Raw genomic sequence first — 71,412 nt, forward strand, 5'->3', positions numbered from 1 at the left:
TTCAATTAAAATGATTTTAAGGTATATGAAAATGATCGCTTACTGTTATTTTTTCCAAAAGTTCAAAAAGAGGCACTTCTAATCTCAGTCTGTCCAGAGGAAGCAAGGTCACATTAGTGTGTGAGCATTTCTAGCTTGAACTTACTGGACCAAAATGTTTTCATCCACATCTGGTATCTCGCAACACCGAAATGGTTCTGGAGATCATAGTTTTCTCCTTTAACTAACCCATTTTAATGTAGCTTTAATTAGTAACTCATAGTAATTAACCATTAAAGGTGCAGCATGTAATTTTTAACACTGTTTACAGACGTATAATATTTTACTTCGGAGACGCTTTATAACATTAGCATGTTGTGGATTATCCATATCTTATTGCAGTAGAACTTTAGGCTTTCAGTATAAAAAGACAAACACGACATAAGAGTCAAAAATGATCTCTGGCTCAGAATTTATTATTAGAAAAGACAAATACACCAGTTTCTTGACATAATCTTCTTGCTTTTCAATACACTTTGTCCATCCTGTCTACAAGCTTTCGTTTTTCTCTCGTTACAAAAATGTCTGTGAGTTACGAATGCACCTCTGTCTTCACTTCTTCATCAGAAGTGTATCTTGAGTCCTCGTAGGGCTGCTTTCAGAGGACAGAACAAGTGAAAGTCGGATGGGGCGAGATCAGGACTATAGGGAGGACGCTTTAACACCTCAAAACAGAGTGATAACAGTGTGGGCAGAAGTGTGCGGACCTGCATCGGCATGCGAGATCGCAGCGTCCTTGTACAGCAGTCTTCTGCATCCAGTCCGAAGCTCTTTAATAAGCGCCTCACTGTAACGAGCACTGTTGATTGTTAAACCTTTTTCCTGATGCCCTTGAAAAGTCTGTAAGTTTGAAAACTGTAAGCATGATGGTCGACTTTTAAACTTTTCCTCGGTCTGTGATTGGGGATGTTTCCGTTCCACACTCTCAGGCTCGTAGTGATGAATCCGTGTCGTGCACCGGTAATGATTCTCTTTAAGGAACTTTCACCTTCTTTAGTTTATCGGTCCATATTTTGATCAGCAGATGTCCAAATGCTTTTGGGTATGCTCTTCTGTGAGTTGTTTCGGCACAATAAAGAAATTATAAAAATCACTGCACGCTGTTCTTCTTTCTTTAAAATCACAAGAGCGGTGTCCATTTTTGCTCGCACCGCAGTTACAAATGAACTGATGTACTGTAACACGTTCACACCTGCACAGCAGTGACCGGGGAGACAGGAGCCTTGAATGGGAAGCGCTGATCAGACTGCGGTTAAAACATAACCGAAGTGCTGACCACTTTTGTTACCATTTAAGTTCAAGTTGTGAAAACGAATAAATAATCAAGCGGATATGAACAAAGAGCCATAACTAGCTAATCACTGAACTAGCTAGCAAGTAGCCCTGAAATGGTTTATATAAACAGTGTAACACCGCAGTGAGATGCAGCTGTCAGAAATGTCTACAGCTTCCTCCGACGTGTCAATAAATTATAATAATTAGACCGTAATTCCACTTGGGATTGACTGCTAACTGAACATCACGCGTCGAGAAATCACCTCTCGGCTGTCACGAGTGTATAGTTCTCCGTAGAATCTTCCCGTAGACGCTCCGAAGGCAGAACTGGTTTCAGGGGAGTCATCCAATCAGATAAGTGACCTAGAAAAGGTCAGCAGTTCTGCGAGAAGTTTCCCATGAAACTTTTCTGGAGTGCTGGCCCAGATGTTGATGAGTCTCCTGGAAAAGCAGCCGAGGCCTGAGCGCAGCGCGTACATGTGAGGAGTACGCGAGCCAAGCGGAAGGGAGCGCATGGCAGAGCCGAACTCTGACTCTGGCAGCGGAGGTGTGTTTTGCAGCCGTGGAGCTGCTGCTCCAGAAGGCGGTGGCTGTGCCCGCGGCGGGTTTCCCTCCCCGCGTTGGCACTGCGCGGGTGGCACGGCGCTGCTGCTGCAGCGAGCCGATCGTGCCCTCTGTCACTCACGGGGAGCGGCCCCTGTCCAACTGTCACTTCCTGACAGCCTGATAATCAATCTCTTTATTAACTGCTCTGCTGAAAACAGGCTGGCACGGCGGGCATCGCCATGGCACTGCTCCGCCGGGGTCGGGAGGTTGGCACGGTAGGGTTCGACCGCTAAAAACACACCGGTGGCTTCGGAGGCCTCGTCATCCCCGGTGATAATTTATGAGCAGGGAAGTGTGCGTGTGTCGCCCGTGCTTGTCCGCCAGCCAGCTCCCCACCCACTGCTCCTGTGCATGTGTGTGTGTGTTTGTGTGTGTGTGCTTCGTTTTTTCTTTCTTGCTTTTGTTCTTCGTCAAATTCAGCAGAAGCATCTGTGTTTACAGCCTCGTTCTTTCACATATGAATCCCTCCTGAAGTCAAACTGATGAATAACTAAAAACGGTACGAGTGAGCCGCGCCGCGTTAAATATTCACGCTGTTTTCTTGTTCGCAGGACGAGTTTCTCATCGAAACCCAGAAGAATCTACTGAGCCGGATCTCTGATCTGTGTGTGGCGAATGCCGTGGCGGCCTCGGAGACGGACCGGCGCTCTGCAACTGTTTTAACGCATGACAGCGACGACGGGAAAGATAACGACGACGAAACTGCAGCTCCCCGAGTCCCCATTCAAACACTTACGAGCGTATAGGAATAATAATAATAAGAAAAATAATAATAACAATAATAAGTCCACTGCAAATAATGATAAACTCCAAATCCGTGTAATAAAGCTGAAGCCCTTCTCCCTAATGAAGCCGTGGCCTCCCTGCTGTTTTCCAGCCTAATGTTCCTGCTGAGGAGGTTTTTTTTTTTCCCCTTCCATTTTCAGAAAAGCCAATTTTTACAAACGTGAATCGCCTGAAAACAAACAGAAACCTGTTCTTCTCCGTGCACTCTTTCAGCCCAGCCAGATCTCTTTATTAGAGCAAAGTCTAGTCGATCCTGTTTGCCAGACTTACACCTTCGCTAATACTTGCTTGCTCAAAGAGAAAATACCAAAGTGCGTGTGTGTGTGTGTGTGTGTGTGTGACTGAGTGTGTGTGCTTTAATGTACTAGAACGCCACAGTGTTTATAAAAAATTTTAAAAAACGACATTTATTTTCACTCTGTCGAATAGAGAGACGCCGCGCGTGGGAAGAAGAACATATGTGGGGACGAGAAGGCCGCGATTTACGTCTGCTCGTTTGCTCAGCCCGTATCCGAGCCCGCGATTAGTGTGTTTAACGAGTTTTGCCGCACGCAGAACGCCACTTTAAAGACACACAGAACCCTGGAGCCGTGTGCGACTAGACAAGCAAGTATTGTTGTGTTTTTTTTTTTTTTTTTTGGGGAAAGCTTAATAAATTTTTCCGAATGTCACAAAGCATCATACTGTACATTCCACAAACTCACTTATTAAACCAGATTTCTTTTTACTGCATGAAATTTACAGTATTTTATGCAAATAAAAAGAGCTAAGTAGATCAGACCTCATGGCTTTAGCATAAACAGTTCAGTATAATTAGAGTTTATTAGTACAGCACATTTCTATTGCATTATTTAACATCTGTTATTAAATTTGCAAAAGAACTTTTTTTCCATTAATTTTCACTTTCACCAGTACATCTAAAAAAAAATCTGAATTTGTTCCCGAAACTCGTCTTAACTCATCTGCGATTGCTTAATCGGAAAAAAAAAAAATCAAATCCAGACCGCTAGAATCTTTTTTATAAAAAAATCTCATGCAATGCAAATTCTTTACAAAAAAAGGAGTTTTTAGGTTCAAACACTCGTCTCGGAGAATCCCAGATTACTCTGATGCGTTTTGATTGACAGGTGTGTGTGTGTGTGTGTGTGTGTGCATGTCGAAAAGTGTGCGTAGACGTGTAGATCAAGCCCACTCACCCCCTCACACACGCTTTCTGATGTGATTTGGGTTTCAAGCAGCCTTATCCCCCCCACCCCCCAACCCGACCCCACCCGGTTTGTGCCCCTCGGCACGGGGCAGGGGCAGATTGACAGAGCAGCATGGGGCCGGGCCCCGCTGAGCCAACATCGCCCGCTACACACACACACACACACACACACACACACGCACACATACATATAAACACACACATACACAAGATCTACCTGATGTTTCCAACAAAGGCCTCCGTCTCGCTCCAGCTCTGATGCCAATGGCTTTGGAAGTGGCAGAACCTGAGACAGATGTACAGACGGTAGGAGCGATGTTCTCTACATCAATACGCAAGAAATAAAATCTCCATCGTCGTTTCATTTCAAGCACAGAGCGGGCCACGACAGTCACCTGAGAGTCAACCATGAGGGGATAGGATGGGATTTTTTTTCCCCCAAAGAAGAATACATTCAACTGCAAAAGAGGTCAAGGAACAATAAAAAATATGAAAGTAATTTGAGAAAAAGAAACAAATACATGAACACAAAACAGTCTTGCCAAAATAAGTCAATATTAAAACAACACCAATTGATCTCTTAAAATCCATATGTTGTCACATATAGTAAATGTGTCTAAAATATATCTAATATACAGTAAATATACAACTTATTTATCTATAAATTATTGTTTGATTAAATATGACATTTGATATTAAAGGAATATATTTGATAATGTATAGAATATATTATATCAATCAAATGGTTAAAAAAGTGCAGTGCAGACTTGGACAGATGTTTTTTTTCTATTTTGTGGTGGTCACCCAGTCTTAAAATCAGCTCTATATGGAAACAATAGTTTTGCACTTTGCATGTAAGTGACATATAGAAGCTACTGAACTTTATTAACCATCGCTGCGACTACGTTTGACACGACAGGAACAAAACAACTTAGCGCCGTAACGTGCACTCCTGTGAATATTAAAGGTTGGGGTGCCAATAATTTTAAAAACAGCATGTTCTGCAGAAATGCAGGTAAAAATATAGACATATGTTGTGTTAAAATGCTTAAAGATATTAAAATTAAATGAATTGTTGAAATACTACTACTACAAATAATAATAATAATAATAATACCATCGTTATCAAGGTTTTTTTGTTTCCTATGTCATAGTTAAAAAAAGTCTCTATTATTATTATTATTATCCAGGTGAGTAATAATGACTGGTGCTGTGAGTGACCCGCGCGCGCACGCCGTCATCAATCACCGGAACGTTCCAGTGACTCTCCGAAGAGACAGCGCGAGAGGAGCGCGGTGCGCGTGACGCACGCTTCTTGGAGGAGTTCCCCCGCTTTGATGGATTTCCGGCACGCGCTCCCAGCAGCCCCGCTGACCGCGCGCGCTCCTCCTCCTGCCTCCCTGTCAACGCGATGCTGCGCGCGATCAGTCGTGAGACGCGCGCTCTCCGCAGGCCGCTCCGCTCCTCGCCGTGTCCTCTGGCCTCGCGCCCCAGAGCGCGCGCGCGCGCGCTCGCGCCCGTCGTCTTCACCGCGCTCATGCACGACTCACTCACGCAGTTCCGGTGCGCAGTTCTGGCCCTCCTTGACTGTTCCCCCTCCAGATTCTGTTCCTGTAAGAGAGACAGGTAGAGTTAGAAGATTAAACACTGAGTGTTATTACATATACAGCAATAATGTTAACAACAACAACAACAATAATAATATAAGTAGTAGTAGCCTTTGTCAAATCATTTAAAGTTTTAAACTTTATGATAATTATTATATGTATAGTGATTAATATTCAAGTTGCAAACGTATTAGAAGTTAGAAATTAGGAATTTATTAACTATAATTATTATTATTACTATAATTATTATTGCTATCATGTATGTCCAACGACAATAATAATTACAGTAATAATATTAATTATAAGTATATAATATAATATAATATAATATAATATAATATAATGGTAGTAGTACATGGTGACTTTGTTACATTCTTTAAAGTTTCAAAGTTTCTGATAATTATTATAGTATTTAAAATTATTAACATTAGAAATGAGCAGTTATGGATTTGTTATTTGTTAACAACAACAACAACAATAATAATAATAATAATTATAATTATTATTATTATTATATCAACAACAACATATAGTGTCAGTCACATTTTACTTATTCTTTAGCATTAATAATAATTATTATAATTATATGGTCATCCAGCATAAAACCTGTGGCAAGGGATATGCGCATTGGATGGTCCACCTTGGTGACCCCTTGACGGGAGCAGCCCAAAGACTAACAACAAGTTAGTAAGTGTTACTAATTATGTTTATTAAGAATAATATATTTAGAACCATTCAACAGCAACCAACAACAACAACAATAATAATAATAATAATAATAGTTTTGTGTATATGTTACACTTCTTTAAGAATAAATGCCACTGAACGGCCTAATAAAGATTGTAAAAGTTAACTTTGGAGAAGTTTGTTAGTTTGTGTTGTTCTTCATAAAAGAGAATGATTATTTAGATGCGACGTTATTTTTGATCAGTCATAATGCACAGCAGTGTGCCCTCTGATCAATAAAAGCGTTTTCATGCCACCAGAGAGAAAGAGAGATGGAGTGAGAAAGAGAGAGAGAGAGAGAGAGAAGCTGATGATAAATATTGGCAGTCCAAGAAAATGTGCTTTCCTTCGATTGAAGAGAACATAATGGTATTCACATGGGAGACGTCCCGCTGAGACTGACACACACACACACACACACACACACACACACACACACACACACACACACAGCTGTTCCTAAGCAACAAAACACACATGTCCTGTAAGTGCCAGTGTGTTGATTGTCGATGGTCGGTGAAGTCCATGAATAGCAACAGTAGGAAACTTAACAGCCAAATTACGCGCACACACACACACACACACACACACACACATTAAACAACTAACATACACCTACTTTTGTCAGTGTTCTTTATTCTTTTTTTGCCAATCACATTACGTAGCTTTGAATCATAATTAAACAAATTATGTACAGTATACATTGTGTACTATAATTTAGACAAATCACATATCAGTATCTTATATTTATTTGCATTATAACCTAATCATAATAATATTCATTATAATATTGTTTACTAACAATATCAAACTTATGAAGCCTTTTGGGAATAAAAATGATCGTTAAAGCTGTCCATCTTCTGATTGCTTTGAAAACACTGCCATCTAGTGTCAATTAAAGGAAATGAAGCTCAGAAATATAAATTAACCTTGACAAAGTTAATTAAAAGGTTTGTTATGACCCAGACTTCCAGGACTGATTAGATGAAGGTATAGAGGTCTCTATTAGTAGTTTTACAACAACAGTTAACCAAGATCTGTTCAATAGATATAAAAATAGATTAGAGGTAAAATAGATATGATATTTCATGACCATTAGATATGATTTGTTATCGTGTTCACTGCTTCAGAACTAAAGTCATTTAGATTTATTTACTACCCTGCAGAGATCTGATCAGTGAAAAGTAAGAAATACAGAGCTTAAAATGTCTGCCTTCAAACACAGAATAACACCTACCAATGCGTACTGCACCAAGCTAAGCAAATAATGCAAAACCTTATAGAGATAAGTTGTCTTAAAATATGTGGAACATATAAGTGGAACAATACATACACAAATAAATGGTGTATTTTTGCAATTTAAGATGTATATATTGTACACTGCCTGGCCAAAAAAAGTCAAACTCTGCTTTAATATATATATATATTAAAGATAAGTGTTTCCATTCCGTTTGTGCGCACAGGCGCTGTGTGTGTGTGAGTGAGAGAGAGAGAGAGAGAGAGAAGCTAAGTAAGGAGCCCCTGCCCCTCTTGTCTTACACAGTTACTCTTCCTCCACTCTTTTCATACACACGCGCGCAACCAACGGAAACACTGTTTTATCGGGAAAAAAACAAACAAGAAATCTCTCTACACACTAACGGAATCACTCCTGTAAAGTAAAAATAAATCAAATTAACCTGCACTTTACCTTTGAAAAGTATCGCGACAGAGCAGTGTTTCTGTGTAGAGCAGAGAGAAAGAGTGTGTGTGTGTGTGTGTGTCTGTGGCATGGTGTTCAATGACGCACACAGACACAAAGAGCAGGCTAATACAGAGAAAGAAAAGGGATTTTTAACCTCTCTAATGAGACTTATTTTTGCTTTACATGCGCGCTGTACACACGCAGACACAAAATAAAATATGTTTTACACACACATGTGGTCACAGTGTTATAGTAAACAGTACAAGACCCCGCGTCAAAACAAAAAACGCATGCGTGATACATGATACCATGATATGTAAACCAAGACTTGTTTGTTTTCCTAGTCTAAATTTATTAAATATCTTTGCTCGTCTTGCGGAACACTCACAAACCGCGTTACTTGCAATCCGAGGTTTCACTGTAACTTTGAACCTAAATGGGGTTACGGTCTGGACTCTATGGCGGCCAATCCATGAGTAAAAGTGATGTCTCATGCTGCTCTTTTAACTACTCGGAACTACTCTTTCACAATTTGAGCCTGATGAATCCTGTCATTGTTATCTTAAAAAATGGCGTGCCTTCAGAAAAGAAAAATCCATTGATGGGAAAAAACGGGTTATTCAGTACATTCAGGTCGTCAGCTGACTTTATTTTTTCATACATTTAAGAAGACAAGATGTACTCGGCAGAAGACGACTAGGACAACCGGGTTTAAATACAGCTGATTTAGGGAATAACACAGTATAGGTGTACACATTAGAGAAACAAAACAGCGATATAAATGGAGCCTGGAAGTAAAATAAGGCCATGATATAAGCAAAAGCACGGGCAAAGCGGTCTCCTGATACACACAGAAGTCTTCCTGACATGGTTGTCCAGCGATGGTCTTTACACACCGAACACGAAGGGAACAAAGATGTTTTTCCAGTTACACCTTCAATAATAAAGTCCAATTAAAGTACTGACTCTTAATCATCACTTACGTTTATTAGCACGTTCAGCACTGTGAAGTTCCTGAAACAAAGAATAAATGTTTGCAGAAATGGACTAATTTTTGTTTACCAAAGTAATTAATTTTCTGCTGATGAAAATATTTAATTATCCGCCATTTGTTACATCCATCCTTTGAAACTGCGCAGCAAATCAAGGCAATTATGCAACGCCGCGTCTACTTTTCGAGTTATCAGGCGCCCCCAAATACATTAGCGTTAATGAACTTTTAATTAGCAGCTGGCTTTTATTGCTGGTTGTGGAAGCTTTTAAATGGACAGGTACACAAACAGCAAGGTCAGAAACGAGAAACTTTACAATCAGCTTTCACAAACTATAATGAACATGCAGTTCGAGCAGGCTATTATAAAAAACAACAACAAATAAATATAATCAACCTTGGAATGGTGTGACGCCTCATGTATTACTTTTGGCGCCCATGCTTTATTATTTTCTGATCACATCGGTGTCAGGTCTTCGGAATGAAGCCGTAGCGTATTCGCAGTATAAGTTTAAAGAAGATGTTTAATATAAAACAGAAATCAAAAACAGTAAACTGAACAGAACAAAATAGGTTTCATGCGGCTTTTCACATTGTAGAAACGTGTAAATGCAGGTATACAAATGGGCGATCGACAAACACAATTCAATGAACAATGCAAGCCAGAGAATGGAATCATGAGATGAATATATCAAAATTATAGAACATAAAGAAGTCCAAGAAGGATCATAGCGCTCTCCAGGGGTGACACTTGACATAACTCACCCATTAAGGTCCTACTACAGAGCACCAAAGAGGTGGTCTAGGACATCGCCTACACGATTTCCTTCTGGCTCTTTCTACTCTGAGGTTCTGGCACATGGCATTGGGACTGGGTGGGGCTTTGGCTAGGTGGCACGCATCAATCCAGGCATGGAGTATGGTACCAGGCCAAAACTGAGCATGGGAACTGAGCGGGAACTGTGCACAAGCATGGAGATTGAGTACTCTATGGGTGCATCTCGGTGGCTGCTGGAAGACAACACCCCAATACTCAGGTGATGGTAGCACCAGTGGATTTATAAAAATCATAAAACCATCATGTCAGGCGGCTGGATCGATGATTTCAAACAGTTGCAGCAGCACTGGATCTCTGGTGTCTAACTTTGACTGTAGTACTGCATTCCTGTTGCCTGGTGGTACCAGTCAAAATTAGTTATCTACATTCTTAAACAATACTGTATTTTTTTAAAACTATGAAGTAACATATAAACTTAGGTAATTAGGTAAGAACAAAACAACAACAATAACAACAGTCAGTTGTTATTTGAAGACAGAAAGTCAGCTGTTCTGAAACAGTTCTTGCGAGAACAGTATTGTCAAGTACATTTGCAGAACACATCAAGCACCTCAAGACCAAACCTTACCTCTGCTGCAGAGAAGAAGTTCATTTAGAGTTACCAGCCTCAGAAATCACCAATTAACAAACAGCACCTCAGATTAGAGCCGTTATGAAGCTTCACAGAGCAGAAGTATCAGATACATCTCAATACCAACTGTTCATATTTAGCATTGTTTCGCAATGTAGAAAGAAATAAAAATCAGGAAAGACCATGGAATCAGAAGGTGCGTCCAATCTTTTGACTGGTAATGTTCATCAGCAAAACTGCTGTGTAGGGCAGGAACAAGGTCCCCAAGAGCAAGCATGACCTTGTCGTTGCCAGGTGATGCCAGCCTCAGGCAGAGTGAGGCAAGACTCTGGCGGTGCAGGTTTGGCAAGGCTCACAGGGTTCTCTGAAAATATGAATCAGTCAGCTCTCTCAGAAGTCAGAAACAGGACAGAGATTTCAGTGCTAACCTGGAAATAGAGCACACCTCTCAGGACAGGACAGAGCTTTCAATAACCAGAGTAGTGCTTTCTTTAAACAAAGCTTAGTCTTCTGGGAAGAATGTTAGCTTCATATGACAATACAAATCACTTAGCTCTGGTTGATTTTCCTCTCCGGGTGAGGCAGCGTAGTGGTGAGCTTCACCCCTGCCTACAGGAGCTTCTACCGTCCCTCCTCCAAGTATCGTGCTCGTTGCTGCCTTCTACATTTTACACCTCAAAGTCTGGAACTTCTCCCTTGCTCACCTTTACTTGCGTCTTATAGGGATGATGTCTGATGGACCACCACAAGTCTGGCCAGCTCTACTGCACTGCTTCCTCGTACACACTGGAGTGAAACGCCATGCTGGATTTTGTCTCACACTCTTCTGCGAGGTGCTTCTCGGTGCCACCAGCTTCTCGCCGGGTTAAATTTAGAGCGCCTTGCTCTTGTTGTCATAGCCTACCCTAAAATAATTAAAGAAGACCCTTCCGCTACGCCGTGATGTCAGGCTTGCATTCCTCCAGGTCTCTGGACTGAAGGCGTAGCGTATTCACAGAAGTTAAGACTTTTAATATTAAACATAAATCAAAACAGTAAACTAAACCCTCTTGGGGCCACTTCTGGGGCAAACACCAGAAGGACTGGCAAAGTTTCATTAAGTTCGGTCCAGCGAGTTTTGCGTGATGCTGCGACAAAATCTGGCTGGCCAGACATACAGACAGGCATATAGACATACAAATATACAGACAGAAATTTTTATGAGACTGATTTCAGGTCCTCCAGTGTATAAAACATGAAGAAAGAGTGAGTTCTGACCAATGTACAGATAAAAACATTTATTTTATTTATATACAGTTGATAATATCCTTTATTCCATTTCTGGGTCGTTGTGAAGGAGGTATTCAGCCTGAAACATAACAGACAGTGAGGAAACACTTCAGCTTGTTCTATACATGAACATTTAAACACCTGAACAACGACCAAGTGAGAAAACCTACCAGGAAGTCGATTGCATCATTTGGTTGCATTCTGCATAACTCACTCAGGCCTTCAGACAGAACGGGCATCAAGGTGTCCTTCAGATACTGCTGGGCAGATTCTTCTTCTCTCATCGACTGCTCCTCTTCCTGCTTCTTCACCTCTTGTAAGCGCTGATTCTGACAAACACACACACACACGAATACACACATGCCAATGAGCAACAATGGACATACACGAATATTTGGATTGGAAAGACTTTGCATATTCTATACATAAGAAATCAACATAAAGTGCCAAACAAGCTATGATAATACGGCCAAAAACATCTTTAAATTCTTTGTATTACAGTTTTCCTTCAGTGGACCTTGTGCACAAAACCAGCTCCATGAAGTCATTGTGTGTCAAGGTTGGAGTGGAAGAACTTGAGAACTCATCGCCACTGAATCCATTAGGAATGAACCAGAACATCGGCCTCCAGTTGGAAGACAGTCTGCCACCTGGGGACAAATTCGTGATGCCGCAAATGCCGAAAAAAACAAAGAGCGTGCAGTGGGTCGCGCTGCAGACCTGCCTCGCCTTCTTCAGTCTTCAGTGGAGACCATGGGCTATTGTGAAGACTGTTGCTTCGTCTTAGGGTTGTACCCGCACACCCAAGTTTCATCACCGGAAACGATTCTCTTCTGTATATGAATGACGGGTTATGCACAGCGCAGTCTTTAATGTGATGTTCCTTCTGCTCCTGGGTCAGCAGCCTCGGGACAAATTGGGGAGCAACACGGCGTATTTTTAAATCACACGTGATAATCGCCTGGACTGTTCCATATGACGGCAGCAATGTTGTGGATTGTTCTCCATTGTTCCCCACAACAAAATCTCCATTTGAAATAAGTCTTGAAACTTTTTGATACCACCTTGTAGGTAATTGAGCATAAATCCACACGTTCATGCTCCAAAATCTAGAGAAAAGCCTTTCCAGAAGAGTAAGGTCTATATTACAACAGCATTTACTGTATAGGATTAAATCTAAAATGAGCCGTCCAACAAGGACACAATGATCAAACAGTGGCCATAAATATCTTGGCTGAAAGAAACCAATCACCAGTGTAGTATGTGTTTGTACCCATTTCTCCCAGCACCGTGCCCTCTGCTCTTCATCTTCTTCCTCCCTGTGCTTGGCTTCAGCCTGGCGCGTCTCCTCTTCCTCCCTCAGCCTGAGCTCCGCCTGCCTCCGTTCCTCCTCCAAATGCTTTGCATTGGGACCATAGTTCCTGGGCTTCCCCACGATCTCCATCACCTTCTCCATCACCAGGACGTCTGGGTCATCAGTGTCGATCCCTGGAAGCATTCCCAAACTTTATAGCACCCTCCGTTGAACTGCTTTTTTGATTATGTGAAACTGATTAATAATTAATAAACAATGAAAACATTTCTTATGTAGACAGGTTAGAAAACATGCTCTGGTAGTAAGAAAATTCTCACGAGTAGAGAAAGGTACTACTACTATATGTCTATGTTTAAGGCCTACCAATATGCTCAGGTTGGATATCCATTTCATCAAAGAAGTTCAGCACAGTCTCATCCTCGGAATTTCTTTTTCTAAACTCGGTCAGTCGTCTGAGAAACCTATCGAAGCAGTGTGAGGTTCCCTGCACCACGTTCTCAGGCAGGTTCAGAACACGTTCTTTCAGGAACTCGTCAGTGGCGACCAGCGAGAACACAAACTCTACACACACACACACACACACACACAAGTAAATGAGCAGTCAAGAGTGTTAGCATAACCAAGAATGGATAATTCTCTGTGTTTATAGGTTATTTCCTTTAATCTACACACCTGGGATGATTTTGACGTTGGCCTTCGCGTCTGTAGCCTCGTCATCCTTACCTGCACAACATAACAGATGACGTTAAAAATGAATTGTTAAAATGAAATAAAGTTATTATTTTATTAATCATCCTACTGTTAAATAGTGCTTTAGCTTGATTGTAGGTCTTCGGAAAGCCGTCCAGTACAAAGCCTTGATTTCCACATGGTTTACTACTCAGCTTGTCCTTCACGATTTGGATCACATACTGCTCATCCACCCAGCCTGGAGAAACACATGCGCTGAATTGTTCATCTCTTTCATGCAATGCGGTCCATAAAAAGTGGACATCAAAATCACTAGGTATAAGTTATATTAAATACTAGCGAGAGTACAGTACCTGTCGCTGACGGAAAAAGAGTTTGTGTAAAAGAGTTAAAACGTTAGAGGTAAAAAAAAGCTTATGCCTAGTGATTTTCCTATCCACTTTTTATGGACCGCATTGCAAAAAAAAGATGAAAAATGTACAGAACTCTCTGTCTAAATTATTAATGCAAAGAAATCACATTTTGTAAGGTTGAGTATCTTACGCCTTGTTTAGCAGTTGCAGTTCTTTCATCATTAGCCAAAAACACTCCCTGTTCGGTAACCGGACAGATCGTGAATCACAGATAAAAAATCGAAAAAGTAGATCGGGTAAAGATTAAAAAGTTTTGTCTTAAAACCAGACCAGTGGATTGAAATTCATTTGTACCATTCTACCATCAATATACCACTTCAGGGCTGTTATTTCAGTTATATAATTGTTCATAACATCGCTCCTAATCAACATTTTGATTTCATGTATGGTGCAGGTTAAACTTCAGGCAGATACTGTATCTTAGGATATCTCTGGAAAATGATGTCCAGCCAGATTTGTTTGATTGTGACAAAAATCTGGCTGGACAGACATACAGACATGCAGAATGACAAATGCAGAAAGACTGGTTTCGGGGCCTCCAATGTATGAAATATAAAGATATTATTGAACAAGTTAACAGAGAAAACCTTTAATTTATTTATGTCGATTCATTCGTTACCTCCATTTTCTTCCATGTTCATCTTCAGCAACTCCAAAAACTCTCGCGCTTCACGTGTTTCATCCTCCTCGTCACCTTCTTCCATGAGAACACGTGACTCCTGAAAGCAAACATTAGTTTAACATTTACACATTCTGAAAAATCGTGACGCTCAACTACCGTAGCAAAGCCTGCTAAGGATTTCTCATTTAGAAATGCTCTAGGATGATGCGTACCAGATTAGCCAAAGTCTCAGGGATGGTGGTTTTGAGTTGGACATGGTGCAGTTTGTAGTGCTTGCATATCTTTTCAGCTATGGTGCTTTTCCCGATAGCAGGAGGTCCCAAGAGACAGATGCGGACAGGCTAAAAGGAAAAAAAGAAAAATAAATCGATATAGCATCCAGGGCTTATTATTAATATGGACAAATTTAGTAATTCTTACAGTCGCACTTCACCAACAGTGTCTTACCAGCAGGCCTCGTGTGTGCTTGTATTCCTGCACGACTTGGTTGATGTTTTCCACAATGCCTTTCTTTGACACCCAGTTGATACTGAAATTGTTGGTGAAAAAAGTGGCTTCCGTTCGAAGGTTGATGAATAAATTATCGATTTCTGCTTGCTGAGAAACAACAGGGACATTTGAGATGATCAACAGGATGGCAAAATTATAACTACAGCCTCAGCTTTACGACTTCAGCATTGTGAGTTGCCTTTTAGGGAAAAAGGGGCGGGGTTAAACAGCTCTCTTCTTTCTGTGGGTGGAGCTCATTTGCAAAACAGATGTTTTTAAACGCTTAAATTAAATGAACAACTAAAAGTCATTACACATTAATATTGCAGTTTAAATTTTTAATTTTCAAATCACTGCTAATAATCTTTTATTATATATTTTTTTCTAAACTTACTGTCAATTCCTCGATGAGAAATGCGTCCTCTTTGGGAATGTTTTGGGGTTTTCCTGGCGCAAGCGCTAGCGCTATTGCCTAGAACCAAAGAGAACGGATTGAGCAGCAGAAGAATACAGTATATAAGACTTTAAAATGAAATTGCTTCCCTGAGGTAAACTCACACTGATAATTTCACCGACGGTGTTCTGTGATTCATCCACCGCAAGGAAGTACTGCGGCTTCGGCTTACGGTTGATTACATTCTGCACGATCCTTTGGAGAAACATGAAAAAAAAATGTTCAGTGATCATTAATCTTTCTGGGAGCAATAATTCGTCACCGTATTAAAACCTTCCCGATAATTCGCTGGACGTCTCACACCTCCCTTTTGAGATTCAACTCTTTGAAGTGAATGAATGAATGAATCAGAGTTGTGATTAATTCATGATTTGAACAAGCTTCACTGGGAAAGGGTCAGCAGACGACAGCATGGACAGCATGTAAACACAACAGTGTTTACGTTGTTTTTACTCTCTGATACAGTAGGTGGCAGTAGTATGCGCCTACTTGGTTTGTGAGCCATCATTAAACACAAGGGAAAAAAAAAGAACAAGTAAATTGAAGAATTTTCACGTTATACATAAGATTAAGATTACACTGAGATTCATTTATTTCATTTTATTTCTCACATGTACCTTACATCACAGTGAAATATTTTTTTTCACATATCCCAGTTACAAACCGGATTCCAAAAAAGTTGGGACACTATACAAATCGTGAATAAAAACTGAATGCAATGATGTGGAGGTGCCAACTTCTAATATTTTATTAAAAATAGAACAAAAATTATGGAACAAAAGTTTAAACTTAGAAAATGTATCATTTTAAGGGAAAATATGTTGATTCAAAATTCATGGTGTCAACAAATCCCAAAAAAGTTGGGACAAGGCCATTTTCACCACTGTGTGGCATCTCCCCTTCTTCTTACAACACTCAACAAACGTCTGGGGACCGAGGAGACCAGTTTCTCAAGTTTAGAAATAGGAATGCTCTCCCATTCTTGTCTAATACAGGCCTCTAACTGTTCAATCGTCTTGGGCCTTTTTTGTTGCACCTTCTTCTTTATGATGCGCCAAATGTTCTCTATGGGTGAAAGATCTGGACTGCAGACAGGCCATTTCAGTACCCGGATCCTTCTCCTACGCAGCCATGATGTTGTGATTGATGCAGAATGTGGTCTGGCATTATCTTGTTGAAAAATGCAGGGTCTTCCCTGAAAGAGATGACATCTGGATGGAACCATATGTTGTTCTAGAACCTGAATATATTTTTCTGCATTGATGGTGCCTTTCCAGACATGCAAGCTGCCCATGCCACACGCACTCATGCAACCCCATACCATCAGAGATGCAGGCTTCTGAACTGAGCGTTGATAACAACTTTGGTTGTCCTTGTCCTCTTTGGTCCGGATGACATGGTGTCCCAGATTTCCAAAAAGAACTTCGAATCGTGACTCGTCTGACCACAGAACAGTCTTCCATTTTGCCACACTCCATTTTAAATGATCCCTGGCCCAGTAAAAACGCCTGAGCTTGTGGATCTTGCTTAGAAATGGCTTTTTCTTTGCACTGTAGAGTTTCAGCTGGCAACGGCGGATGGCATGGTGGATTGTGTTCACTGACAATGGTTTTTGGAAGTATTCCTGAGCCCATTCTGTGATTTCCTTCACAGTAGCATTCCTGTTTATGGTGCAGTGTCATTTAAGGGCCCGGAGATCACGGGCATTCAGTATGGTTTTACGCCCTTGACCCTTACGCACAGAGATTGTTCCAGATTCTCTGAATCTTCGGATGATGTAATGCACAGTTGATGATGATAACTGCAAAGTCTTTGCAATTTTTCGCAGGGTAACACCTTTCTGATATTGCTCCACTATCTTTTTGTGCAACATTGTGGGAATTAGTAATCCTCTACCCATCTTGGCTTCTGAGAGACACTGCCACTCTGAGAAGCTCTTTTTATACCCAATCATGTTGCCAATTGACCTAATTAGTGTTAATTGGTCTTCCAGCTCCTTGTTATGCTCAAATTTACTTTTTCCAGCCTCTTATTGCTAATTGTCCCAACTTTTTTGGGATTTGTTGACACCATGAAATTTTGAATCAACATATTTTTCCCTTAAGTTCCCTTTCAGTTTAAACTTTTGTTCCGTGATTTATGTTCTAGGCTATTCTAAATAAAATATTAGAAGTTGGCACCTCCACATCATTGCATTCAGTTTTTATTCACGATTTGTATAGTGTCCCAACTTTTTTGGAATCCGGTTTGTATAAATCTGGAGTCAGAGTGCAGAATTAACCAGGATACAGAGCTCCCTGGAGCAGATAGGGTTAAGGGCCTTGCTCAAGGGATCAACAGGGCTCGAACCCCTGAACTTCCTAGTAGAAAACCAATAACCCACATCTTTAACTATTTAAGCCACCATTGGCCTATTACTGATATTTTGGAAAAAGATCTGAAGAGCAACGCTCTTGCAGGAATTCCTGCTTCATCAGCTATGGCTGTGTAGGTCAAGGATATACATGCACACTGAGATTCCGGAAGAGACCGACGCCACTCACAACATTGCGTCTACTCCTGTGCTCAGGTACAACTGGCTTCCATGTCAGATTCGATCCGTGCCCGAGTACGTTGTACTGTGCCTGAGACCACCTCTTCAAGTGGATTTGGGCGCGGTTTACAAGCCTAAAACGATTGTGCTCTCACTAATCAAAATAACCCAGATTTTGGGGTCAAGTGTTCTCAAAAACAATCCCGGGGCGCCTAATGTGAAAGTCACCTGAAGCATTTTGCCGATCACTACTGACCCTGCCAGATCGCTGATGTGGATAGTTGGAATGATGTTGGAGCCGTCTCCGAAGATCGGTACTTCTGCTTTCTCTCCCAACCACGATGTCTAAAAGAGAGCAGTGACAGAATCAGAAATGCTAAAAACGACCAGTTACAGCAGTTACACCGATCCAGGGTAAAAGGATTATGGGTGAAAGCTAAAACATTTGATTTACCTTGAAAAAGAAATGAAACGCTTGCTCGCCCTTTCCGTACTGCAGTCCAGAAGCAACCACATAGGTGCTGAACTTTGACTGATTCTACAAGTTGAGACGATATGATATTGGAAAACAACATATAGGCTGTAGTGAATGATGAGTTAACATCAGGCAGCACTTACAGATTTTCCCAGTTTAACCACCAGCTTCTCCACAGCGATATGATCTTTATAACTGAGATGCGGTTTCCGTCTCCTATAGTCCTCTTCTGTAAAAGAAGCCTCTTGATCGTTCTAGGATATAATAAGAACACATGGTGCTTAGAAGAAATTTGAAAAGCATATAGTTCAAGCTACAGTATGTCATCAGTCCCACACTTACTGGATCGAGTGGCCTAGTAAGAGCCCAAGTCATGACTGAGGAGATTAAAATGAACATCTTAGGTTGAGAAAATGCATCAACTTCCTTGTGAAGAGCTTTAAAGAAACAGACAAAAACAACATTCTTAATGAAAGGTGAGAGAAGAAGTAAATACAGGGTGAACTATTTAATGTAAAAACCTGAGACTGCCCAGGACGCTTCTTCTATTTGATCAGCGTGCTCATTGTAGATGTTATAAATGATGACGTCTGACTCCATCAGGTGTTGGAAAAGCTCTTCATGTGTGAGATTCTAGGAAAATGGGTGAAGTCATAAATAAAAGGATGGAAAAACTCTAAATAGAGCCAATTAAATATTTCACTCACAGTATATTCTTCTACTGCAAAAATCGACTTCTCCTCGGTTTCCCCTGAAACAGTTCCAACAATCTGAAAAGTGCCCTCAAAGGATGATTGGATTTTCTCCTCATCCTCGGGTTGTTTGGCAACATGGGAAGCTCCAGGAACACATGATGATAAAAACTGGGTGCATTAAAATGAAATTGTTAAAATTAATGAAAAGTACTGAAACTGAAATACACAATCAACATACAGTTGTTAATGATCATGAAGCAATTGCTGTTACTGTTATCACCTGGAAGTTGATTCATTTTTCCAGTAACATCCCAAAATATACAAAAAAGAGGAAGAAAAGTACAAGTGAGTCAACTATCATGTGCTTTGCGCATTCACAGAGAGGTGGTGCTCTAAACCCACGATTCCCAACCTGGGGTCCATCCATCGTCAAGGGGGCACCAACGATCACACGGGATGTGCAAGGTTTTTGTCTGCTCTGAGATGGAGAGATTGATGCATGATCATAATTAAGGTATATTTATGGTAATTGCCTTTCACAAATTGCCCGTAAGTGTGACTAAAGGTCCCACCACAACCACAGCTGTAAAATAGACATGAATACAATGGTCATAACCATTGGCCTCTATGGTCCATAGTTGGACTACGGAGCTTCCTAGATGAATGGATGGAGTATAATTCAATGTTTCCATATATAATTATTTTAAAAGTTTAATTTATTACATTGCTTTAGGTGTACAGGCTGGGCTGGGGTAAAATGATTTGTTGTAAGTGGACGCTCTGATTTTCTTAGATAAAAGCAGGGGGGATTGTTGCTCTAAACAGCGTAGTTTGATAAATGGTCTTAAGTCAACTTCTATTTTTAGATACAATTATGATCATACCCGAGTACACTGTACTGAGCTTAAGACCTTTTTTTTTTTTAGTAGAATCAAACTACGTGTTTGAGTCTACTTTAAAAAAATCATCTTAAGCTCAGTACAGTGTACAGTACAGTGTACTGTACGTCACTGTTCTGTGCCCCGGCTCAGTACGGACGGTTCACGTTACTCAAAACTATCAGATTTTCCTGTTAAGTGAACTCCATGCCTGGGTTCTAACTTGACACTGGAGACTCCTTACAGTTTAAATGTTAAAGAAGCATCTCTGTACAGAAAACGTCAGTTTCAACAAATACACATTTGCACAGAAATAGTGAAGTTTTCTGAAACCTTAAAAAAAAAAAATAATAATAACTAATAGATAAATTATATGTTTTATCTGTGTCAATAAAAATAAATAAAATAGATTTTCTTAAAAACACACATCCAAGCTCAAGTTTATAAAGGAAAATTAATTCCTCTTTTAGGACTTAAAAGGTTTGGATTTAAAGGTGTCTATTTTTAACAAATTAATCCTCAGTGTTAATTGAACTACAGTTTTATAAGATGTATTACATTTACGTAAACTGACCTTTGCGATATATTTTGAGGTAAATTTATCCACATTGTTGATAAAAACGCGTTTGGATGAGGGGGAGAGAATCTTTGCTTCTGCAGCCATAATTGGGTTTTTTCTGTTTGTTTGATCAGGTGTCGTTGCTGGGCAACGAGAGCGGGGGAACCGATTCTTTGAAGAATCGATTCCCTGAATCGGCACATTAGGCGGAGGGAGCCGAGTTTAAAGATTCGATTCAATTCACGTTCCCGCGCTAAAAAGAGACTTCCGCTGCAACTATATTAAACTGTTTAAAATTCTTTTTACATACTACAATAAAGAAACCGGAAAAAATATAATTTAATCTATATAAAACATTATCAAACGACATGGCCGTCCTCAGAAAAATAGGATGACGTCATAGCTGTAGCAGCTGTGTCCATTATACATCCTCATTTATCACTGAGCCAGTATTATCAGTCATAATACCGTTTTTTTGTTGCTTAGTTTATATTAATAATTTCCCTGTCTGCCATTTTACATTTGAAACGACTTATTTATAGTATTGGCACCTCACCTCCATGTGTGTATGTGGGTTATTCAAAACATATATATATTGTATGTACTTTCCCTCATAAAATACATTTTCTATTTTAATGTTCTATTTTAATATTTAACTGTATTGTTTTTTAAAGGTCAAGTTCAAAGAAATGTCTTGTCACTTTGATCATAGATCAAAGTGGATCAAAGTGGAACCGCATACTTTTCAACTAAATAAATCAAAATAAATCTAAATCACAATAACATCAATTTATATAAACTCACTCTTTTAATGATATCTTTACAATTCATACGTTAGAGGACGCAAAACCAGTCTCAGAAAACTTTATGTCCAGACAGATATTGTCACAGCATCATGCAAAGCGGCCTTTTGCAGAACATAAGCATCTACCTCAAGTTTAACCTGCACCGTAAGTAAAATCAAAATGTTGAGTAAAAGCAATGTGATGAACAGTTATGTTCTGGATTTTAATAATCTACTTTAAAATTAATTACTAATAAGCTATTTGCGCAATGTACAGTAAACAAACACCTGCACCAATAGATAGTGTTAATTAGAAAAGCTAAACTGAATATTTTTACTGGGATTAGTTCATATTTTTACCACTTAAGTAACGCTGAAGTGGTATAAGTGAAATTTAATGTGCTGGAGTCATTCACTCTCCAACAGGGAGTGTATTTGGCTGACAAAAAAATAAATAAATAAAAAAGTACACTTTAATGTAAGCAAGACATAAGATACTCAACCTTATTTCTTTGTATTAATAAGTTATACAGAAAGTTCTGCTGATCAGAAAGACAGGCAGACATGTACATGGGCTTCAATCTGAAATAATATCACTGATTACATTAAAGCTAATCAGCTTATTTTAGCTTTAACCATTAAACTTTTTCTACAAACTCCTTTTCTGTCAGCGATGAGTACTTCAGCTAATAACACTTAAATCACGCAACAATAATTGATTATAATTTATAAAATGGAATGAATAGCAGTCACAATAAACCACTGTATTTCATTGGTTACTTGTTACACAAAAAGAGTTTTATTTTAAAATATATCAAAATATCTTAGATCACTAGATTAAGAGAACTGGACAAACTCAAAAGGTATGTCAGATGTGTGTGTTTTTTTTTTTAAATGACATCATTTGTTTCGCAATTTTATAAGAAGCTTTTAAGTCTATCATTGGTGTTACTCATATTGTAATTATAACTGTCAAAAATTGGACATAAAATTGATTACATCTAATATTTAATTGATTTTGACATGTTGTCTTAAACATGGGAGCCATTTTGTAAATAATTGTGATTTTTTCTAAATTTTCATTGGTGTTACCCGTCATTGTTGTTACCAGCAAAAAAAAAAAAATGCATTCAATTCTTACTTATGGATTCATAAAGTTAAAAAATAAAAAGTTATTGCTGTTAGAGCAGTTTTAGGTGTGAAAGAAGAAATACATTTCAGCAGATATTTATGACTCAAATCTCACCTTTTCTGTAGAATGACTGTAAGTGTATTTTATTTTCACATCCCTTGTTCAAATGTCTCTGAAGACTTGAGTCCTTTCTTATTGGCGTGTAAGATATTACATAAGAGTAGCAGTAATGGTGAAAAGAGAAATTTCTTTATTCTGCAGGAAGAGATGTTAACCCATGAAGACCTTGATATTAATTAGAAGATATTAGTAGAGCTAACCAAATACCATCCAGTAAGAACATCTAGCAGAGTGTGAAAAAGGGAGTTGAAAGTGTTAAATTGTTGTCGGACATGCCGTTTAAAACCAACATCTAAAAAGACTTAATGCACCTAAATAAATGTCTGTGCTATTGAAATTAAATTTTACCTGAATTTCTTTACAAATGCAATTTCAATGCAATGAAAACAATCTTCCATTTATCTTCTCTAATATTATATTATCAGCTAATGTTCAACATTAAATTTACACTCCAACTTCATTCATTACAAAGCAACATCGGGGAGGTAAAGAAGCTAGCCTGTTGGCCACACACTCTGCTGTGAGTCTTGCATCTGCATCGTGATCCCAGCAATCTTCAAGGAGCTCATGGAGAAGCGGTCCCTGAAAATAAAGTCAAATAGGCTCATGTTAAAACTATTAGTGAAAAAAAATGTATGACATTTTTTTTAACATTGTCACAAGAGTTATCTGTTTTTTAATCCCATTATGTAGTTTTTCCTTTTTTTAGGTGGCACTTTGGTGACACCTCTAGAGTTGGACTACAATTCCAGGCTCTGTGTGCATGGGGTTTGCACATTCTCTCCATGCTTGATGGGTTTCCTCCGGGTGATCTGGTTTCCTTCCACAGGTTCCCAAAAAAATTGCCCGTAATGTGTGAATGACAATCGGGCGTCAAGCTGGCAACCTGATCCCTTAAGTAACTGCCACAGAAACGATGGATATATCTCCAGGGTGGGAAGTATCCATCGCTCCATGTGACAGATGTCATGGGGATGGACCAAAATACCAAAAGTTGTTTTTAGGCTTAAAGGTAGGCACTTGTGTTTAAAGGCAGGGTCAGGGAAAGTGTTCAGGAAAACTATGGCAATCACAGAGGACGTACCTGAGAAACCCTGGCCCATGGACGAGGTATAGTTGGACGCAATCTTTTCTCTAATACAAAGGTAAGTAGGTGTTCAAGGGAAGGATTGCGTCCCAGTTCCGTCTCATAGGGCAACATATGTTCTGGAACCGGAAAATCTAGAAATGATCAATAACATAACCAGTGACATTGAGAAACCTACCTGGAATTTAAATATTTGTTTTATTTATTACTTTTATCGAAAGGGTACATTAAATTATTATTATGAGCTAACCAGTTGGAACTATAATTAGGCTTCCTTTATTTTACTACAATGAATTTTTTTTTTTTACTATTATGAATTGCAAAATGCGTAATGTTTTATTAAAGCATAAAGATTTTTTTTTCTTACAAGCATCTATTTAAAAAACATGAACCCATACCATTGCAGAGGTCAGAACACCGCATCAGCAGCTCCCAGAGCAGTAGTCCTAAGGAGTACACATCTCCCTGCAGCAAACATCGACCGCTGCTCAGATTGACACATCCCTCCAAAATCTCAGGCGCCATGTACTGCAGAGTCCCCATCTGAATTCTGCCCTGCCAGTTGTCAAGAGAAAATCGTTATCATCCCATTTCAGTGCATAACACAAATCTGTGTTTCATAATACACAATTTAGGATGGACCAGTTCTTCATTTATGTTGACGGTCCTGTGGCTGCTTTTGATAATTCTTGAAGCTCCTGGAAGGATTCTTCTTTAACATCTCAATTAATTTCTTTACCGCATGGCTACTAGTAAACATATTTAATTGGATACTCTATTTAACCCCTGATCACATTTCATACAATAATCATCCAAATCGTACATAACATATCTGAAATACAAATACAAGGCTTAGATAATGAATAAATGAAACAAACCTCTACCATGCCAGTATAACCCTGCAAGGCTTTGCGCTCTAGCACCGTGGAGCATCCAAAGTCACACAGAACACAAGAACCATTAGCTTTCACCAGAACATTACTGCTGCTGAGATCACAATGAGCCACTGCTGGTTTATAGGCTTCTACAAGATACGAAAAACAAACAAACAATGTATTTTGGGTTGCATCAACTGCATCAAATTTAGAATTAATGGCACCTTCCAGAAATATGAGCAGACCTAATTGAAAAACATTTGTTGAGACCAGAGGCAAAGAATCTTATTTTTTTTTAATTTCACGGTTTAGTTAATTCAGTAAATTTGAAAATGAAAAGATGCACATGTATCAACAGGCAGTCTGAAAGGGTTGAACCTTCATGTGAGCGATCTGCAAAATGCAATGCCTGAACTTCTCCAAGCTTTTGTATGAGCATTTCACTGCATATCATACTGTGTGTGGGTGTCTACATGACAAGTGAAAATTTAAACCAAAATATATTTAAGATATATATCTAGAATCAGGAACTTCTCCAAGCCTCATTAGCAGTACAACTGGTGTTTATCATTAAAACTAAGCTACAATTATACAGAAGGGCCACTATATAATAAATAAAATAAATAAATAAATACATTTCCTGACTTTTTTTTCCCATAGAATTTTGACTTTAATTAGAGAATTCTGACTTTAAAATCAAAAATTTTACTTTTGCCAACCAGGATTTTGAGAAACTAGTCAGAATTCTGACTTTAATCTTGGAATTCTGACTTTAATTAAGATTAGAATTTCTTTAAGGATTCTAAGGAAATTAAATCATAATTCTTATTAAAAGAGATTTTGATTTTCTTAATGTTGGCTACAAAATCCTGTTCAATTGAAATATGAAATGTTACAAAAACTTTCTCCATGCCATAAGTTAGACATAAACAATAAAATAAAAAAAGTTGTTTAAAAAAATACCCAAGCTTCCTTAGAGTTACTGAATAGAGTTTACCTGAACATCAACACTATTAAAGCTTCAGTACAACTGGAATTATGAGATTCATGCAACTTTATTATGGCAACAATTATGATTGGAATTATAAAGTTTATCTGACATCGCCATGTTAAGAGCTACAACTTAAATCATGAATTACATCATAATCCATTTCTGATAAAAAACTTGTAAGCATGGTCATTGTAGTGCTAGTCACGGTAATGGATACCTAATTAGTTGTAGCAACGGCTGTTTAATGTCGCTCATTATCTATTTGCTCATACTGCTGAGTGAAGGTACAAGATAATGTGTTACACATGGGTCTGGAGTCCTCACCGTTCATTTGTAAGTCTGTATGCAGATAGGCCAATCCTTGCGATAGGGTCTGAGCTAGTTTCAGCGTACACGCCCAGTCACACATCACTCTAGATAGAAATACATTCAAAGAACCCTAAAAGTAAAAAGAAAAAAATTATATATGATTTTGGGCAAGCAGAATCAAACTGATACCAGGTAGCAGGAATTTATTACATTTCTCATCTTCCATACCACTTTACATTGTATTCAGGGTCACGGGAGCCAATCCATCACAGGGCACACATACATACACTATGGGCAATTTGGGAACGCCAATTAGCCTAATCTACATGTCTTCGGACTGTGGGAGGAAACCGGAGTACCCGGAGGAAACCCACCAAGCACGGAGAGAACATGCAAACTGTATGCACACAGACACAGGAATCGAACCCGGACCCAGGAGGTGCAAGGCGCTAACCACTACACCATCGTGCCACCCCTTCATTACATTTCATTAAAGTCAAATAGAAAATAGGACGGTATTTAAATAAAAAAGGCACATTTTGAAATAAATGTCTAACAGGAGCACTGAAACTGAACCTTGTGCCAACAATACGTCTCTGCCACATTACTGAGTGTTTTACAAAATAGCACTTGATCCAGCACATCCTATTCTTTTCATTGTATTTGTTTTTATCAATCGTGCTGCAACAGTTACTACGCTACTGAGCACAGCTTAAAGGCCGCAGCTGAAACCAAATTTGGGTCATGAAATCACAAAGAACTTCCACAGAAAGAATGCAAATACACCTGGGTTGCCAGTTCCAAAACAAGCACAAACTCGTTCTCCATTTTTCCATTTGCAAGAAATCTAACGATGCCAGAATGCATCATTAGAGGTAGCTTGTAAACATCTTTCTCCTTGGTGAACTCTTGTTTTAGTGCTGGAGGAAACACTTTCACAGCCACCGATGATCCCTGGAACGTTCCCTGCCACACGCGTGCAAAACTGCCGCAAGCAAGTACCTGGAAAATAAACAAATAGGTCAAATGCAGAATCAAACAAACAAACAAACAAACAAAAACACTAAAAATGATTATTTAATAACATTGATTAAATATGGTTGAATTAATGATTTCATAATTAAACAGAATCTTTACCTTTTGCATCTCCAGTTGTTTGCTCAGGTCATTATTAAGTACCTCTAGGATATAATGTGTGTCTGGACGTGTTACTTGTCCTTTGTGAAGAGTTAATACATATTCATATAATTACCTACTGACATTATACGCATTTAATAAAATAATTTCCTGAAAGGTCTTCGTTTTCACACAATAAGATAAGTTCCATGGTAGTGTACCTGTTTTTTAATTTTGACATGCAAGATCAAAAAATTAAATCTTTAATAATATGAAACATGTATATTTACAAAGGTACAGTCTGGACCTCCATATAGGAACATTTTCTGGCTATTACTGCCAAGGCATTTATACTCACTGGCCACTTAAGTAGGTACACCTGTTGAATGTTTTTATTAATGCAAGTATCTAATCAGCCAATTAAATGGCAGCAACTGAGTACATAGGCATGTGGACACAATCAAGACAATCTGCTGAAGTTCAAACCTGAGCATCAGAATTGGGAAGAAAGGTGGTTTTGAGTATGGCATGGTGGTTGGTGCCAGACAGGCTGGTCTGAAAATTTTCAAACCTGTTGATCTACTGGGATTTTCATGCACAACCATCTTTAGGGTTTACATTTGCCATAAACAGCATCAAAGCATGGATCCATCTTGCCAAACTTTGGATCCAATTGGCCATGGTTTAAACGCCACAGCCTACCTGAGTATTGTTGGTGACCATATCCGTCCCGTTATTACCACATAAGACGCCATGTCATGAAGCTAAAGTCATTTCGAACTGGTTCCTCAAACATGACAATGAGGGCACTGTACTCACATGGCCTTTACAGTCACCAGATCTCAATCCAGTAGAGCACCTTTGGAATGTGTTAGAATGAGAGTTTCACATCATGGACGTGCAGCCATGTTTCATTTCAACATTCAAATGTTCCAGGACCTTGTCGAAACTATGCCATAAAGAATTAAAGAAAAACTGGGTCCAACCCTGTTTTAGCAAGGTGTACCTATTAAAGTCGTCAGTGAGTGTAGAGTACAAAGTTATAATGCCATGTTAAAAACAATGAGAAGAAAAAAAAAAACATCTTACTGCTGCATTTAGGAAGAATTCTCCATTTCATTGCAATTGCATGGAAAATGTACAGAATCAAAGCTCCAGCAGGAATAATTAGGATGCTGGCGCTCAGTATATCTGCACAGACCAAGACAGCACAACATTTTATATTTAATATTCACAGAGCTGAGTTAATGCGTACCAAAATATAAAGCATGTCAAGCAGTACAAATAAACACTTTGACAGCAAAATGAGATAAAAACAATTTTTTTTTTTTTTTACTCATTATGGAAAATTATCTTTTTCTCTGCTACACAAGTTTGCTTTAAACAAAACCTTTAATATCAAAACTTTCTTTTAGAAGCTAAAACATTTTAGGCAAACCAGGACTGGCCACATCACACAGCAAAACACGATGTATCCTGGAAAGCTAACCACACCGCATTTTTCTCTCACATGATGAACAGCAACTACCTACAGTATTGATTAAATGCAATCAGCCCACAAGTTCTTAATGGGCGAACTGGGGTCTTCCCAGTTCTGGGGAGTTTCCTGTCCATGGAGCCAAATTTCTGATGTTTTGTTCCCAGAGACATGTAGTTATCACTTTTTTTTAAAAAAGTGCTCCAACATGCTGGAAAAGGCAGCCAAGTCTCCAAACTCTTCTTTGATAGTTGGAAGAAGTCACTTTTGAAGGATGTATTCTTTATTTACATTTATGCATTTGGCAGACGCTCTTATCCAGACCGATTTCCATTTTTATCTCATTATACATCTAAGCAGTTGAGAGTTAAGGGCCTTGCTCAAGGGCCCAACAGTGGCAACTTGGTGGTTGTGGGGTTTGAACCTGGGATCTTCCAAACCGTAGTCCAATGCCTTAACCACTGAGCTACCCCTAGACCTATCGATGATGTGTTCACCTTCATACATTTCAAGAAGGGCGGCAAAGAAGCCACTTCTCTCCAGAAAAAACCATTAGGGACAGACTGATATTCCGCAAAAGGTACACGGACTGGACTGCTAAGGACTGAGTTAAAGTCATTGTCTCTGACGAATTCCCTTTCCGATTGTTTGGGGCATCCAGGAAAAAACGTCTCGAGAAGAAAAGGTGAGTGCTACCATCAGTCCTGTGTCACGTCAACAGTGAAGAACCCATTCATGTGTGGGGTTGCTTTCCAGATCACGAAGCAAAACATTAAAATGTTGGGCTCATGGCCATGGAATTCCCCATACCCTAATCCCATTGAGAACTTGTAGTCAATCTTCAAGAGACAGGTGGACAAACAAAAATCCACAAATTCAGACAAATTCCAAGCACTGAATATACAAGAATAGTCTGCGCCATCAGTCAAGATGTGGCCCAGAAGTTGACTGACAGCATGCCAGGGTCAACACTGCAGATATTGACGATGCATCTTAAACTGAACTTTAAAATGAACTTCAACAACCTTTGTCATTTAAAAAGTTCTGTGTACAACTTGCTCCAATTTGCTGGTAAAGACCCACAAAAAAAAAAAAATTAAGCACGAATTTAAGATATCTACAGCCAGGCTCATACTGAAGTTTTTTGGCATTTGGCCTCCGTACATCACCACTTAGCATTTGAACTGAAACATTCAAAGTGAGATCAAAGGCAAATCATTCAGCTTGAATTCACAGGGTTGGACAAAAGTGTTGCATTAACCCTTCAGGAATTACAGCTATTTTCATACCCACACACACATCAAACCCCTTGAATTAAAGCTAAAAGTCTTGACTTTGCTCGCACCTTGAGTGTTTCATTTCAAAACTGAGCTCGATGGGGCACAGAGTCCAAATATAACACACCACATAACACCCCCTTCCCCAACTTATCTTTCTTCCAAAAGTTATGGATCTGAATAGAGACAGTTTTAAAACTGCATTACATTACATTTTCAAAACCACATAAAGGTGCAAAGGACTCACTTGTAGTATTAAATGCCTTCTGAGGTTGCTTGGTGTCATTTTGCGTGGTTTTCTGGTTCCAAGTGATGTTCGTGTTGCAGAAATCGGAGCTGCACACACACCCAATAATATTTTTTTGATACATTGATGCATGGCATGAAGAGTTGGGGCAGTTTGTCGTGTTTCTAGTACAACCTAAACAGGGAGAAAGAAAGAAAGGAACGAAAGGAAAAAAGTCAGTGCTCATGAAGTTGGTACCAGGATTTCGAATGAACAGCAGAGTTCATCTACAGTAACTTCTGATGATTGCATCAGCAGGGAGGAACCTCAGCAAAAGGCATTACATTACCTAAGAGGTCAGGCTTGGGTTTTCCATCCTCCAGCTGGAAGTAACCCATGCAGCATTCAGTTATGGCACAGAGCTGCCAATGGCCACTTATGTTTCCTGCGACCTTAGTCAATTCAGTGTTTTGTGGCTTGGCAAAGTACATACATCTTCTCTTTGGAGTGGCTGCTCGTGAAGGGAAGCATGTCGACAACCAAACTATGGATGTTACAAAAACGAGGATTATTCATTGATCAGCAAGTGTTCTATTGATAGGTTTTAGAATAATGAAAATGACAGCCGTGTTGTTACTTTAAATCACATTTACTGTGATTAATGTGACGATTACAACTAGGATTATTCAATGCAGCATTATATGGGCAGTACAATAAATTCCGTTTCAGTGCCTGTCATTTTCTCCTTCATACATCGTAATCATCATAAATCTCTTTTATTCTTAAAAATACACTTGTTTTTATTTTGTACTGTAGTGTTCAAGTCAAAGTGGGACTTTTGATTGCCTTTTGAATAACAGAAAAGTTATGAGATTAAAACCTCCCCTGCTACACTCACGGAGTGCATCACGGAGTACATTAACTTCTGTGTTGACACCTGTGTACTGATGAGAAATATTCGCTGTTTCGCATGGTAAAAACTGGTCAAATCAAACAGGAGAAAAAGTCATACAGAAAAAAACTGGAATGAAGCCTGAAACAGAACAACACAAGAAAGGTGTGGGGGGGCATGCGGAGCATCACTGGCTATAAGACAAGCAGCCAGGCTATTGAGGGGAATGTGTACAAATATCTGGGAGTCCATCTTGATAACAAACTCGACTGGTCACTCAACACAACGGCACTATACAAGAAAGGACAGAGCCGGTTGTACTTTCTTCGAACGCTCAGGTCTTTCAACGTCTGTTACACCATTCTACGGATGTTTTATGAAACGGTTGTGGCGAGTGTCATTTTTTACACTGTGGTCTGTTGGGGTGGTAACATCAAGGTGTCTGATAAGAACAAACTGGACAAGGCAATTAAAAAGGCCGGCTCTGTGCTAGGCATGGAGCTTGACTCTGTGGATGTTGTAGCGAAGAGGAGGATTCTATCCAAAGTACAATCCACTTTGAACAATCCTTCGCACCCGCTATATAGTGTTTTTGCTGACCAGAGGAGCAATTTCAGCCAGAGACTGATTACCATTAAGTGTTCCACAGAGCGCCACAGGAGATCTTTTCTCCCAACGGCCATAAAAGTTCACAACTCTTCTCTGTAACTCATACACACATGTATGTGGATTTTCACTGACAGTAATACAACAGGACATTAATACTTACCCGTATTAATAATATGATAATTGCAATATTACTTTCCAATAAAATATGTAATACAATATTACATATAAAAATAGAATATTACTTAAAATTATTAGATTACTGTGCAATATTTACAAATGCTCTTGGGTCATATTTTTGGTACTTACTGTCTTTATATTTATTCATTTTTTTTTGTAGATTTTTTATGACTTTTCCTTTAGATAACAACTGTAAGCAACTGTAACCAAGAATAAGCAATTTCCCTCTGGGATTAGTAAAGTTCTTTGAATCTTGAATCTTTGAATCTCATGCACTGAGCCCAGCGTTTCTCTAGTGCTTGGATAACATCAAAGTAAAGGGTTTTTTCTAAACACTGGAGCCATGGTCGGATGGTCTGGTTCATGTATCAAACGCTGGCCTGCCAAGAACTCTATTTATGTCCGAAACATGTGGAAATGGCTTGGAGTGAGGGCAGGACTGTACGGAGGAAGTGACAATAACTCCCGGCCGAGTTCCTGTGATGTGTAAGTGTTGACTGCATGTGTGTACAGTTCCCATAGACAGATGCACCTTTTCTGAAAGTTTTAAGGATCAGGCGTTCCACTCGCTGATTGTTCACGGGACGTCATGCACAGACATACAGTACAGCCTTCTTTAAAACGTTTGCATCATTCAAATAAACGGTTTTACGCAATCATTTATCAAAAGCTTTTTCACAAGTCACAATTTGACTTGAACTTCACGGCAGAGAGAAAAAAGATAAATATTTTCTATCCTTGACTTTTTTTTTTTCTTTTTAGTTTGTAAAGTGAGTTCCCCTGAATCCCTGAAATTATATATAGGAAGGCAATAGTTGATAAAAAAAACAACAACAACAACAACACTCACTTACTTTTACATCGTTCCCCCCCCCCCCCCCAATTTTTTTTAAATAATTTTTTTTTATTACAGACAGGTGTTTGTAAACCAAATGTCACAAATGTAATGTATAATTGCAAGTATTTTTTTTATATTTTACTACCGTTAAAATGTAGGCTTCTTCTTCAAACAACATATATAATAGACTGGAACACTGTATTAGGTACTGGCAGATGAAAAAAAATTATGCTTAAGTACGCTCCTTTTCTTTAAAGCAATATATGTAACACAAACATAACAGTGTATTCAATTGAATTTTTAATAAGGAACATAACAATTATCAAGCCTTCATCAGCTTAAATACCTAATTCCAGCTTACAGACAAAGCGTTATAATTTGGCTTTATAATTGCTTTATTTCTCCTGCTGCAGTAAATCACACCACTGTTCATTTTATCGTGAACAAAAATCATGAGCAATCCCTCCTCCAAGCTGACTGTTCACAGTTTTATAAACCTTTCATGAAGCTTCTATATAGTTCCTGATATAAATCTGTAATCAAGTATAGTTTTAAACTTACCTATAAACACAATGCTCACATCTAGCGTAAGCGGCATCCTCCATGAATCGTGCTCCGATGAATGATTCACCCAGATGCTCAGGCAACAGAAAAGACATGACCTTGACTTTCACACACACATGGGATGATTCCAAAAATGCACACATTCCACAAAAAAAGGAAACGTGTGGTAACTTAGTGTGTGATTAATGCTTTTACTTGCAGATGAAGAAAGGCATCAAGACTTTGACGTATAGCCAATTTGTTGTTGTAAAAATGTGTTTAAAAAGATTAACATAGTGTCCATATGTGCATATAGTACATGGGATGTAAATGAATGATTTGGTAAAATGTACAATACAATAACATATCTTTTCCCCACATACTGTATATGGTTAATTTCTCAGATTCATAGACATTTGTTAGACATAAAGTTTTTAATTTTCACGTGATTACATGGTACACATACTGTGGATCCTGCCATTCATGTGGATGTTATTCTCACAGACGACTGTTGCTGTTCAAGTCTTCAACTCGGTCTCAAAGAACTCAAACCAGTCACACGTTTTTTTTTGCAATCAATGAGCCTTACAACTTAAAGAATTTAGGGGAAAGGATCTGCCGCTCACATCTTGGTTTTAGATACTACAGCACATCTTCAGATGTCTCCTGGAATCCAATTCCTAGTCAGGAGTGGTTTTAATGTTATGGCTGATGAAAGACATTGGTAGAATGTGGAAGTTCGTTGATAAAAGAAAAAAGAAACTAAAATTAGTAGAAAAATATTGCTTTATTGACTGGAGTGATTTTGCAATAGCAGGTTAATCATTAGAGATTTTATTATTATTATTGGAAAAAAATATTATTAGTGGTATTGTTATTATTACTGTTATTATTATTATTATGGAATCAGCAGGTCTTTCAGACATTCAGATGTAGAATCACAGCATTTATTTAAAGTTATTCATGTTCTGCCTTGTTTTCTACAAATCAACAATGCTCTTAGCTGCACATGAAAGATTTTTTCATTTCATTTGTTTTGGCCCCCTTCATTTTTGTGCAGTGAATGTTGTTTGAATCAATAAAAGAAGGTGCTTAAATTTGGTTATTCCTAATGCTGACCTAAAGTTTACTCATCGTGGTGTTGATCCAATGTTACCTTCACTCACATGAAACTGAAACAAAGGTTGAAGACTGTAAATGTACATTCAAGATAATTTCATACTTATTTAGATATTTCAGGAGTTAAAGGGAGTCTCATGGACACCCTGTATATCAGTGCAATTTTTACTCTCCTCACTCACCGTGCTATGCTTTAGCACAATAGGAGTTTTGTTTTTTTAAAGCCAACCTTACAGAAAATGTCAGTGTGTCAGTGTTTAAAGCCCAGAAATCCTTCTGTTATTCATCTTCGCAGGAGATAAAGGCCAGTCTGTGCTGTTACTCTGCCTGTACTGCAAAGTTATCAAACTGAGCCAGCTCGAATGAACTCGTGCCGATGGCCGCCCATCCATGTTTCGGTGTCAAAACGATCGCGTCCTTCCACAGCACGTAACCGTTCAGCTCTCCAAAAACATAATAACCCTGCGAATAAAGACAGGGTCACTAACTGCATTTTAGAGTTGGCTTAAAAAAAACATATAGGTATATTAATCAACAAACCTGGACCGTAAGAGTGAGTTTGTACCAGACACGAGCTCTAGTCCCGGACTGTCCCTCAGCCAGGATGCTGCTTCCACCTTTAAACAAACAAACAAACAAACAAACAAACAAATAAAATTGTATATATAAATTACATTTTTCCAAATCAGACCTGAGATACTAGATGTTTATGTGCTTTTTATTTTCTCATATCAGATCTTCACCCAGGATCGGTCTTCTCAAGATCATATCCTGTGCAGTAATCTGTTCTGACATTCGTCAAACACCACAGCAGCCGAGCGCATCATGATCTCATGACATGTTTCATTTTATGCTTACTGAGGTCATTGGTGACTTTGTACGTTCCATCAGCGAACACCCAGAAGAAGATTCCCCGTGCGCTCCTGATCGATCCTCCACCTTTATCCACTCGTGCTGCAACAAACACACCTCCGCTGTACTCTTTCTCCATGTACACGTCACACGAGACGCTCAGATTCTGCCTAAAGGAAATATTAAAAAACACGTTCTTCAGAACATCATGAGTCTGCATATCTAAATATCAGTCTGTATAGTAATCCTTTGCTGTTTTGTTGATGTATATTCATCTTCTCCTATAGATACAAGGGATGGAAATCACCAGGCATCACCCGATGGAGTATTACCACGATAGCTACAGTAGGCTTCGACTCAGTTTATATTGTGATTCTGTTATTAAGTATCATGATTTTGTAAATATCCTGATTCTATATCATTTTTGTTTCCAGATTTTCTTACAATTCTAAACAAATTTAGCAACTAATTTGCTCCTAATACACAGGATGCTGTGCTGCGTGAACAGTTTAGAGCTCGCCACTTGTAGGATGATAGAGGAACAGTAACATTTTACAACCTCAAATGCCTACATACTGTATGTACTGTCAATTAAAAATTCATTAAAAAAAATCTATTTTGGATCAGTGTGGCAATACATGCAATAAAAAATCGTGACATGTAACTGAACCGATTTTTTTTTTCCAAATCTCCAACAGATACATTAAATGCACTATGGAAGAACTTGGAAAGCAGAGCTGTAATGCTGGTACAGTATGTGTTGTAGTTTTCTATTCGATTGCACAGAACTAAAGAAAAAAATTCTATTTAGTGATGTATTGTGATACTCCAGAATTTATTTGTTTAGATTTGTAGCAAAATCTGCAAAAAAAGAAAAAAAAAACTGAATCAAGATTTCTAAAATCCCGACATTTACAGAATTGCGATACAAATCGAATCAACATCTAGGGATATCTAATACCTAATACTGTATGGAGTGATCCCTTGTGATTCTCATCACTACACAGCACTATATATGTTTACTGTCTGACTTGTCTATAGCAGCTCTATATCACCATAGGATTTAAAATACTAAAATGTACTAAAAGTATTAAATAAAAAGCTTGTGCTGTTTGTTTGGCACATCATACAAAAGTATCATTTTATTTCCTTACAATCGTCTGCTCCACACTCCAGTCCAATAGGTGGCGGTATTGTCTCAACCGGACATAAACTCATAAAGAAGAAGAAGTACAAGAGGAGTATTTGCCGAAGATGCAAGCAGATTGTATTTGCAAACAGCTGTGGTATATTTGATTTTCAGACCATTTGCAACTCGACCCAAAAAATTTTAATGAGGTGAATCAATTAGGAATCGAAATTAATTGACTCAATCAACAATTGTTTCGCAGACCAATCAGGTGGCAATTTAAGGCCAAACTGCTATGGTGTAAGAGGAATAAAACATGTCTAACCTCTCTGTGGTTTATTACACGTTACCTTCATTACATAAAAATTATGAAAAAAAACACATGAACAAATAAAATAAATATTACTAAAAAATAAATAAAATAGCTCATCAGCGCTGTAACCCGAAACCTCTTTAACAATACACACCAATTGTAATCTCCGATGACGCTGATGGTTTGGTCTGCATCTGCTACCCACGTGATCGGCCGCTGTGTGACCACCTGACGCAGCGTGTAAACGTGAGCGCCGGCGTCCGTCAGGTTCATAAAGTATTCGAACACACCGGTCTGATCAGCAAAGTAAGGCGCCTCTGAAAAGTCTGGGTTTTCTTTTTTTTTTTCCGGAAAGAGAGGAAAAAGAACATACTTATACACACCACATAATCTAAGCATAATAATAATACAGAAATAATAATAACAAAAATCATTCAACATTTCATTTCACGTGTTTGAAAGGCGTCTCGAGTGTCGGTGCAGGCTCAGTGACCACACCGGCCATGTTCATGTAGACTAGTTCTCTACACTAAAATGATTTATACATTGATTACACATATTCTTTAATTAATAAAATAAAATATTAAAATAATATATCTACAAATGCCTGGGTAACACCGAGTCCAGGTGCCAAGATATGATGGTAAGAAACAGCGATTTGTATTCTGACCTATAAAAATAAAAATAATAATAAAAAAAAAAGGGAGGATGACTTACTGACATTGAAGTCATCTGTGTATTTTTTAGGGAAGGGAGCGGAGGGAGGAGGTTCCGGGTAACTCCCTTTATATCCAGTGATAATGGTGGTGACTGTGTACACTTCATCCACATCAAGGTCAAGGCTGAAGGTCCCATTAGACACCTGCGTTGGTCAGATTTCATTACAGCATGTTGTTGTATGCTGATTGAACTCAGATTGAACTCATAAACAGGTTTGGAATTTTCAGTCTGCAGTCTGGTGTCTGAGTCTTTAGATCCGAGGCGTTCAACTTAAACTGGGACTTGTGATGGTGAATGAAGGCGTACAAGTGATTGACGTACAAAAACTTAAGATTTAAGGCTAAAAGCACAGTGCAGTGATGAGACTCTACACTGGCAATCGTAACATTTAAACGGTACAAACGTTTTAAAGAAGGATGTTTGTCCGTGAATAATGATCCTGGCCGAGGTGGCTCGGAGCCCAGTGCAGTCGTTCCCGTGAACATTCAGCGAGTGGAACGCCTGATCCTTAAACATCGATGGATAACTTGTAGCCAACTTGTGCAAGAGCCGCATATGTCTGTGGGAACTGGACACTATCATTCATCAACACCACTTACATGTTACAGAAACCTCGGCTCGGAGATTCTGCCACATGTTTGGGCCAATAGAGGAGTTCCTGGGAGGCCGGCGTTTCAGACGTGAAGCAGGCAGTGTGATCACAGCTCCGGCTTACTGAGAAATCTTTCTACCTCGATGGTGTCAAAGTGTACGTGAAACACTGTTATAAGTGCATTAGAGTAGCAGAGGATTATATAGAGAAATAAAGGGAGTTCTTACTCTCATAACTTATTCCGTACAATCAAAAGTCCCGGTTTGACTTGAACACTCTCCTTGTATATTAACAATTTTATGTAAGTTGAACCACAACGTTATCATCAATACCTAAATTACTTTTAACTTTTTGGGACAAATCCAAATTACACCAAGGAATAAATAAATAAATAATAAACTAAAATGGCTGGAGCTTTTAGATAAAAGAGATTTTTAATGCTTTTCTGCTAGCGTCAGGCACATTTAATTAAAGTAAATATATTTAAAGAGTAAAAAAAAATAACGTGGATAATTAATATGGATATGGTTTATGTCATGTTTAAGAATTTCTTCAATTTTGGGAATTTCGCTTTGACATTAATGATTTGAATTGAACTTTTAAAACAATAATAATAATAATAATAATAATAATAATGATTTAAAAATATAAAACAAGTAATAGTAAAATCTAAACCTCAATTATATTTGTTATATTTTGTGAATATTATGGGTGCCAATAATTTTGAAGCTGGTTCTACATTAGACTTGCAGCTCCAGTGCAAAAGCAATAAAAAACAGAAAGGGGGAAAAGCAAACCTTAGCTAATCGACTGTTTTTGGGGGGAAAACCGGAAGATCTTTTGTTTTTCCATTAAACCGTACACTTAAAACATTTAATAGCATTTATTTGAATTGAATTACCTTTACAGGATTGAGTTTTTGGAAGAAGAGCGGCTTTTTGGTCTTGAAATCAAACTTCGAGTGCCACACTTGCAGTTCATGAACTGATGCCTGAACACAAAATAATTTTCCGAGTTTGTAAATGAAATTTAAAACAGTGAACATAAGGGCTGGACATTTATCGATACGTACAAATGATCCCTTTAAAGAGAACGTGGCCGTCTGTGGTGTGACGGTGTAGTGAGGTAGAGGAGGTCGAATGCAAACGGAATGATCATGAGTCTGGGGAAAAAACAAAAACAGACAAATGCATTTGTAAAAAAAAAAATATATATTGTAAGCAAAAAAAAAATTTTAAAAAGATCAGAATAAACCAGAAAATCAACCCCTACCATGGTCTCTATAACTACAGTCAGGTTTCCTTTCTGATCCGTCAAAGCGACGTAAGTCCCTCCGTACTCCAGGTGGCCTACAGTCTGCAGATATTTCCATCCAGGCTGAGTAAACTGAGTGGTGTGAGCTACAAGACAACATTTCATTTACTGTAGGAATATTCTCTCTCTGTGTCGTTAAAGACCATGTGACATGTTGCGCAATAAAAACACCTGTTATCCAAATGGGGGCTTCCACAACGTAATTTCCACTCCACGGCTCTTGAGCAGTCATCAGGCCATCTCTTCCAAACGGAAGGTCCTGATAGTAACTGGCCACCAGGTTCCAGGAAATGGTGCTAACGAGACACATAGAGACTCATTATTATTATTATTATTATTATTTACATCCACTTAAAGTCATGAAAATACTATTGCATAATCGTAGTGCACGCTATACCAACTCTGAAGTGAAACTGTAGCATTTTGAGCCAGACTATTTCTTTTCCCACACCAAGTATGACACGGATTAACGCTTACTCTAAATGCACATAAAATTCACTGGCTAAGTTTCTAACTAAAGTCACTGATAGTAAAACTTTTTAAAAGTGTTTAAAGAAGTCTAGAGGATCAAAGACAAAAGGAAAAAAGTGAAAAGACTAAATTAAAACATCCATTCATCCATTTATGAACCTTTGTTTCCCAACTATTACTGATTAACAGCATATAAATCATTGTCCACTAGAGGGCACTAGTTCCACAGAAACAGTGAAAAGTCAGTTAAATTGATGGGTTGGTTTTTGTTAAGTTTAAAATTAATTTGGATAATCTTACAATTATTGATTGGTATAAAATTTTAGTGTTCATTAAATATACATTACAAAATATTATTATATATATTTTTGCAGAAAATACAAACCGCTTGCAACTTCTACAAAGTAATTTTAAAATACGATCATTTTGTTATCTTGCAGTTAGGAGTGCATTTCGTAATTAAAAACTACTAAAAGCATTTTTAAACACTTTAAAAGCTGCTTAAAACTATTTAAACAATGAAAATTAACTCCACTGAACTGAATTAATTCTATAAATCGAATTAAAGGGCTTCTTTAGATTCACAGCTGTATTTGTTACCAGGATACGAGCCTAAGATAAAAGAAAGAGAGCAGGCGTACGCAGACATCCTGCCGTTGACGTAGTTCCGGTTGAGGATTCGCGCCCAGCAGCCTCCTCCTACATCGTCGTTAAAGGTGCTGTAATCTTCAGAAGACCACAGCTGCTTTTTCAAGGCCAATGCTTCGACTACGGTGACTGTTCCAGGATAGTGAGCCCTGATCAGGTCACACACACAAACGCAAACACAGCTTATTACATCTCAAAGATACAACCTGTATGAGCCAATATATGGACATTCATAAACATCGGTGCGGTTATTGCTAATTGTTTAAATAACATGGAACAAGCTGATGAGCAAACTCACTTAGGAAATGTTCCGAGTTATTATAGGGGTTTAAAAACATACTTTTATCGAATAAAATGGCTGTGACACGAATCAGACCGTTATTTCCTGGATCTCAAGCTATGTTTAAGAAGTACAATTATTATCAGCATTATTATTATTGAAAGTCTGCTATACAAGTCAATGTGAATTATTAAAATAAGTGTATTGTTTGCTTCACAGCCAGCACTAATCAGTGATCTAGGAAATTCATTATCAAGATCCTCAAGTAAAAGACGCCATTCAACAATAAATCAATCAGAACGTGTCTAATAGATAATTAAAATACTTTGTTTCTTTGTTTCATCCACTACTTCTAATTAAGCTCTCATGCCCATTCTTGTTTATCAAGAAGATAATATGGGTGTGTGTGTGTGTGTGTGTGTGTGTGTGTGTGTGTGTGTGTGTGTGTGTTACCCAAGCACATCCACCGCGCTCCGGAGTTCAGGATCCAGTATGAGAAAGAGAGTTATCGGCTCCCACAAGTTGTCACTGGCGATGATTTTGACTTTCTCCAGACCGTACTTATCCAGAGTGTAGCGCAGGATCTAATCATGGAAAAGAAAAGTAAATCACAGAGTATGAGCATCTTGTGTAATAGCTCATATAATACCAGTAAAATACTCTGCTGCGTTAGATACACAACTGAAAATACAGCGAGCTGCTTACCTTTATATACTTGCTGTTAAAACTTCTTTCATTCCATATCTGTGTAAAAAAAATAAGATAAATAATAATAATAATAATAATAAAAATGTTAAATAGATCATAGATTTACATATTGTCTAAGTTTCTGTGTTGTAGCTCATTGTTATCAAATCTGATTGGCTGATACCAGCCATGTAACCCCGCCCTTATTATTAACGCAGTGAGAGATCAGTACAACAATGCAGTTCACCAAATTACAGCTTGATTAGACTTTCCTACTAACAAAAATGTAAATATTTACCCCAACATAATCGATGTCCAGGTCATGGTACTTCTTCGCGCCAGTAATCCAGGACACAACGTAATACGCAGTGACATCAGGATGGCGATAGGGCCAGTTGTCCCCAAGTCCCACCCACCCAGGAAACGCCCATGGCAAGCCTACAGGACATCGTAACCAAAGACGAACAATCTTAGTTATATCACTTATTTTTAGATAGATAGATAGATAGATAGATAGATAGATAGATAGATAGATAGATAGATAAAAAACAAAGTGCAGAACTAACAATCCATGTGGTGGAGTCAGACCTCATCCAACACCTCCTACCTGAGCCAAACTGTAGGTCTTATCGTCAGAGAACCTTTTCATCAGAGAGATCGGACACATCTGACTCATTGTCAACGTGCCTGCATTGGTTTGTGCGGTGACGACGCCGCAGGCTCACATGCAGCACATTATTTCCTAATAGGTTACCTAGGCTAACCCTAACCTGTTTCTGTTTTTCCTCTGAAATAACGCTCTAAATTTCCATACAGCGGTTAAGCTAACCAATCTTCCTGAATGGTTGATTTGGGGTCACTGAACTTTTAAGGACGTGGGTTTTACATACCTGGTGATAATAGTGCCAAAAGCAGAAAAGACAAAACATGCAATGTAGCAGAAAACATTTAACTATGGTACGATATTGTGATGATGTCATACGCTGGTCTATACACCGTTATAATAGTTCGTGATATCGAGGCATTAAAGTGCTATCCACCTATCAGTGTGATGTTCGGATTCCTCTTCTTCGCCTCTCTCATCAGCCACCACTCGTATCCCCTAAAATAATTCTCATCGTTCGGATTGTGCATGTGGGACGGTTCGGTACCATCTGTAAAAAAAAAAATTATAATAATAATTTTAAAAAACAATACAATGGTGGTGATGTAATGTCTTTCCTGCACATCATTCGAGTTCTTCGGCCTCAAGGTTTGGAGACGCACCTGTTGTCTGTGCATCACCTCCAATTTCAACTTTTAGGATTTGTAAAGAAGCTCCAAAGTTGGGCTGAACAATGACAACAACAAAAAAAAAATCTTGACACTAGAATATTACTGATGCTTAGGTTTTGTTTAAATGGCACACAAATGAGACACGTTTCAGAGCATTTACCTTGAAAAGGTAATCCAGGATTTGACTCCTGTACGGTTCTGCGTAGTTAACGAGCAGGCGAGACGTTGCCTGCAAACAGATTCGTCACATATATTTAGCGGGTTAATGGGTTAAAACATTTTAATTAATATACAAATGACTTAAATACATTGCAATCTACTATATAGATATTTTTTATTTAATTTTGAATGAATGTTTGGGGCAAAAACTAAAAAATATCAATGTTGAGTAACTACTGTATAAACACTTTGTACCACATAATTATAAGAAATGGGGAAAAGAATCAAGTCAACTGCCTGAAATGTCAGCGTGGTGTAACCAACATTCAGAGAGCCGTTTTGTCGATAAGATGCAAGACAAGCATAATGTCAAAATGTTTGTTTCCAAAGATCACATGTTTACACATGATCTCTTAAGATATGAGATCATGTGACCTTTCGGGACATGGCCAGGAATGCTTGAGTCTACATGTCAAATGGTGTGACCTCAGATACACACACAAACAAAAGCTCATCATTTGCAATAATTTTAAGTACTACTTACTTTATAAGTGATGTTTTAAATAATTATATTAAAGCCACATGCAAACATAAAAGCTTATGATAACACCAGTCAAATTTGATGTGCAATTAAAATATCATGCAGTGTAACCAGTCTGTACTTCATGACTCTCACTGCAGATCTTTTCCTTAGAGACCCGTCTTTATTAAATTTCCCTTTTATTCCCCCCAAAACTCAGTAGTTTGGGATCCTAATCAAAGCTTTGTTCTTGACAGGCTACATAAAAAATATTATTTAAATATTTCGTGTTATATTTAAAACATATATATGTTATATTCCACAAACAGTTTTATCAAAGCACTACTGGGCAAAGGTCAAGCTATTTCACTCGCTCATATTTTAAACTGAACGTCCACGAAAACATCAGCAGATGAGCAAATTCAGCATGTATTCTATTTCAAGCTCATGCAGAATACCCTTGATGACCAAAAATATGTGCCGCCACTAAAATACATGATCCCAATATTGAAAAAAGAAACAAATAGTACATCTCTGGTTAAAAAAAGTGTAAGCCTTGAGACCTGCACTTTGTAAACTTAAAGGGAACTAACAGACTTGAGACTTGAAAACTTGACAGGCAGAAAATGGACCAAACAAAAGTCAGCAAGAAAAAAAAGGAATAAAAAGAAGAGTTTACAGTTGCAAAGAAGGGAAGCAGTTTGTTGGTTTTAAGGGTTAATACCTTCATTATATATGAAACAGTGTCAAGCTACTGATAAAAATAAAGGTATACACAAACTTAAAGGAAAACCTCACCCTAAACTACCGGCTACTATTCTGTTCGAATATATATTTTTTATCCATCCATGTGTCATCCGGCACAACAGGCTTCTATTGCAGTTACTTGAGGGGTCAGGGTGCCAGCTAGCTCAATGCCCAATTGTCACACAATTGTCAGGAACACCAATTCACATAATCTGCATGTCTTTGGACTGTGGGAGGAAACCGGAGCACCCAGAGGAACCTGGCATGTCCTCTCCCAGAGGAAAACATGCAAACTCCAAGCACACAGGTCCCAAGATGGGATTTGAACCCAGACAACAGTGCCAACCACTAAGCCACATATATATATACACCAAACATTTATTTTAAAATTACAGGCCTCTCTCATCTTGCACAATTGATGGCTGACTAAATACTTTTTTGCCCCACTGTACATACACACACAAACATTTTAATTTTTTGCATTCTTTATTTTCACCCGCAATTATGTTGGGCTACATGGTGCAGTGGTGTTTATTTGGATTTAGAACTACCACTTTAGTAGTCTCTCTCCTCCTTATCTATACACTCTACTGTGGTAGAAAATTTTTGTACTTGCTCAAGGTCATCTTATGTGCACACCTGCAAAAGAAACACTGTGTACCCAGAAAAAGAAAGGAGTGCAGAACAAGTTGGTAAGAGGAATGTGTGTGGGAGAAACATCTTATGTGTGTGTGTGTGTGATGCTGGTATATTTGAGAGAAATGGGAAAAGAACTGGGTATAAAATAGGAGCGTAAAAGAAGGGAGGGCACCTCTCTCATATGCTCGCTGTGTGTGTGTGTGTGTGTGTGTGTGTGAGAGAGAGATGTCTCTATGTGGTTATGCAAAGTTACATTAAAAAGCCTTGCTATGCTATGAGTCTGCCATGTTTCATTTACTGATTTAATCTCACTCTGTTATAAAATACCACAACACTACTCAAACAGATCATTTTCCAAAGCTTCAATTATCATGAAAACTGCAACAACTCTACCAACACAGACAGAAACTTTGGTTTATCAAACTGTGAAATACCTAAAGTTAAATTTCATAAATTCCCCATTTTTTTTATTATAATCAGAAATCTCTCTTGTTGTTTATCATTTGTCCCCAGTATCCCATTGCCAATGCATATTAACACCACAAACTAGAAAAATATAAACATATAAAACACAAAGTATAATACAGATGTTTACAGATGTGTGTTTAAATGAGGAACTTGTTGATGTGATCCAGGCTGTAAAATAATCACGTATTAAAGTGTGCACAAACTGTAAGGCAAAACATCTCGTATTATGCATTTTATATTTATTTCAGTGACGTAATAATAATAATAATAATAATAATAAAACACACAGGTCACGTGATACAGGTTTCCAGCTTTGAGTAAAAGTTGCTCTTACCCCTCCACCACTCAAACCGCCGATACCGTCAAACGTCCGTCCAAACCCAGCACTATCATCTAACATGTAGGTCTTATCACCCGAACAGAGAAATACACATAAAGAAATGAATAAATATAAGAAAGTGTTTGTTTTTCTGCTCATTCTAACTCACTGCAGAGCCCAAAACAAACCGCCTGGTCACATGACCGCTACTTCCGCAAGTGAACCGGCCTACAAACCACGCCCATCGTCATTGCGTCACGCGCGTCACACTGATACCGGAAGTAATCACGTTCATAAACGTAGATTTTCTAAATCATCTCCTAAACTGTCACATTTCCTCAGTGAAATACAAAACATTTTGAACTCTTTAAGTCTAATTGAAAATCATAAACCTTTTCTGCTGTCTCGACATTCTGATTGTCAGTGAAACACTGATTTTTTTTCTTTTATTTATTAAAATAATAATAATAATAATAATAATAATATATTCCTTATTTTTTTAGTTATTTATCTGTTTTTTTTATTTGTTGGTTTATTTGCCTACTGTTATTATTTATTTGTATATTTTTGTTAGGTTTATATTGCTTATATAAGCTTATATTGTAAAACTACTGTTTAACTATAAAAAGCTATTTAAATATTTAAATCTTTTATACATAAATCCCATATTTTAATAATTTTTATATTGTAATTGTCATTTTTTGTGATTTAATTTAAAAAGTAACCTGACTTTTCCTTTTTCAGCTTTTTAAAGTCAATTTTATTTATGTATTGTTTTATATGCTTCTCTTTTTAAGACTTTTAAAGACATATTTTTATTGAAATAACATTTATAACTGCTTAGTTAATTAATTTATGAGTATTTAAAATAGTGTTGGAAAACATGACCTGTTAATATCAATGTAATGTTAACTCTGCATATACATAATAATATCAGCTAAAATCTAAAAACCATATTAATAATTTTTTTTATAACAAATATTATACGGGGGGTTCTTGAGGAAAAATCTGCTGCTCTGATAAATATCTGCAAAATTACTGTTGTGGAGTCATGGTGGCTTAGTGGTTAGCCCTCCTGCCTTGTGTGAGGCAATTGAAAGACCAACTGCACTTCAAATCTTCTCATCCGACATCAGCGTCTGATCTCACTGAGTGATTTAAAATCCCCACAGGTATGGTTGAAATAGAGCAGACTAAATCTAAAATGTCACGTTCAGCAAGCACATTTATGGTAGTATCCACCTAATATTTACAATAAAAATGAACAAATTATATATATGTTTAAAAAACTCAACTAAATTTACAATTGTTTTTTTGACAACTTTTTGAAAACGTTTATTTCAACGGGTGGCTCAATGGCTTAACGGTAGGCACTGTGACCTTGCACCTCCGGGTTCGATTCCTGCCTCAGGACCTGTGTGCATGGAGTTTGAATGTTCTCCCCCACCCGGTTGCCCTAAGTCTCCTGGTATGAGCTTCAGGCCCCCCACAACCCTGTATACAGAATAAAGCATTATGATAATAATATTGACATACTGAGTAAAAGAGCAAACTGTCTGACTTAGGATAATTAAATTAAACAAAATAATACAAGTAATAGTAATACAAATGTAACAATAATGAAATAATTATATTAAATTTAATTAGGAAAATTATCTATCTATCTATCTATCTATCTATCTATCTATCTATCTATCTATCTATCTATTATCACTTTTGATACTCCCCACTGGTTTCTATGCCGTTTGTCTCAAAGCTTCACCGACATCTTTTTCTAACACTCTGTACGTCTGCCGATTAATTTCCTCAGCGGTGAGTCGACTCCTGATCCGGGAGTCGACTCTTCATGACTCCTGATTCACTTCGGTTGCGTAGCGACGGAACAACTAACCATGGCGGCCGACGCGCAGAAACAACAAACTAAACGCGTTTTTATCAACAATGTGGATAAATACACCTCCAAACAGATAGGAAAGGTCAGTCTCTTCATTAGATATGGTGGAAAAGCGATAATGTGTGAATTTACTGTGTATTTAACTCAATAGAAGATTGTATTAAGTGAGTTTCACATCCCAGTCTTAATCCTGATTATAATTCGCTGCTGTTCAGTGATCAGTTCATAGAAAAGATACCTTTTTAAACTTATATTTGTTTTTCTGATGAATATTAAAACATGCACATCCTTATATACAGTATACTGTAAGAGAGGTGAATACACCTGCTTATACAGTATAATAGAGATGGAACTGAATATTGTAAGTCTAAACCAACATACAAATAACAAACAAATAAACAAATAAATAAATAAATAAATAAATAAATAAATAATTGTACCAACATAGCACACCAATGACATCAATGAATGTCGATACACAAATTATTTTTTCAGTGATTATAAACTAGCAATATTTATTCATTTATAATATTCTGTACTGTATATATAATTTAGAATATTATTTATCTCTGGAAAGGCAACAGAGTACACCAATACAAACCAGCTCCTCTGGCCCCATCCACATGTTGATCAATAAATATCATCTGGTGTGAAGTGTGAAAGTTTAATGACTGTGACTAGAGATATGATCAAGGGTTTTAATCACCCAAGACGGTAGTTTTTACCACCATATCATCCCATCACTTAGCACAGCATCCTTAGTAACTGCCCGGTCAGGGGCACACTGGTTTGAATTAGCCGCTAGTTTATTTATATTTTAAGAAATATGACCAACTAATATGACCAAACTTTCACACGCACACACACACACACACACACACACACATTGGTATATTTAGCACAATTTGTGTCATTGCATTATACTCATTTACAAGAATCTAACCCAGGACCTGGAAGTGTGAGGCGACAATGGTAACCACTAAGCCACTGTGCTGCCAATCACAGTCATAGTCTGTGATTAATCATGTCTTATAAACGTGCAATGTTTGAATAAAGAAATGCATGACAAACTGGTTAGAGAAATTAAATTATGCAGTTCTATAATATCTCAAACATTAAAATTTAACAAATGTTCAATTAAAATCTCCTGAATGTGACTGGCACTGCATGTAGTGGCTGGGAACCATAGGGTGTGGCAACCCACCCACGCCAGGGCTCGAACCCAGATCCAAAGATCAATAATCTAGCGCCTTAGCCACCTGAGTCACCACTCCCACATTTTACGTTTAATGTATTATTGTAAAAATAACTCCCTTTAAAGTTAGCTTGAGCACACAACTTTGGGTTTATCCAAACTTCCATCTAAAAGCTTTTTATAATGAAACTTGCCATTCGGCACACCTGGTGATGTTTCCTCAGTCATCTTATTATCCGTGTAAAGCGTGCTGTTATCACACACAGTCATTTAACTGCGCGGTGATTAAGGGGAGCCAATAAGCTCAATGTTGGTTATATGATTAATTTGGCTTGAAAAATAGTAATGCGTTTTGTTTATTAGTTTTTTAATTAATTTAGAGATAATACGTTAATATTGACAGCCCTACTATAAATGCTTTTTATTTTCTTTCTTATGCCTCCAGTTTTTATCCTCGTGTGTTGTAAGATCGCCCTGTGTTCCTGAGAAAGTACAGGATGAATTGGTAAATGAGGCAAGTTCTCAAGAAGCTATTTATCAGATCGTTGGAACTGTTACGGGTAAAACCGAAGAGAAGTCCAGTTTTGCAATCGAAGAATATACTGTGAGTAAAATATCTGAATAATTTTTGTTCTAATTCATCCATTAAACTTTATGTACTGTAGCTAGAAATCATAAAACTAAAAATTCTTAACCTAGTAAAGAGTTTTATTATTTAATTTAATATAACTAATTTCCATAGAACTTAACACGTGAAGAGCTTTTCCATCACCTGATGGAATCGGATGTCATCATTTATAACATCTACAACGAGCATGCCGATCAGATAAAGGAAGCCTTATGGGCGGTCTCAGGTATTTTCAATAAAATATCTTATCTTGTTTTTTAATTTAGCGTATTTAACTTTTTATCAATCAGCTTTGTGCTCTCTATTTAAAGCACTGCACAAAGAAATCGCTGCGTTTCCTGCACCAAAGATGTTCATCTTAATCTCCTCGGTCATGACCTGGGCTCTGACTATGACACTCGATCCAGTAAGTGTTAATCTGATTAGTATTGTGAATGTTATTATGACTTTTATATGAGGGAGTATCAAAAGGTTTCGAAATTAGTTTTATAACACACCAACAAATGGCAACACAAGGCTGCACGCACAGTCACAGGAAGCACTGATGTTCATAAGTCAGTGTGCCAAAAGACATCGCCCTGTGTAGATCATGAGCTGTGCAAGTGGTGCTATTCTGACCACGTGAACACGTTACCATGTCTGCTATTTCATCATGGGCAGCAAGAGCGAACATGAAATTCTGCATGAAACTGGACAAATCTGTCATTAAGACGTTTTACATGATTGGCAGGTTTACGGCAATGCTGCAATAAATCGTTTGAGATGTTCACGCATGTTTAAGAACAGAAGAACATCATTGGAAGGCGACGAGAGATCAGGAAGACAAGCTCAACCCCTGAAAATGTCGAAACCATTAGGCAACTTGTGCTTGATAATCGTCGAAGAACAATCCACAACATAGCCGCAGTTGTTAGTGTGTCATCGGAACAGTCCAGACAATCCTCACGTGTGATTTGAACATGGTGCGTGCTGTTGCGAAGTTCGTCCCCCTGCTGACCCAGGAGCAGAAGTAACATCCCATCAAAGTCAGCCAAGAACTCTGTCAGCGTGCTGTGGATGACCTGTGCTTCGTATCAAGGATCATTACCAGCGACAAAACGTTTGTGTACGGGTATGAACCTAAGACCAAGCGTCTTCACAGGGGAAGAGCTCGTCTGCAACTGGACCAAGTACATTACATTCTCATGATATCTTTCCACATTCGCGGCATTGTGCATCAAGAATTTGTCCCAAGGGATGTCCAATAGAGAATTCTACTGCCGGGTTTTAAAGCATATGAGGGAGGACGTTTTGTGAAAAAAACAGCATGTAAACAGAGCTAATCTCAATCTTTTGATAACCCCTCATATCACGTTGTTTTAATTGTAGAACAATCCAGAGATTCGTCTTACAGAATGTGACTACAGAAGACGGAAACCGCATCCCAATTTTAAAGATCATATTGCTGTGGAGAAGCTGGTGGTTAAACTGGGAAAATCTGTAAGTGCTGCCTGATGTTAACTCATTATTCACCGCAGCTTACATGTTGATTAACAGTATCGCATCCTATCATAAATTTCAGGATCGGTCACAGTTCAGTACTTATGTGGTTGCTTCTGGACTGCAGTACGGAGAGGGCGAGCAAGCGTTTCATTTCTTCTTCAAGGTAAATCAAAAGTTTCAGCTTTCATGCTTTATCCTTGTATTGTTTAGCTGCTGAAGCTGATCCTTGCATGTTTAAGTCCATTTGGTAATTATTTCACGCATTTTTTTTATACTGTCACTGCTCTCCTGTAGACATCGTGGTTGGGAGAGGAAGCAGAAGTGCCGATCTTCGGAGACGGCTCCAACATCATTCCAACTATTTACATCAATGATCTGGCAGGGTCAGTAGTGATCGGCAAAATGCTTTAGATGATTTATTAAGTCTTTTAAAGAAAGTAAACTGATTCTCAAGCTGAGATAAATCAAAAGGATATTGGTCACTGTACAGGTCTGCACTGTCATCTGCTCAATGTTTCTCATTGAAGTCTGTTCAAATCTTGATTGAAACACAGCTCATGAAATCTAATTCAGTTAAATGGCTAGGTCAAAAGAGCTGAATTGTCGTAAAGTCTAGCTCATTGTCATGAAGTAGGTAATTCGGTGATGTATTGTGTACACTATATGGACAAAAGTATTTGGCCGAACCCGGAGTGACATTGTATCCAGATACATACACTTCAATATGAAGTCGGTCCCCCTTTTGCAGCTTTAACAGCATCCATTTACATTTACATTTACATTTAGGCATTTGGCAGACGCTCTTATCCAGAGCGACTTACAAAAAGTGCTTTAAAGTTTACATCATTGGATACATACTTACACTGGGTTAACTGGGTTAATAACTAAGTGCCATTAGTCCAACGCAACTGGGAAGAGGTTTTTTTTTTTTTCTTGGGGGAGGTTAGTCCAAGTACTGGAGAAACAGATGCGTCTTGAGTCGCCGTTTAAAGATAGCCAAAGTCTCTGTACGGACATCTAGAGGAAGTTCGTTCCACCACCTAGGTGCCAGAAAAGAAAAGAGCCTGGATGAATGCGCCCTTGATCCCTGAGAGAGGGTGGGATGAGACGAGCAGTGCTGGAGGATCGGAGGGAACGTAGTGCAGTGTGTGGTGTGATCCACTCTTCTTGGAAGGCTGTCCAAAAGATTTTGGAGGTTTCTGTGGGAATTCGTGCCCATTCATGGACAAGGAGGCCTGGCTTGCAATCTCGGTTCCAGTTCATCCCAAAGGTGCTTGATGGGGTTGAGATCAATCAGGGCTCTGTGTTCGGGCCAGTCGAGGTCTTCCACACTGAACTCATTAATCCATGTCTTTATAGTCCTTGCTTTGTGCACTGGGACACAGTCATGTTGGAGTAGAAAAGGGCCTTCCCCTTACTGTTGCCACAAAGCTGGAAGCATAACATTGTCCAAGATGTCTTGGAATGCTAAAGCATTACGATTGCACTTCACAGGGGATAACGGGTCTGATTGCTTAAAACACCTGAATTCAGTAAATAACTGATTTGGCCAAATTCCTTTGTCTCTATAGTGTAATTCGCAGAAATGCGCATGATTACTAAACATTTGCTTTTTTCATGTTCGTCCAAAGGATCGTGCAGAATGTAATCGAGCGTAAGCCAAAAATGCAGTACTTTCTTGCGGTGGATGAATCACAGAACACGGTTGGTGAAATTATCAGTGTGAGTTTACCTCAAGGAATCAATTTATTTTAGGGTCTTACTGTATATATTCTTCTGCTGCTCAATCTGTTTAATTTGGTTCTAGGCAATAGCGTTAGCGCTCACGCTAGGAAAAACCAAAAACGTCCCTAAAGAGGATGCATTTCTCACCGAGGAATTGACAGTAAGTTTAATAAATGATATGCAGTGATTTCTAAACACACACATACAAATTGTGTAAACCTGATGATCATGGCTAATATTTAATATTTAATTTGATATAAAAAAGCTATAGCTAATATTTTTGGAATATATTCCTGTTCATGTTGTTCATCGCTTTGTTTGTTTCCCAGCAATCTGAAATTGATCATTTGTTCATCAACCTTCGAATGGAAGCCTTTTTTTTGAATGAAGATATTAATAAAGAGAATTTTAATATCAGCTGGGTTTCAAACACAGGCATCGTTGAGAACATCAACCGAGTTGTAGAGGAATACAAGCTCACCCGAGGCCTGCTGGTGCGTGAGTGACAAAGCGCGACTGTTAGGATTCTCATGTATCACTCTGGATCCATAAGTACTGAAAGACTGATTGATCGATTGATTGACTTTTTGGTTTTTTTTAGCCTGTCCGCATCTGTCTCTTGGGACCACCTGCTGTCGGGAAAAGCACCATAGCTAAAAAGATATGCAAGCACTACAAACTGAGCCATGTACAGCTCAGAGAGACCATCGCTGAGACTCTCGCTAATCTGGTACGTGTTACTTGTACTTGTTATAATGCTAGCGCATTTACAGTGGCTTGCAAAAGTATTCGGCCCCCTTGAACTTTTCCACATTTTGTCACATTACAGCCATAAACATGAATCAATTTTATCGGAATTCCACGTAAAAGACCAATACAAAGTGGTGTACACGTGAGAAGTGGAATGAAAATCATACATAATTCCAAACATTTTATAAACATAAATATCTGAAAAGTGGGGAGTCATAATTATTCAGCCCCCTGAGTCAATACTTTGTAGAACCACCTTTTGCTGCAATTATAGCTGCCAGTCTTTTAGGGTCTGTCTCTACCAGCTTTGCACATCTAGAGACTGTGGACGGCCTTGTCTTGGTAGGTTTACAGTTGTGCCATACTCTTTCCATTTCTGAATGATCACTTGAACAGTGCTCTGTGGGATGTTCAAGGCTTTGGAAATCTTTTTGTAGCCTAAGCCTGCTTTAAATTTCTCAATAACTTTATCCCTGACCTGTCTGGTGTGTTCTTTGGACTTCATGGTGTTGTTGCTCCCAATATTCTCTTAGACAACCTCTGAGGCCGTCACAGAGCAGCTGTATTTGTACTGAAATTAGATTACACACAGGTGCACTCTATTTAGTCATTAGCACTCATCAGGCAATGTCTATGGGCAACTGACTGCACTCAGACCTAAGAGGGCTGAATAATTACGCACACCCCACTTTGCAGTTATTTATTAGTAAAAAAATGTTTGGAATCATGGATGATTTTCGTTCCACTTCTCACGTGTACACCACTTTGTATTGGTCTTTCACGTGGAATTCCAATGCAATTGATCCATGTTTGTGGCTGTAATGTGACAAAATGTGGAAAAGTTCAAGGGGGCCGAATACTTTTGCAAGCCACTGTATAAATGAGGAATCATTACCAGGCTTTTTTGCCATGTGAGCTCCACAGTGTTATGAAGGTATAAACGTTACACCGATGCTTGTTCATTCAGGAGTCACGTGTTCGAGTGGAAGAAAGCAACAAGGAGGATGAATCACGTGAAGCACGGGAGCTTTTGGAGACGCTGACCAAAAACATGGAAAAAAATGGAGGTAAAGAAAGGAATATTACAAACGAATTCAATCTTCTTTTCATGGGCAGAATAAATAAAACCAATATATTATTAGAGCTACCTTTAGAAAGCGATATGTACATAAATATATACTTACCATAGTACACCAAAAATATATATACAAGGACAATAACATTTTACCTACATACCTATATATGAATTATTTAGTATTTATCAAGAAACTAATGAAGGTTGAAAAATAAAAAAAAAGGACCGCAGGCGTATGTGACATGGACCTTCCGAACAGAATTACAAACTGGATCAACTGGTAGAGAGAAAAAGAAAATAAATCTCATTTCTCCACCTAATTATCATCTTTATGCCTTTATTAAACTTTATTTGTGCTTCTGCCCAGAGATATACCTGACTCATTCTGTATGATCTAATGAGTATAAGCGAGTTAAATTAGAAAAAAAAAGCTTTGAAGAAACACAAAAAAAGTTGAAAGTGTCCAAAAAAGCTATGCAGAATCATCTTTTTTTAAATAATTAGCATTAATTTTAAATTGAAATCTAAATTTTAAAACCTCTGGATGTGCATCACCTCTTTCTCCAGGCTGGTTGGATGAGCAGTATGTGATCCAAATCATAAAGGACAAGCTGAGGACTAGACCATGTAGAAACCAAGGCTTTGTCCTGGACGGCATTCCGAAGACATACAATCAAGCTAAAGAACTCTTTAGTGGTGGGATGAATGTACATTTCAGTTAATTGTAATGATTTTATTAAAACCGTTTTATTTGTTCATTCGTTCATTCATTTTTTATTTAGTTTTTTTTATATTACACAGCAGAGGTTGATCAAGCTAAAGGACCTTCTCACAACAAGGAATTCATCCCAGGTGTGGTTATTTACCGTATTATAATGTACATGCATGCATGCATTATTGTCCAGTGCTGGTTATTGCTAAGACTCTTAACCGAATCCTCTGCTCATGTGTGTAGAGTTTGTGTTCTTTTTGGATGCCACCGATGAGTTCCTGGAGGAACGTGTGCTGAACCTGCCTGAAAGCGTGGTGCAGGGAACGTCACACTCCGTAGAGACGTACTTTCCACGTCTGGCCACTTTCAGAAAAAACTATTCAGAAGAGGAATCTGTGCTAAAATACTTTGACGAGTTTAGGATTCCTTATGAACGTATAGGTAGGCCGCAAATATACAGCTGGACATTTAAATCAAGATTTTCTTAATAATTTCCTGTTTGATGTTAAAACAGAGAACAAAATCTTAACAGTGGTTTCATCTTATTCTGTTATGTAGAAGCCTTTTTATTTAAATATACTCTATAACTCTCTCCTATCTGTTCCATTCTAGAGATTAATAGTGATGACTTGGAGAATGTCCTGGTGATGGAGAAGGTGATGGAGAGTGTAGGGAAGGCCAGGAACTATGGTGGCACCGCGAAGGATTTGGAGGAAGAGTGGAGGCAAGCGGAAATCAGGCTGAGGGAGAAGGCAGAGGCGCGCCAGGCCGAAGCACAACTCAAAAAGGATGTAGAGGAGCAGCGGGCACGGGAACAGGAGGAACTGGTACGAACACACAATACACTTGGGTCGCAACCCTTTCACTAGGGATGGAAAGTGAAAGGCAGGATTAGGCGTAAAAAAAATAATACTTGTTTTATACCTCACCAATGATATTTTATTTCCTAGAAAATGACAAGTTATCAGTGTAATTCTTTTACACTTACTTCATTGTTGTGCAATGAAACTTTTTGCCTGTGTATGCGTCAGAACCGATATCTGGAGAAAGAAAGGGAACAGGAAGAGGCGCTTTTGATGGCACAATCAGCTCCTCTCAGGCAATATTTAATGAACAGCGTGTTGCCTACCGTGATTCAAGGCTGCCTTGAGACCTGTAAACTCCAACCAGACGATCCCATCAACTTCCTGGTAGGTTTTGACCTTTTAACATTTTACTACACAGCATTCATTTATTTATACCGTTTATATATCGTATTGTACGATATAATGATTTAATCATCTCTACAAAATACCGAACTCCCAGACTACACTAGTACTACATGTGCCAAACAGTTGTATTCATTGGGTATTAGCCAGTAGACATCATACTACATCTCGCATATTCATTGGCACTCATTTCACTAACATTAGAAAAGTTTATATTAAAATAAGTAAAAGATTTAAAAGATAAATCACAAGCAGTGAAATACTAATATAGCGCAAGTCTAATGTAGTGTGACTGAATAGACAGCAGTCCAGTATGTTTTCCGCAATGCAACATTATTTCCTGTGATCTTTTCTGTTTCAGGGTGAATATATCCTTAAAAATGATCCAGTAAAACACAGCGGTGTAAAAGATGAGCTACAAAGACAGTCTGATCTGTTCACACTTAAAGGCGTATCAAGTTGGAAATGTGTTGATTATGATTATTAGTTGACTGCAGTCGCTAAATAGTTTAAGACATATTTACTTAAACATATTTGCTGTTATACAAATGTCCAGCCGCCTAACACAGTATGACTGCGAATCAACTCCTGCTGCTGTATCCGTTATCACCCAAATGAGGATGGGTTCGCTGTCAAGGTTGCTCACAAGGTTCCTTCCTATAGTCACCTGAGGGTTTTTTTGAATGTTCATTAGGAACAAATAATTATAATTTATACTTATTTTCTCCCCCCTTTTTGAACTCATTTATATATATATTTGATTGAGCATTTTTATGAAGCATGTTACAATACATTAATTAAAGCCAGTTTGAACCCAAATCTTCAAGCTTGGTGTCTTTGCCACTCTGGTGTCTGGATATATACTGTAATTATTTATCAGTATTGCTTATCCTGTGTAGCGTCGTTAGAATTACACTCATTTACTTTTGATCCATACTGGACCGCTTTATCGTGTATACAGAGTTGCCTGAGCCTAACCATTATGCCACTGTGCCACCATAACTGCTTAACTTTAAATCCTTATATAACCAAATTAGTTAAATGGCTTTTTTTTTTTTAAACATCAACTGAAAACAAGTAATAGTGTATTGTGTGATGTTATACAGTACTGTCATTAAATAATTAAACTTTAAATTGGACTGGACTTTTTTTTGCTACTAGACGACTATTCAAAGCCTGTACGGTCTTCTTCAAAACAGACACACCTTAGCCAAATGCATTTAAAAACAGTTTTTTACAATTTCTGTCATTTAATCCTCATAGTCATTTCCTTTCTTATGTCAGTTAGGATTTCTATTTTATTTTACTATGGTGCGAGAGAAACCACCTCATCCTGAATGTGGCTAAGAAGAAGGAGACCTCAGGAGAACTCCACCGTCTGCAATCTGGGTGAGGATGTGGAGGTGGTGAAGAGCTACATTCCACATTGACAACAGATTGGTTTAGAAATTCAACTCAAATGCTGTCTGAAGAAAAAAAACAAACTGTTCCACTAGTAGCTGGGTATTTTTAAAAACTGAGATTTATCCACGGTTTTGGCCCTTTTCCATCCACATTCGAGTACCAACTGCAGAGTGCCAAGGTGTCCAGGGTAAGGCTGACTTGGTGGTTCTCCACACCGTGCTCCATCTTAGGGCCCACTGCAGAGCACCGGAGTTTTCAGGGTGAGACAGGACACTCCATCTTCATAATTGGATAACCCACCTAAATCCTACAGTACTAGGTTTCTTGCAGAAACTGCTAAAAAACCAAAAGGTTATTATCAATAGTATAAACGGTAGGCAATCCAGCACCGCCTTCTCGACACTTTCCTGAAGAACCAACACACCTTTGCCCGCGATGCATGCTAATATATCTTAGAGAGATTATTTTTGGGAACTGCCAGCCTTGCCCTTTTGCTTTGGATCTTTCACTGCAGGTTTGTCTTCTAGCTTCAGCTTGTCTTCATTAGCAAAGCGTTTCTTTCTGTCTGCTTGCCTCCTCTTAAGCTGAGGAGATGAAACAACCTCCTGCCCCCATAACTAGACACACACACACAAGCACACGTTATAGATATGTTCATACTTCACAAAGTAAATGTACACTACTGTATATGGACAAAAGTATTTGTCCAACCTGTTAAGTATTTACTGTAATTCAGGAGTTTTAATCAGACAGGCCCCTTATTCCCAGTGAAGGCCAATCTTAATGCTTCATCATACCAAGACATCTTGGACAATGTTATGCTTCCAAATTTGTGGCAACACTCAGGGAAGGCCTTTTTCTACTCCAGTGCACAAAGCAAGGTTTATATAAACATGGATTGATGAGTTTGGTGTGGAAGAACTCACCCGGCCCAAGCACAGAGCCCTGACCTCAACCCCATAAAGTACCTTTGGGAGAAACTGGAACGGAGATTGCGAGTCAGGCCTTCTCATCCAACATCAGTGCCTGACCTCATAAAAGCTCTACAGAATGAATGAGCAAGAATTCCCCCAGAAACACTCCAAAGCACTCCTGTGCACAGCCTTACCTGCTCTACATTACTGATTCTGTATAAGCCTGTTTATTTTGTCTGCTGTTACGTTAAAAATTGTGTATTTAAACTGAACTTGCATTCAACTGTCATCACCTGAGAGTGGCACTGAATATTTAAAGATATATATTATTACTGGTTATTTACACTCATGATCATGAAGAAATACTCTGTGTTTTCAGTGTGTGTGGAAAAAAAATCTGCCTAAAGACAAAGATGATGACTTACATTTACAGAAGGGAAGGTAATGCAGTGGTCTGTAGTAAGCAGGTTCAGCGCTATAACACATTTCTTCTGGCCTGCTCCGGTCTTTGGCGTCACAGCCTCCTAAAAGAAAAAAAAATTATTAAAAACTGAGGGGTAGCTCAGTGGGTAAGGCATTGGACCACTGATTGGGAAGTCCCAGGTTCAAACCCCACCACCCTTGAGCAAGGCCCTTAACTTTCAACTGCTCAGATGTATAATGAGATATAAATGTATGGGCATCTGCCATGAAATGATCATGGTATTGTAAAATATGGTACAGTAGCTGTAGTAATTCCAACTCTATAGTTTTTTTCTGACCTTGCCTGCCTTTTTTTCTCCTGGATCCTTGCCCTTTCCGGGTGCCTTGGCTGGTGGAGGTGCTGGAGCTCCCTTTTTTTCTGGTTTCTTTGCCTGGCTGAGCTCTAACGAAGTTTTGACCAAATTACAGATTGCCTCAGTTCCATACTTTGTGGCGAGAACCACACAGTTATCTCCTGCACAAATTTTTTTAAATAAGTTGTTTAAAATTATAGTATTTATTTTTGATTATTAGTATCATCGTTCATATGTAATAAGTAGAATGGAGGTATCATTGTGGATGTCTTATGAGTATTAGGGGTATAAAAAATTTTGAGACTAGTTTTGTAACACACCAAACAGATGACAGCACAAGGCTGCACACACAGTCACAGGGAGCACCGACCCTCATAAGTCATCATCCTGTTTATATCATGAGCTAAGCAACTGGTGTTCCCCTGGTATTTTGAGGCCATGAACATGTTACCATGTTTGCTATTGGACATGCACTGTATAAATCTGTCATTGAGATGTTTGATATGAGTCATCAAGTTTACAACAATGCTGCAATGTATCGTTCAAGGTGTTTTCAGTGGCATGCACGCTTAAAGAGCGGAAGAACATCACTGGAAGATGACGAGAGATCAGGAAGAACTTCAATGAGCCCAATCCCCAAAAATGTCAAAACCATTCTCCAGTGCATGATCATCATCGGAGAACAGTCCACAATTCTGCTGCCATTGTCGGCGTGTCATACGGAACAATCCAGGAACTCCGTCAGCAGTGCCAAGAACTCGTGCCATGGACGACGCGTCCTTCACGTCGAGGATCATTACCGGTGACAATACTTCCGTCCTCGGGGCAACATCATCATAGCGAATTCTACTGCCAGGTTATAAGGCATCTAAAGAAGGACATACGGTGAAAACGACCAGATCTGTGGTGCGCGAATCTTAAAACCTTTTGATACCCCCCTGTACCTGTATATTTAGAAACGTTGGGATCACAGTTATTCATACTGATTATTACAGAGAAGAACAAAACAAGAATTGTTTACCGCGTTTGTTTGTGGCCTCGATGTTCGCACCGGCTTTAATGAGCTGTTCCACGCAATCAATTTTGCAGCTCTGGATGGCCCTCATGAGCGGCGTGACTCCGTTTGAGGTCACAGCATCGACAAAGGCACCGTGCTCCAGTAACAGTTTTACAATTTCCGCATGTCCGGTGAAGCAGGTGTGATGTAGAGCGGTCCATTTCACCTGATCGTACGCATTCACATTTGCCCTGCGAACGAACATATTAGATACATATTTTGTGTTACTCAAAAGGTAGCCGCATACAGTAAATAAATGGTGATGAATGTGTAGTTTGCATTAAGTAGTACCAACATTGATATGGTTACAATAAAGACAGAGCAAGATCAAAACCTGTGGTGGGCCGTACCCATGTGAGATAAGAAACTGAGCCATTTGGTAGTTCCCGCTCTTGCAGGCAGTCATGAGTGGCGTTTTATACCAACGATCCCTAAAGTCGACAGGGACGTTCTGGCTAAACGCCAAGCTCAACGCCTCAAAGTCGTCTGTTTGCACACATTGGTTGATGTTGATGTACATTTCCAGTGGCTTTTCGACGTTCGAGGCATGGTCAGACCGCAGCCGTTCGCGACTTCTGCAGGTAAACGGCTCCATGATTTTCCTCGTGTCGTCCATTGTCTCCGTGTAGGCGAGCAAAAGGCTCTTGCCTTCCTTCTCCATATCTGCCTTGTCTGCTGTTTTAGGTGCATAGCACGAGAGCTGGTATTTATTCGGCAGAAAGTTCTTTCCCAAGAAGAAGTCATCGATGTTAATTCGCTCGTTGCAATGGACGTCGATCAGCTCGATGATGTTGTTTAGATCGTCAGCATCTATCGGAGCGTTGTGCGCCTGCAGGACGGACACAAACTTCTTCGTTGGAATGTTCTCGATAGGAGCGTCTGACTCCTCGGCAGCTTGGAAGGCTTCCCTCAGCTCATCTTCATGCTGGTATGACCAGTCGTGCAGCTTGGCTGCAGAAATGCAAGATTTTACTGCTTCAGATGTCGAAGCTTTCTCTGCCAATTTCAGTTCCTTCAGAGCAGCTTTGTGGCCATTTTTTTTAGCAAGTTGGCTCGGGATTAAATTCAAAATGTTCTTCGTCGTCGCATTGCACCCTGTTAATAAGGAAAAATATATTAATACAGAAGGTCATGAAAACATTTAGCACTTATGCTTTGTTATGTGGAAAAAAAGGTGAGTTTTGTATTATTATTATTATAATTATTATTTATTTATTTTTGAAAAATAGCTAGTCTTCCCTGATTGGGGATCGACGGATCCATGCCTGTGTTTGTACTTTTTTGCATTTTGGATTGCAAAGATCGCATGCATTTGTGGCAGACACCTTTCTACTTTTCTATCTTCTTCGTTTTGCATCCATCATAGTTGCACTGTATCTTATCAATTTCCGTATGATTGACTTTATCAATATGATATGTCAGGCAGAACAAACGTTATCATTACTTTTATGACGTGAAAATTGTAACCAAGTCTGGAAAATGTAAATGATGTCACAAAAATGTAGAACCTTTAAAATTGAGAATATTATTATTTATTTTTTTATTGATCATAAAAACAACTGAAAACAACATAAAACAAGTAATCATGTGTATTTGTGCTACATCTTTGCCTAGGTGAACCATTTTTACATTTTTCTCTCATTCATGCTTGTATAGTTGGTTAAAATGAACTAAAATTCGGTTCATCATATTGCCCATTTTGTGCTGTAAAAAACGATAAATCACTCTGTACTGCACAATACTGAGCCCTATATATGTTTATTAAAAACAAAAACAGCAAAACAAGTAATACCTAAAACACTCAGAGCTTTAAGTGCGACTTACAGCTGGGTGTATTAATCTTAATAAATACTGTTCGAATAAAGTGAAGCGCACCTCTCTGAGCCAGAAACCTGCAGCATTCGACGTGGCCTTCAGCTGCAGCTGCATGCAGTGGCGTATTCCCGAGCGACGACTCCACGTTGAAATCGGCCGAGTATGACGACAACATCCTCAGCACCTAGACAGCGTAAATAATAATTCTTTTAACTGTACTGTACATCACCTGAGATCATAATTATATTAGAAGTCTATTATATTAGAAAACCTCTCTTGCCTCAAAGAGACCTTTGGCTGCTGCAACATGGACAGCGCGCATTTGTCTTCTGTCAACTGAATTCGGGTTTCCTCCTCTCTGCAGGATCGCTCTCGCCAACTCGACAGCTCCGGCTCTCGCTGCTGCCATCAGAGGGGTACAGCCCGTCTCCTGGACAACAACCAACAACACATTGTTGTATTTTCCCGAATTACTCCAGAGTGTAACGCACACTCTGAATTCTGTCCATTATCTATAATTACGGCCCTCAAGATGAGGATGGTCAACTGATCAACTGGAAGATGAAACTTTATAAATGAGGGAGAGAAATTTTAGGACAAACCGCATCTGCGACGCAGGGATCGGCTCCTTTCTCTAAAAGCCGGATGCAGAGATGCTCACACTCCTTCGCCCGTTCACAGGCCAACATGAACACAGACTTCCCTGCGTTGGAGACGTTGTTAACATCCGCATTCATGTTTGAGGCCATCTCCAGGATTTGTGCATGCATTTTTGTTGGCTGAATACAGTAAAATAAAATTCCTGTAGGGAAGGACAAGACAAAGGGAAAAACAAACACGTATTAATGTACAATCTTCAACTGTTCTGTAACTATTCACCCAGTAGTAACACATATTACTCTAACACAAACAGTAAAATAAATTTAAAAAAAAAACCACACAAGCAGACCTTTGCCTTCTTTGTCCACTAGGGTCATGTTGGCCCGATTATTGGCCAAAAGCTCCACCATGTGGACATCACCGAGTTCTGCAGCCAGCATCATGGGGGTCCGTCCCATTTTGTCCTGGATATCAGGATGAGCGTTGAGAGACAGTAGGAACCGAGCCATGTCCATATCGTGGGACATCGCAACCAAGTGCAGGGCGCTGGTCCCCTCTTCCGACTCTGTCATGTTGATCACACCTGGGGTTCTCATTGAAAACTTCTCCACCAGCTCTTTATTTTTCTGGCTTACCAACTGCAGTAGTTTGTGCACCTGCTTGGACTCCAGTGGGTCTTGTGCCATGGTGTTACTCCTCAGCATTATTCCACTGGCCATGCTTGTCTTTTAACAGAGAAGATTAAAATTGCTAATGACAAAGATTATTGCTAATGTATATTGCTTAACCATTAATAGTGTTAATATGTTAATTATGTTACTTTCCCAAACAGACTTTTCATAACGTAAAATGCATTACCAATACATAAATCAATACGTCATAAATCATGTTATAAATTAACGAAACGACTTAAGAAGATGTAATTAATTAATATACTAACATAATCAACGGTTAATTATGTTCATATATTAATTAAGTTAATGCATGAAGGCATATTTATCCACTGATGATGTTAATACCTTAGCATAATAAATTTGATTTAATTAACCATTTACTAGATTGGTTATATTGGTTATGTAATATATTTATTATATCATTAAGACTTATATTATATTTATTATTATTTATTATATACTGTATATTATAATTATATTACCATAATTGATGCTTAATGCATAAACATAGTGTATTTTTACATTATTTAAACATATTATATAATTAACATAATTAACCATTTATCATTTTCATATATAAAGTAATAACATAATAATTAAAATAACATAAGGGTTAATTGTGTTAATATAGTAAAAATCTCCTTAAGTCGTTTTGTTAATTTATACCTGATTTACAACGTATTAATAAAGATAATACGCTTTACGTTATGAAAAGTTTGTTTGTGGAAGTTTATAAGTAAATTAATCAGGAACCTGCAGCACATCAGCTCTTATTGATCACCAGTGGACTTTACTGTTAATGTCGGACACAAGTCGTGTTTAAGGCACTTTATTTATTTATATCCACCATGTTCAAACAAGTTATAATAATAATAATAATAATAATAATAATAATAATAATTGTTGTAAACTCACCGTTTGTAAAATGTAACTTTTTAAATGTAAAAATAAAATACAATGTAGAAAAGAAAACCAAAATCTCTTGAGCTTCGGAGTTCCGTATTTTTCCGTTCAGCTCTTGTTTACGACGAACATAAACATTTACATTACGTTTACATTTTATCATATGGACGCGTGACGCTTTTGTGACGTCATACACGGTTCTCGATTTGATATGCGCGTGTATATACAACATAAGCGCGCGCACTCGAGCGCGCGCCTAGACCAATTGACGTTTAGACCTGACACACACACACACACGCGCGCGCGCGCGCACACAGCGCACGCGCGTGCAGTACTGTGCAAAAGTCTTAGGCACCCGTTTTTTCCCCCTACAAACTATGTTATATGTGTTTATTATTAAGACTTCATTATTAAGTCAGTACAAAAACACAAACAAACAAACAAACGAACAAAATTCTGATTTCCAAACATTATTATTCCAGGAAAAAACATTATTTAATCTTACAGGAACAAATCTGTGGGCTAGAAAAGAAAGCAGCAAAATATATAACAAAATGCTGTTTACCAATAAACAAGCACACAGAGTATACAGAGTATAAACCATGACTGAGTAAAGTCACTAAACTACAGTAAAACAACTCACAGAAATCTGTCACAAAATGTTTCGATCCACAAAGCTTTTGATCCTAAAAAAAACCTAATTATTTATATTTGCCCATTTAACTCATACATGAATGCTCACAAAACGTTGCACTTAACATGAAATAACTACAACACTACCCCACTCCTCATCTCACTGACTGAAACTCTCTCCCTTTTTTGTCACGTGAGAACGTGCAGAATTAAGTGAATCGACACCACTTCTTTTAGATTTTTTATTATGAACCAAGAGCAGCATGGAGACATGATGACTTGACACACGGATGATTCAGATAGCGTCGCTGCTCAGCGCTGCATGGCATTAGCTGTGAGAAAACAGTTATATAAGGCGACACTTCATAAGCCAGTTAAATTAATCAATAAAGAACACTGACTAATGGCTTCGGGTGGGTAGCTGCAGAGACTCCGGCATCCCGTATTTGAGAACAGTTATAGGTAGCATTGTACTGTAGGCTATGTAGACCATTTCTCAACCTTGGGTTGTTTGCGTTGACCTTCCGACAAAGAAAATGTTCAGTATTTGTTTAATGGATTTTGCTAAGGAGAAGTCCATAAGAGTATCAGGAGGAGCAGGAATCTGAAGAATATGAAATACATAAAGATAATTTATATGAAATGTATAAAGATAAGGACATACACACAATTTAACAAACATTTCTGCAGACCATGACATGGAAAATGTAATAAGTCTAAGACTAAGAGTTTACTCTTTAAAAATAAAACATTTGAGGAAAATAAAATAAAATCTGAAGAACTGTGGTTGCTGTGAGAGCAAAGGGAAACTCATACCAGAATTAAACAGACCAGGAGTTAGGGTGTAAAACTTCTAAAATATATATATATATATATATATATATATATATATATATATATATATATATATAAAAAAACTTTAAAATGAGTCTCTTTATTGCATAGTTCTTTTTAATTGAACAGTACTCAGTGGACCTGAAAGGGAACTCGCTGCAAAGCATGGCATGTGGTGTGAATAAAATAAAAAAGTCAAGCACGTGTTTCTTTCTAGACATATTTCACCATAATTTGCAAAACTTATTAGAGACATGCCATCTTTTACCTCAGTATAATGGGCTTCAGGAGAAACCTTGGGAAGCTGTAATGGGTGTCATTGTAAAAGCAGCTGTACAGATATTCAGACGAAGGTGTTAGACGGCGGTGCGATCGTCAGCCCTTCAGTCCCGGCGTTATTAATCTATTCAATTCAGTTTTATTTGTAAAGCGCTTTTAACAATTGCTATTGTCGGAAAGGAGCTTTACAAAATCAAAAGAATGATTTGAGTTTGTATGGAATGTGAACGTGCTTGAATCAAAATGGTCAGATTGTCCCTGATCAGCAAGCCGAGGGTGACAGGGGCAAGGAAAAACTCCCTGAGATGGCAATGACCTCAACAGCTTTAGGTCAAACCATCATGAAAAGAACTTAAGCTCAGCTTTTGGTAAGAAAATACACCTACTGAGATACCACATAATAAACACCGAGATTGTTTTTTCACGACCAAGACACAGTTTCTACAGAAAGCAGCATTATCCTGCACCGCAAACCAGCAGAATCAATAGAGATTCCACTCTTAATGAATCTCTCGTCTCTCTTTAAAGGGAAAATGACGTACCTGAAAAAGGTGCATCGATCTCCCCTAGTTAAATGAGGAAATCATTCGCAAGGGTTGTAGAGTTCAGAGTGGGATTCAAAAACATCTCTCAGGTGTCTCCTGGAAATACTGAACCTGCACCACGGACGCCTGTCAAACACGTGTCGAAATTAGCAAGTGAGATACAGAAGGTGCTCGCTCAGCAGATTGCTGAGGAAAGAGTAATGAGTTCCTTGTCAAAAAAATCCACAGGTAAAGACAGCACCAGTCCCCCCCCTGAGAGACAGCTGAAAGCACTGACGTTGCAAAGACTTTTTGAAGACGCTGACAGGAGACGTCTGGAAAACAGGTTCCTGGCATATCAGAAGATTTCTTTACGTCAATACTATACCAGTTATACAAATCACATTCATGAACAACTTCCAGTTTACCCACTGTGACACAGCTTCAAAATGATTTTAAGGAAAAACACCTTTTTTACTTGACTTATAATGATACAGTATGTTTGCAGTCATTGATCTACAAAAAAAGGAAATAAATCTATGCAGTACTGCAATGGGTCACTAGAGGGAGGCATAACATTACCAAATATATACTGAACTCTAAACAATCTCACTTACCATCTTCTATACTGTTTTATCCTGTATACAGGGTGACAGAGGGCCTCAAGCCTATCCCAGAAGACTTAGAGCACACACTCATTCACACACTCCGGGCAATTTGTGAACGCCAATTAGCTCATCTGCTTAGGTGCGTTCCGATCAGCCTGAAGTATCCTGCGAAGTACACTTCACAGGGTGTTCAGTCATGTTAAGTGGGATTTCAAACCGCAGGGAGCGAAAATGTTCAGTTCAAAGGACTGCTAATGGTGTAGGGAACGAGTGAACAACAGGTCTTGTCTTCACTTCACTGGAAAAGGGAATGTAAAATTTCCCATATGCCATTGTGTCTCGCTGGAGCGTAAAAAAATGGAGCTCGACAAAAGAATTATACATTTATTATCATTAAAATGGAGGATGAAAACATATTAAAAGGACACAATAATTTACATTTAATTTAATCAAGAAATCCTTAGTATTATTTAGGCTAGTAATCTGTAAACAATAATTTATTTACAAGGTATACTGTACACATTTTAATAGTATTTTTTCATAATGGTATCAATTTTTGTTTAAATAAATATTTCATATTTAATGTCTGTAGTGTGAAACTTCCACAGCAGCGGCGACAGGTATCCGAGGTGCTTATGTTACCATGGTAACGCACAGAGGAAGTGACGTCTGCGCTGGTGACTTTGCAGGGTGTTCTGAATTGTGGAGTGTTGTCGAAGGAAGTTCCCTTCACCTGGAAACGGAGCCGGAAGCACCCTGTGAAGTGCACTTCGGAATGAAACGCAGCTCATGTCTTTAGACAGTGGGAGAAAACTGGAGAACCTGGAGGAAACCCAGCAAGCACATGGAGAACTTGCAAACTTTATGCAAAAAGGCCCTGAGGTGGGAATCGAACTCGGACCCTGGCGGTGCAAAGCGACTGTGCTAACCACTAAGCCAGCATGCCACCCTAAACAAGCTAAATAATAATAATAATAATAATAATAATTACTGAGATAAGCAAGAAGTGAATAAAGCACATCTTATCTCATCCAGCGTTTTATTCATCTAGCCTTGAAACTAAAATGAGTAACACTCACCTCACTTATAATATATATATTTTTTTACAGAAAAACATGAACATAGTTGTGATTTGTTTAAATGCATAAAAAAATCATCATGCAACATGCATTTGCAGCAATTTTAGACAAGCATACAGCGTTAATATATAATTAGTAACCAAATGACAGTTCTCTTCAGTTCCAATTGTACTTATATATAGAGCATTGGTATAGCGACACTGTCACAAAGGTTAACAGAAACCCTGATGTAGCCCAAATGAGCAAACAGCACATCATTCCAGCAGCCCAGGTAAGATTCATGAATGCAAGAGTCACTAGTACATTATCCTCGAATGCTTTTAGGTGCAAAGTGTTCTATGAATGTCCTGCACTCCATCATCCAGACTGAGTGCACATACTGAATCCAAGTGTGCTAGATTTCCTGCAGAAACTGTGAGAGAGAAAAGCACCATTTTGTCAACACCTTTCCAAAATAGCACTGCACATTCATCTACAAGGCAGTGCAAGTGTGCATCCTTGAGATTGTACAATAAGGCTTTTGTTACGATCGACAATTTTTTTTCTGTTCTAAGAGCTTACTTTTTTTTTTTTGCTTGCTTTTTTTGTGCTGTAACAACTGCTGCCCTTCTGCCTTAGATTTATAACTGCATTTGTCTTAACAGGTATTCTGAGATCTTCAGCTTGTCCTTAGTCGTGAAATGATCGTCTCTGCACAAGCCAAGGCAGCATTACAGTGTCTCTGTGCAAAGGACTAATACTGGAATTAATTATTTCTTTACTTTCTTAAAATACCTTACAAATGTCTCCGAATCACTGCATTCTTATATTATACACTATTGTTTTAGTGAAGTCTAAAATAATGCCTGGTCCTTCTTTTATGTCTTATTCCAAATTTCATCCATGGAGCTTTTTAAAACCTAAAAGCACATAAAGTACACTGAATATAGCCACCAGTCTGATAACTAAAATCACATACTGTATATAATGGGTTACGTTTATGGCGGAAAGTAATTCAATGTTCTGTAGTGAACGGGTTCAAGTCTATGCCGCATCTTCTCAGTCCTACACATGTGATGATGGTTCCACTTGACCAAGAAGATGGTCCCACAAACTGCGGTCCCTGCGTCTGCAATAACAAAAGTGGACTTCATATTAACTTAAACATCTCCCCTGTTATACTGAACTTCCAGCCTCCTAACACACAGTATGACTGCAGATCAATCTCTGCTATCTGATATCACATGAGGATGGGCTCCATTATAAGTCTGTTTTTTTTTCTACCTACTGCCATCTCAGGCATTTTTTCCCTTCAGCACCGTCACCCTCGGCTTGTTTATCAAGGACAAACTCATTCACTCATCGTAAATCCTGTATTCAGGGTCGTGTCTGCCCTGGAACCTATCCCAGGAGACTTGGGACACGAGGTGGTGTACACCCTGGATGGGGTGCCAATCAATCGCAGGGCACATACACACACTCATTCATTAATTCATTCATTCATTCACACACTACAGACAGTTTGAGAGCAAACCCTATTTGAGCATGATTAGCTCTCTCTGGGACGTCACCGGGAGCTCCAAGCAGGACGTCAGAGCTCCTTTTATATCACGGTTATTTATACTGATTAGCACAAAGAAGAATTAGTTACCTAGTTCGCTTGTAGCCTCGGCGTTTGCAGCAGCTTTAATGAGCTGTTCCAAGCAGTTGATTTTGCAGCTTTGGATGGCCCTCATGAGTACCATGACTCTGTTTAAGGTTACGGAATCTACAGCAGCGCCGTGCGGCAGTAAAAGTTTGATGATGATTGTGTACCCTTTGAAACATGGCTACTTAATCAGTATTAGTTTAATGGTTGATATTGTTAGAGTGGAGGCTGAATAAAACCAATCTGCGGTTGTCCCTAGCTCTGTGAGACGAGAGAGTGAGCCATCCAGTATTTCCTGCTGACTGAGCAGCCTTCTGTAATCATGATCCCTGATGTCTACATCGCCCTTTGTCTTACCAGTCCTGCGTGTTCTCAATGTCTTACGATGAGAGCGTTTAAGCAAGCAGATAATATTCAGATTGCTTTTATCTCCAGGAGCATGATGCTCCTTTAGGACGGACACAAACCTCTCTCTACACAAATATTCTCGACGGGAGCATCTGCCTCCTCAGCAGCGTGGAAGGCTTGTCTCAGCACATCTTCATGCTTAAATGACCAATCGTACAGCCTGGCTTCAGAGAAGTAAGGTGGTAATGTTCTACATTTGAAAGCTTGCTCTGCCACTCTCCTTTCTTAAAAAGCTGGATGCAGATGTGCTCACACTCCTTTACCCGTTCACAGGCCAACTTTAACACAGATTAATCGCAGTAGGATATGTTGTTACAGTAACATCTGCGTTTAGTTTTGAGGCCTTCTCTAGGAATTGTGTGTGCATTTTTGTTTCCTTCAATGCATACAAACCTGATCCCCAAAAAAGTTGGGACGCTGTACAAATTGTGAATAAAAACAGAATGCAGGGGCAGGTAGCGATAAGAGGCCAGAAAAGTTAAATGTACATATAAGAATCAGCTGGAGGACAAATTTGCAACTTATTGTGTCAATTGGCAAAATGATTGGGTATTAAAAAAAGCCTCTCAGAGTGGCAGTGTCTAGATGGAAGTCAAGATGGGTCACCAATTCCAATTCCCCCAATGCTGCGACATCAATACCAGAAAGGAGTTTCTCAGAGAAAAATTGCAAAGAGTTTAAAGTTATCATCATCTACAGAACATAATATCATCCAAAGATTCAGAGAATCTGGAACAATCTCTGTACGTAAGGGTCAAGGCTGGAAGACCATACTGGATGCCCTTGATCTTTGGGTCCTTAGACGGCATTGCAATCACAACATGGGCTCAGAAAACATTGTCAGTGAACACAATCCACTGTGCCATTCACCGGCTAAAACTCTATAGGTCAAAAAAGAAGCTATATCTAAACATGATCCAGAAGTGCAGGCGTTTTTCCCTGGGCCAAGGCTCATTTAAAATGGACTGTGGCATAGTGGAAAACCGTTCTGTGGTCGGACGAATGAGAATTTTAAAGTCTTTTTGGGAAACTGGGACGCCATGTCAAGGACAAGGACAACCCAAGTTGTTATCAGCGCTCAGTTCAGAAGCCTGCATTTCTGATGGTATGGGGTTACATAAATGCATGTGGCGTGGGCAGCTTACACATCTGGAAAGGCACAATCAATGCTGAAAGGTATA

General features: G+C 38.6%; 5 protein-coding genes across 6 annotated transcripts; 1 reads left to right on the top strand and 4 right to left on the bottom strand.

Moving 5' to 3' along the window:
* Positions 1–11,625: 11,625 nt before the first annotated feature.
* ak7b (adenylate kinase 7b) lies at positions 11,626–20,827 on the bottom strand. 2 transcript variants are annotated; one of them, XM_053510071.1, is made up of 18 exons: positions 20,738–20,827; positions 19,298–19,453; positions 19,112–19,223; positions 18,933–19,027; positions 18,734–18,844; positions 18,570–18,653; positions 18,372–18,460; positions 15,687–15,777; positions 15,523–15,600; positions 15,087–15,236; positions 14,852–14,980; positions 14,637–14,736; positions 13,714–13,842; positions 13,587–13,637; positions 13,278–13,475; positions 12,873–13,087; positions 11,770–11,922; positions 11,626–11,678 (listed from the first exon to the last, which is right to left on the bottom strand). In XM_053510071.1, exons 1-18 carry the CDS (start codon positions 20,825–20,827, stop codon positions 11,640–11,642), a joined length of 2,070 nt encoding a protein of 689 aa, XP_053366046.1. In that variant the 3' UTR covers positions 11,626–11,639. The 2 variants fall into 2 exon arrangements, with proteins under 2 accessions (XP_053366046.1, XP_053366045.1); XM_053510070.1 differs by having other exon boundaries at positions 11,770–11,928.
* Positions 20,828–22,716: 1,889 nt separating this feature from the next.
* LOC128536030 (anti-Muellerian hormone type-2 receptor-like) lies at positions 22,717–33,545 on the bottom strand. The gene is made up of 11 exons (XM_053510170.1): positions 33,194–33,545; positions 30,466–30,660; positions 30,138–30,311; positions 28,226–28,327; positions 27,158–27,237; positions 26,807–27,022; positions 26,036–26,150; positions 24,724–24,869; positions 24,244–24,400; positions 23,843–23,979; positions 22,717–23,340 (listed from the first exon to the last, which is right to left on the bottom strand). The coding sequence occupies exons 1-11, from the start codon at positions 33,228–33,230 to the stop codon at positions 23,203–23,205; spliced, it is 1,497 nt and encodes a 498-aa protein (XP_053366145.1). The 5' UTR covers positions 33,231–33,545; the 3' UTR covers positions 22,717–23,202.
* Positions 33,546–34,108: 563 nt separating this feature from the next.
* galcb (galactosylceramidase b) lies at positions 34,109–45,631 on the bottom strand. Its single transcript, XM_053510566.1, has 17 exons — positions 45,443–45,631; positions 42,736–42,804; positions 42,567–42,630; positions 42,341–42,454; positions 41,599–41,738; positions 41,319–41,357; positions 41,067–41,197; positions 40,327–40,482; positions 39,386–39,510; positions 39,173–39,300; positions 38,973–39,062; positions 38,802–38,891; positions 37,306–37,450; positions 36,743–36,923; positions 35,153–35,316; positions 34,835–34,911; positions 34,109–34,756 (listed from the first exon to the last, which is right to left on the bottom strand). Exons 1-17 carry the CDS (start codon positions 45,584–45,586, stop codon positions 34,613–34,615), a joined length of 2,001 nt encoding a protein of 666 aa, XP_053366541.1. The 5' UTR covers positions 45,587–45,631; the 3' UTR covers positions 34,109–34,612.
* A 1,688-nt stretch (positions 45,632–47,319) lies between these two features.
* On the top strand, positions 47,320–56,758 carry LOC128535921 (adenylate kinase 7-like). The gene is made up of 18 exons (XM_053510034.1): positions 47,320–47,403; positions 48,962–49,120; positions 49,259–49,370; positions 49,456–49,550; positions 50,513–50,623; positions 50,706–50,789; positions 50,921–51,009; positions 52,258–52,348; positions 52,434–52,511; positions 52,681–52,845; positions 52,953–53,081; positions 54,069–54,168; positions 54,744–54,872; positions 54,978–55,028; positions 55,132–55,329; positions 55,501–55,715; positions 55,920–56,078; positions 56,458–56,758. The coding sequence occupies exons 1-18, from the start codon at positions 47,320–47,322 to the stop codon at positions 56,581–56,583; spliced, it is 2,175 nt and encodes a 724-aa protein (XP_053366009.1). The 3' UTR covers positions 56,584–56,758.
* Positions 56,759–57,961: 1,203 nt separating this feature from the next.
* On the bottom strand, positions 57,962–64,266 carry LOC128535327 (ankyrin repeat and EF-hand domain-containing protein 1-like). The gene is made up of 10 exons (XM_053509200.1): positions 64,252–64,266; positions 63,012–63,387; positions 62,665–62,864; positions 62,343–62,492; positions 62,123–62,246; positions 60,598–61,342; positions 60,212–60,438; positions 59,176–59,351; positions 58,840–58,938; positions 57,962–58,117 (listed from the first exon to the last, which is right to left on the bottom strand). The coding sequence occupies exons 2-10, from the start codon at positions 63,379–63,381 to the stop codon at positions 57,962–57,964; spliced, it is 2,247 nt and encodes a 748-aa protein (XP_053365175.1). The 5' UTR covers positions 63,382–63,387; positions 64,252–64,266.
* Between the last annotated feature and the right edge of the window lie 7,146 nt (positions 64,267–71,412).

This window comes from Clarias gariepinus, chromosome 13 (assembly GCF_024256425.1).
Source record: "Clarias gariepinus isolate MV-2021 ecotype Netherlands chromosome 13, CGAR_prim_01v2, whole genome shotgun sequence".
NCBI classification, from domain to species: domain Eukaryota; kingdom Metazoa; phylum Chordata; class Actinopteri; order Siluriformes; family Clariidae; genus Clarias; species Clarias gariepinus.

What these genes read in the sequence shown, in the direction of transcription:
- ak7b (XM_053510070.1), bottom strand. Translation starts at nt 20,827, where the DNA reads ATGGCTGCAGAAGCAAAGATTCTCTCCCCCTCATCCAAACGCGTTTTT. An exon ending in CCTCAAAATATATCGCAAAG is followed by an intron (nt 19,454 to 20,737) that starts GTCAGTTTACGT and finishes TAATGCACCCAG; the next exon opens with TTTTTATCATCATGTGTTCC. An exon ending in CGTTTCATTTCTTTTTCAAG is followed by an intron (nt 18,461 to 18,569) that starts GTAAATCAAATG and finishes GCTCTCTTTTAG; the next exon opens with ACATCGTGGTTGGGAGAGAA.
- LOC128536030 (XM_053510170.1), bottom strand. Translation starts at nt 33,230, where the DNA reads ATGCCGCTTACGCTAGATGTGAGCATTGTGTTTATAG. An exon ending in ACCCAAGCCTGACCTCTTAG is followed by an intron (nt 30,312 to 30,465) that starts GTAATGTAATGC and finishes CTCCCTGTTTAG; the next exon opens with GTTGTACTAGAAACACGACA. An exon ending in AATTCTTCCTAAATGCAGCA is followed by an intron (nt 27,238 to 28,225) that starts GTAAGATGTTTT and finishes CTCTTCACAAAG; the next exon opens with GACAAGTAACACGTCCAGAC.
- galcb (XM_053510566.1), bottom strand. Translation starts at nt 45,586, where the DNA reads ATGAGCAGAAAAACAAACACTTTCTTATATTTATTCATTTCTTTATGT. An exon ending in TGGACATCGATTATGTTGGG is followed by an intron (nt 41,358 to 41,598) that starts GTAAATATTTAC and finishes TTTTTTACACAG; the next exon opens with ATATGGAATGAAAGAAGTTT. An exon ending in CTGTAGTTATAGAGACCATG is followed by an intron (nt 39,063 to 39,172) that starts GTAGGGGTTGAT and finishes TTTTTTCCCCAG; the next exon opens with ACTCATGATCATTCCGTTTG.
- LOC128535921 (XM_053510034.1), top strand. Translation starts at nt 47,320, where the DNA reads ATGGCGGCCGACGCGCAGAAACAACAAACTAAACGCGTTTTTATCAAC. An exon ending in TTGCAATCGAAGAATATACT is followed by an intron (nt 49,121 to 49,258) that starts GTGAGTAAAATA and finishes TAATTTCCATAG; the next exon opens with AACTTAACACGTGAAGAGCT. An exon ending in AAACATGGAAAAAAATGGAG is followed by an intron (nt 54,169 to 54,743) that starts GTAAAGAAAGGA and finishes CTCTTTCTCCAG; the next exon opens with GCTGGTTGGATGAGCAGTAT.
- LOC128535327 (XM_053509200.1), bottom strand. Translation starts at nt 63,381, where the DNA reads ATGGCCAGTGGAATAATGCTGAGGAGTAACACCATGGCACAAGACCCA. An exon ending in CAGCCAAAGGTCTCTTTGAG is followed by an intron (nt 62,247 to 62,342) that starts GCAAGAGAGGTT and finishes TACGCTGTCTAG; the next exon opens with GTGCTGAGGATGTTGTCGTC. An exon ending in CGAGGCCACAAACAAACGCG is followed by an intron (nt 59,352 to 60,211) that starts GTAAACAATTCT and finishes AAATTTGTGCAG; the next exon opens with GAGATAACTGTGTGGTTCTC.